Source organism: Dipodomys merriami, unplaced genomic scaffold, assembly GCF_024711535.1.
Source record: "Dipodomys merriami isolate MVZ:Mamm:240054 unplaced genomic scaffold, mDipMer1.0.p SCAF_188, whole genome shotgun sequence".
Taxonomy (NCBI): Eukaryota; Metazoa; Chordata; class Mammalia; order Rodentia; family Heteromyidae; genus Dipodomys; species Dipodomys merriami.
Genome location: NW_027203248.1, coordinates 395,602 through 467,690, shown reverse-complemented (window position 1 = coordinate 467,690; position 72,089 = coordinate 395,602). Strand labels below are relative to the sequence as shown.

General features: G+C 40.0%; 1 protein-coding gene across 1 annotated transcript; it reads left to right on the top strand.

Moving 5' to 3' along the window:
- Positions 1-28,757: 28,757 nt before the first annotated feature.
- Olfm4 (olfactomedin 4) lies at positions 28,758-50,200 on the top strand. The gene is made up of 5 exons (XM_070026671.1): positions 28,758-29,009; positions 34,984-35,136; positions 41,410-41,622; positions 42,592-42,751; positions 48,799-50,200. Exons 1-5 carry the CDS (start codon positions 28,812-28,814, stop codon positions 49,608-49,610), a joined length of 1,536 nt encoding a protein of 511 aa, XP_069882772.1. The 5' UTR covers positions 28,758-28,811; the 3' UTR covers positions 49,611-50,200.
- Positions 50,201-72,089: the final 21,889 nt, after the last annotated feature.

The following is a 72,089-nucleotide window of genomic DNA, read 5'->3' as shown; positions in this document are numbered from 1 at the left end:
TCAATGCCTGGCTTATGGCTAGTGGCCAGGCTAAGCCTGGCTCTAGGATGTCCTGGCCCTGTCCTGGGAGCTCGGGCTAAAATGAAGCTCTCTGGCCTGCAGATGCAGAGGGGCTTGGCTGGAGTCTGTTGGCGCTGTTGGCATGGTTGGCTTGGAGCCCTGTGCACGCCCTCTCTCTGGAGCGGGAGGAACAGACACAGAGGCATCTAAGCAGCGTGTATGGTTTATAAAAAGCCATCAGGAGCACTATCCTGGGACTGCAGTCATTTATCCACACTTTTTCCTTGTAAAATGTTACTGACTGTTTTACACCAAGGGCAGTTTATCCTGAATGGGATGTACAGGCATTCAATTCACCTCTACTTTTTGCCAACGCTGCTTTTTCCTCCCTCCCCTTGCTTTTGAAGTTATATATGATTTTGAGAGAGGAAGCCATTTTCTATCTGAGGGTGGGGGGGGGAACAGAGCTGATGGCTTTAAAGAGAAGCCTTCCATCATTGGAAAGAACATTTTGGTTGAAGAGATAATGCCTTTGTTTTTAAAAATGGAATCCTGCTTCAGTAGTATTTTGGTCTTCTAAAACTGACCCTTTAGCATCTGGTCAGATGCTAAGAACTTTACCGAGATGATCCCTGTCAGTGTACCTTGCCAGGGTAAAATGAAAGATAGATACGATCAGCTCTATTTTTTTCTAATGGGAAAAATTGAAACTCAAAGAGGTTAAATCACTTGTTTAAGACCACAATGAAAGGGTGCTGGGGAAAGCAATTGGCCCTTCTAGCCAGGTTAATAATGGAAGTAGGAAAGAGGGAGAAGGAGAGGGAAGGGAGAGGAAGGAGGGAGGGACAGAAAGGGAGGAAGAAGAGAATAACTCTTTTCAGCCAGGTGTCCCCTCCTTTCCACCATTTCCCCTTCCCCCAGGGTGCTTCTCCCCCAGTTGTGAAACTGGCATTGTGGCTGTCCATGTGTGGATGAGTCTGAGTTTCTGTGATGTTAAGCAATTGGCTTGAAAGTCACATTTGGTTACTGCAAATCCAGTCTCCAACCCAAACCTTCTGAATCCCAGCTTGTTCTCCCCAGACCCCCCCAGCTGCTGTTATTAGTTTCCTCCACTTGCCTGTCCTAGCTTTTGCAGAGAAGCTAAATATAATGGATCGCTGCTGTAGAATGCCAGGATATTTTAATTTATAGAAAAGAATAATGGGGTTCAGGTGAATGCCCTCTTCGGTATATTCTCTTTGGAACGAGGCTTAGCTTTATTGTCCTTTCACTTCCCGTTAGTTCTAGCTAAAGTGATTCCATAATGACATATAAACCCAAACATGAGTAATTGATGGCAGCCTCAGGAGCTTGAGCAGGATAAAACCAGACTGACTAGAATCTCCAGGGTGAGGAATTAACATTTATTGGTTTAGTGAAATGAATTTATGTCCCAATAAAGCCAGTTACGGACTAGACAGTGATTTAATGAGGTGCCTTTTGTAAGAAGAACAAATATGAACTTCTGGGCCTGGGTTAGATGGTAACTAATATGTCATCTACCACACCACTTTATGGGTGCAGCCTGAAAAAATCTGTGACATTTCCTTAATCTACAAAATTTGTGTTTAACCCGCTATGTCTATAGAATCAGAAGTTAAAGGGGAACAGAATACACATCTCTGAAACCATGAATGGTACATTTGTTCATCAGTCCCACAGATCAGAGCTCTGAGCACTCCTGAAAGCTTGAAGAAGAAAGATGAAGACAAATGTCACCATAAAGGAAAAGAAAAGCATTTTTGGGAATGTAGATATGCTTGATCCTCTTTAAGTCTAGGGTGTTCTGAATCTGAGAGAGGAAGGGAAAGGAAAAGGGCAGAGAGAATAAAGATCTATAGTGCCTACTCTAGGGATGGAGTTTCAGGCAGAAAAATGTAATTGTGGCTACTTTCCTTCCTTCATTCAATAGTCTCTCTTTGCCATTATAACACAACATCATCTGGACTGCAGTTACTTTCCTTGACTCTTCATTCAGAAAACCAAAGAACTGGTTGTCTTTTATCATCAACTGTCTAGGCTAAAGCCTTCAGAGTCATCCTGACTCTTTTGTATCCCAGATCTGCTCCCTGAGAAAATTCTATGGTCGCTACTCTCACAATGACCTCCCAGCATCTGGCCATGTCCCATAATCTCTGTGTCTACCTCTCTAGCTTAGTCACCTCTCACTTGGCACGAGTGACTTCAGTGGCAACTCAATTGGCTTTCCTGATTCTGTTCCTGTTTCTGCCCCCAACTTTCCCCCATTCCTCCTCTGGTCTTCACCATATTGCATCCCAAAGAGAGATGGATGCTTTTATAGAAAAGTCAGATTGCATCTCATCTTAGTTCCACCCTGCCAATTTCCTGCCGTCCCACTTGGAGGAAAGTAAGAGCTGGTAGATAGGTCTACAAAGCACTGCTGGCCAGGTTCCTTCCAAACTCCACATCATCTGATCTCATCCTCTACTACCGCATCCCTGTTCCATTCATTCTGCTTCTCCATTCCTCTGGAGGCAAAGCAGATACTTCTCACTGCAGCTGCCTGGGTCCTTCTTCTTTCATGTATCTTCGTGGTTCATTCCTTTACCAACTTTGTATGTTTTTCTACTTCCCATCTTCTCTATGAAATTCTTTCTGATTTCTAACTCTAATTACTCCAACTATAAACTAACTTTACTGTTTTCTAGTTATCTTCCCTCCTTATCCTGCTTGGCTTTCCCCAAAGCACTTTTACTGTGTGTGTGTGTGTGTGTGTGTGTGTGTGTGTGTGTGTGTGTGTGTGTGTGTGTGTGTGTGTCTGTGTGTGTGTGTGTGTGTGTGTGTGTGTGTCTGTGTCTGTGTCTGTGTGTGTGTCTGTGTGTGTTGTCCCTTGGTCTTGAACTTAGGGTCTAAACACAATCTCTGAGACTTTTTTTGCTGAAAGCTAGCACTCTACCACTTGAACCATTCCTGGCTTTTTGCTGACTGATTGGGAATAAGGGCCTCATGGATTTTTCTTGCCTCGGCAGGCTTTGAACCTTGATCCTCAGATCTCAGCCTCCGAAATAGCTATGATTGTTGGTTTGAGTCATTGATGCTTAGCTCACACTTATTTTTGGGGGGGAGGGTACGGTTGTGGGGCCTGAACTCTGGGCCTGGGCATTTCCCTCAACTCTTCAGCTCAAGGCTAGCGCTCTACCACTTGAGCCACAGCACCACTTCCAGCTTTTTTTCTTTTTGCTTATATGGTGCTGAGGAATCGAACCCAGGGCCTTAGGCATGCAAGGCAAGCGCTCTACCACTGTGCCACCTTCCCAGCCCCTCTTACTTTTTAACCTTTTACATAATTATTATGCTTATCATACTTTTTGTGTATTTTGTCTCCCTCCTGTGTGTGTATATATATATCTATATATATCTATATCTATATCTATATATAAACACGTACATATACATATATATGTATATATAAACATTTTGGAAATGTTTATCAGATGTATAACTGAACAAATAGACAAGAAGTCTGCTGAAAGACATTCTAAACAGATTTGCTACTGAGGTGAGAAGCAGGACTAATTCAATTTCATTCTCATAGTCTAATCTTTTTATAGCCCACTTTCTCTTACCTATTCTGTGTTGTTTTTTAACACTGGAAATGAAGATATGTCCAGTTAGAATGAAATGGTATTTTCTGTGTGTAGGAAGTTTTGAGAGCTTCTGAAAAAAGACTGTCATTCAGACCGAAAGGATTGCTGCTTGAATAATTAATGTTGAATCCTCTTTCTGGATCAAATTGGACATTTTGAATTTGAAACTAAGTGCAATAAGATGAGGGAAAATGCAGCCTCTTATAACGTCACCACTGACACTGACAAAATATTTGAGCACCTACTGAAGCAGAGCGCTGGGAAACAAAAACAAAACCCATTGAATGTATTGTACCCCCATCTGTGCTGCTGTGAGGCCAGATGTTCTAGTTGTGGGAGTTTTATGTTCCTTATACTTCTAAGCAAGGATGTCAGATTTCATGCATTTAAATGAACTTTTTGAGGAGTGGCTGGTAGGGATGAAATGTGGACACTAGCAAATAAAGCAACAAGCAGGTTGGTTTAAGTAGAAATACCCTGCAGGACTTGGGATGATACTTTAAGTTTCTGTTTTATCAGGCAAAATGTAGACTACAGTTGTCATCCTTCACTTTGGTACAGCATTGCGTAGCCTACAGAGTACTTATAATTGATCATTTCATGTACCTCGTTTCTGGGAAATGATTGGTCAAAGCCATCTCTTAGTGCAATGAATATGTTGGGTTTGGTTCTGCAGCCTGAGGCTCATGGTTTATGAGGAGGAGCCACCAGGAGGAGCTCATATTTGTGGAGCAGGTGGCTAGATAGTCTTGTATGCACGTTGGCTGTAACACAGAGAAGACAGTACAACCAGGCTGCCTGGCTTCAAAAGCAATCTCGTTTCTTCATTGCCTCAGTTTTGTTATCTGGAAAATGAATGGGATTCTAGTACAACTTTATAGGCACTAAAGGTGTGTCTAAATGGAGAGTGCTCAGAACAATTCCTGGCATCTGGATTTCTCCCTGGTTTAGGACTAAAAACAGCAGAAAAATCAATAGTATAGATGGTTTACAAAGTCCTACATGGCCAGCTTTCTGTACATGGCCAGGACTTTCTGTCCTCACCTTTCCTTTGATTTTCTGGTGAGATTGCTCAAAAATTCCCTTCTCAGATCATTCTTTTTTGCATATTATCTATCTTTCTATCTATCTATCTGTCTGTCTGTCTGTCTATCTATCTATCTATCTATCTATCTATCTATCTATCTATCTATCTATCTATCTATCTATCTAAACATATATCTATATATCTACAGACATCTATCTATATATCTATAGATATCTGTATATCTATCTACCTATTGAAAGATATATGTTTGTGGTTTTTTGTAATACTGTACTGAGGTTTGAACACACAGTCTTGTTAGGCAGACACTCTACCACTTCAGCCATACTCCAATCCTGAATATATTTAGGATTTAATATTTCTGAAGGAAAAAAACTTATGCAAATCAGATGAGAGCCACGACCCTTTTAACAATGTACATGTTCAAGTCTTGGCAATCTTACCAGTAGTTTCAGGAAGTTGATAAATCCCTGAAGTCCAGCTCAAGAATCTCTCTCCACATCAGGATATTCAGAAAGCCTAGATTAAATTATTCTTATTGGGCCATCAACGTCAGACCTGTACAGTGATGCCCACACTGGATGAATGATCTAACCTGTCATGTCTACCACATGGTGCATTAGTGGGGCAGACTCATGGAGTAGTTTTTGAGGGGCATTGGGAAACCAACAGAATGCAGGTAGAGGAGAGGTGGACAATAGATCAGGTATCTATCTGCAGACACTAGCTTTCCAGTGTATCTAACCTCCTGGTACACCCACCCTTCCTGACTCACTTTTGCTCTCTTCTTCAATGTTCAATGTCACTTTTCCCTGCAGGGGAGGTGGGAAGACTACTGAGAAACTCCTGAGAGGGAGAGAAACTTCCCTGGGAAAATGAAGCAGTTATGAGCAGATCACAGTCTAGACTGGAGAGCCATCTGACAAAGAAGCAGCGCTATGGAGGCAGAGCTGTGTAATTGGTTGTCAATATATGTATTTCAAAACAGTCTCCAGGTATCCCAACTTCCCAGGGAGATAAAAAAGAATCCTTTGGTGTGGAAGCTTGTTACATCTCAAAGAAAGCATGCTGGCACTTCCCAAGGACAGAGGGAGAAAGCAGAGTCACAAGAGCTACACAATGTGGGATTTCTTTGACAGCCTGTTCTGTCACAGCGGGAGGGGGTCTGTAGATTTCTCTTTTCTGTCCCTTTCTCTTCTGCAGCTTCCATCAGGTTGTGCAACAAGGTCCAATCATCAGGGTTTCCTTGAGGACACAGCAGCCCTTATTTTGGGCCAGATCTTTGTAGAGACAAATGCTGATTCTTCAGTTTCCTCTGCTGCCAAAAGAGGATAATAATAGTAGTAGTAGTAAAATACCTTTTTCCCCCCTCTTAGGAAATGGAGAAGATTAATTAGGTGTTGCCTATGAAGTATTTTAAGCTTTGGCTGGGGAAGGTGCTAAGCATTATTTCCAAGGTTAGCTTCTTTAACATCCTCTGGGAAGTGGGGATGGGGATTTCCACTCATGAGTTGGGCTTTGGGTGAAATGGCCATGGAGCAGAGGGGTAGGTGGTGGTGGTAGTGGGCTTCATAATGGAAACACCAGTTTAATGAATTAGATGAGACAAGTAGATTCTGCCTGGCCCAGAACTCATAGGCCCCTCTCCCTGGGGCTTGTCTTGGGACTTGGTCAAGGACAGACCTAGGTCATGACTGAGACGTAGGTCCACAAAGGCATCTGCTGGATTCCTAGAGGTCAAGACCCTTGGCTTGGAAGTGTCAGTTTTCCTTCTTGGCCAGTTTTTCGAGCTCAGAAGTATTCTTGTGGGCAAAGCAGTTGTGACCCAGGACTTTCCTAGTATGTGGTGAGGAACAGCTGGGTTCATTTTGGATGGTTTGTTTCAGAGTGTATCTGATATCCATTCTGAACAGAAGACAAATGTAGTCTTGATCCAAGCAGCTTTCTTTCATTTATTTATTTAATAAGCTTTTATTTGGTATCAACAATTAGTCATGGTTCTGAGGATGGGGGAAATAGCTGTGACCCAAATAGTCAAGGCCTTGTTCCCAAGTTGCTTTACATTTTAGCAGGGAAGACAGTTGAGAAACAAATAAGCAAATCCTCACTTATCTACACAGAATATAAGCTTTATAGGGGCAGGTCGTTTGTTCAAATGGTCTGTGATGTCTAATACTATATTCCCAGGACCTTGACTGGGTACTGTGCACCTGACACTAGGTGTTATAAGAGTATCTGTTTTAAGATGTTTTTAGATGGTGGCAATTTCAGTGAAAGAAATGAACTAGCAGATGATAGATGACCAGGGAAATGGGGAGGTCACATGTTATTGGGAGTAGAAGCATTAGAAGTTGTGAATGGACTGAAGGTTGAAGCCAAGGGAAGAGATGAGTCTGACACTTTGGGTGTGAGTCAGTAGAGGAATGGTGGAGGAGAGGTGACTATGAACTTCTGGAACAATATCCCTATAAAGGAAGAGAACATGAAACCTTAAAGTTCATTCTTCTAAGATGAGTCTTGAGCACCTGGCCACGTTGTCCAGACTTGTGGAGGATTTATACATATACAAGGACAGATGATATCTAAGTTTTGGGATTGTAGAATTTTAAGTATTTAGATACCTAAAGCTCTTATTTTAGAGGCATTAAACTATGGTCTATACTACCCTTTCCCAACTTTAAGACACAAGGATATTTTAATATTTTCTTCAAATGGTAATTTATCAGGAACCCAGTATATAAGATAATTTCAACATTTTCCTGACAAACCCAGTTTTTCTGTATTTGGTTTTCCTTTGTGATGCCTGTCCAGATTTTCACACAAAGACAACAAAGATGTCTTGTTACCACTCACCAGAATAATGTTAGAAATTTAGGTAGTGATTCATTCTTTCAACTTAATGTTTCATTCCTATAAAACACGAAGCTCACAGACAAAAGCCTGGAAGAATTGAGCCTTACCTGTCATTTTCCTTTCTTCTTCTTCTCCCTCTTTCTTTCTTTCTTTCTTTCTTTCTCTTTCTTTCTTTCTTTCTTTCTTTCTTTCTTTCTTTCTTTCTTTCTTTCTTTCTTTCTTTCCTTCCTTCCTTCCTTCCTTCCTTCCTTCCTTCCTTCTTTCTTTCTTTCTTTCTTTCTTTCTTTCTTTCTTTCTTTCTTTCTTTCTTTCTTTCGTTCTTTCTTTCGTTCTTTCTCTCTCTCTTTCTCTCTCTCTCTCTCTCTCTCTCTCTCTCTCTCTCTCTCTCTCTCTCTCTCTCTCTCTCTCTCTCTCTCTTTCCTTCTTTCTTAGACAGTGAAACCATGTTTTTCTTTTTTCTTTGGAGTCAACTTGGATGCAGTAAGAGAAGGTTTCTGGACCATGATGATAGAAGAATGGGGCAAGGTATGGGGAGGAGATTCAGCAAGCCGGGGAGGAGGGGCCCTCATGTGTTTCTCCTTAGATCTGTTAAACTTGTAGCATGTGGTCATGTTTGCCTTCTGGATTTATCCCTCTTATATTATCTTCAGGAAACTCTCAGAGCCTTCACTTCCTGCTGGTTCTGAAAAAATTTTCTGAGACACCATATCTTCCTTCCCATGTGTCTAGACAATATTTTATATTACTCAGTGACACATGATTCAAAAAGGGAGTGGGTTCCCTTTCAGGTGAGACAATCTAAGGGACAAGTAGATGTTTCTGTCCCACTTCTCTCCCATCCCCACTTGCAGAGAAAAGCAGAAAATTGCTGGCAAAAACAGATAATGATTCCCCTTTTTGTCTGACTAGCCTTCTAGGGGTTCTTTTAGGCACTGCAGGTGGTTGCCAATTGGATGGTCCCTTCAAGGTATGGTTTCATCTTCTGTAAGGTACAGATGGAACTGATAGACATTTAGTCAGCTTGGACACATCCACAGAAGATAGCGAGCTCTACTTCAAGTGCTGTGGAACCTTTGAGGCCCTTCTCCTAGATGCTCTGGAGATGCATGCAGACTAGTTTAATGATCCTAAGAGCCACCCTAGTTGTCCTCACTACCTTGATGACACTCACTGGTGATTCATACCCACTTATACAGAAAACTTCATCAAACGGATTTGCAGCAACCCCCCCCCCTAAAAACCCAAAAACACACAACAAAAAACAGGCAGACCATAAATACAATGAATAAAAATAAGCAAGTCTGGATAGGGAAAATGATGTTTTTCTACTTAGCACATATCAAATTATTGCTATTATGGACATCAAGTTATTTTTCATTGTTATATATTATTCTGGAATCAAAACCTAAATGGTAATTAAGATAAAGCTGTTGATTAGGGCCAGATATAAGGTACCAGAGAATGGTGAGGTCCGTGGCAAATATGAGTTTTGTGAAATTGAATTTTTATGAAACAATGTGGTGTCTTAGAGAATATTTGTGAGTTAAATTTGGCTTTGGTCTATATGTTTTATGTTCCTGGAAAGTTTGAAATAGGTTTCTATAGCAGTTATTGTATAGTGAGTCCAGATGGAACACCAGGCTTATCGTTTTTTGGTTAGTACTAAAGCTTCATGCTTGCTTGGGCAGACATTACCATTTGAGCCACACAACTAGCCCTTTTTGCTCTGGTTATTTTCAAGATAGATTCTCACTTTTTGCCCTAGCCAGCTTGGACCACAATCCTTCTATTTGTGACAACAGACATGTGCCACCACACCCTGATTTTTTTGGCTTAGATGGAATCTTGAAAACTTTTTTTGGGGTATGTGTGCTACCTTGAAATCAGGATCTTCCAGATATTGGCCTCCAACATATCTGAGATGACAGGTGCATACCACTATTGCCCAGCTACTTATTGGACATGGAGTCTTGTGGGCTTTTTGCCCAGAGTTGACCTCAAATTGTGATCCTTACTATCTTTGCCTTCTAAGTAGCTAGATTTATAGGAAGAACCACTGGTACTCGGCTCAACAGGCCTATGTTTTATGTTGCTTAGACTAGAAAGTTACAAATAGAGTGTGTTTATACTAATAAAGCTACTAATATCGATATGCCCACTCTTAGGACCCTCAGGAACTGAAATCCTAACCAAGAGTACTTGGAAGGATGTAGGGTGAGAGTGGGTTTTGTAGGATTAATGGTTTCCATTAAGATGTAAATATATTATTTGTAATGGAAAAGTTATTGATTCCCTTTTGGCTATTAATGCCTAAGTTCTTTAAGATAGTAATCAACAACCTCTGTAAACTGTAATTATGTACTGGTGAGTTTTCACATAGCTATTTGACTTCTACTATGTCTGAGGCACCTTACCAGGGACTGGAATCATGTAGATGAATACAACGTGGTCCTTGCCTTGAGAACACTTGCAATCTAGTAGGAAACTGGAAGGGCCAAGGTGGAACCTATGACCATCACTGTATACCCAGATCTTATAGATACTTAAACACTGGATGGGGAGAGATATTGCCACTCCTCTATACAGTGTGCAAGTGCTGAAAGTGAAGGGAAGCATGGATTGTGAGTTATCAGATTAGCTCTAGAAGGGAGAAGAGACTGGCAAGAAGGGTGCATGGAGGGACTGGGGATGGATGAGGAAAGAGGGGTCTGGAACAAGGGAAAGAACTAGAATTGGGAGGACCAGTTTGAGGTGTTGGGTAGGTAGCAGGACAGCTGTGAAGTCCCCATGGACTGATAGAAGCTCCTGAGAAGGCTCTGGCTGGCCACCAGCAGGCTCATGGCCTGGGAGAGCTTCCCATGAGAGCTTGCTGGGCAGGTGGAAGGTGGGGGTGCCAGGCAGCTCTGGGGACTGTGATGCCTGAGGTTGGTTTCATGAGAACCTTCCTACGGAGCAAGTCCCAAGCCTTTGCCTAAGCCCTATGTTCTTTTGTTTTTTGTTCTCCCCCCCCCCACACCTGCCACATAGAATTATCTCATAATCCCCTTCCAGACTTAAGTGATTATTTTAGTAACTGCTAGGCTTTATATAGGTAATTCACTCCTGATAACAGAGCTGTTCATCTCACCTCTTATCAATGGCCGTTAGAGGAAGCTGGTTTGAAGTAAAAACAGTGTGCTGAGGTTTTAATTGTTCTCTGCTTGTGGCTTGAGTGAGATCCAAGTCAAGAGGTCCTGTTAGAGTTGAGGGCAAGGGCAGGGAGCTTGGCTCTTACGCTTGTGGGCAGCATTTTGTTTTCACCAGTTCCCATAATGTTCTCTATAGTATTTCAGCCTCATCTGCCATGTGGGCACTCAGTACAAGAGGTCATGTGGATTGTAGGAGCTGAATATGCCTGAAGCCTTCATACCTTTACCACTCCATCTTTCTGCTTCTGCTGATAATCACTGCAAGATTCACAGAACTCATCTTAACAGGGGGGACAATTGCAACCTTAACTTGTAAGATGGCTGTGAGGAAGGGTGGGGTAGGTGAAAGAAGATAGTGAGTCAGATGACAAGTGTTTTGATTTTTTTTCTCTCTCATTTGCTGCATTGTGGTGTTGTTTTGAGGTACCTATAACTTCTTAAGATCTCAGTTTCCTCCCTTGTAAGATGCATATCATCATCCTGACATTCATTTGTGACCTAGAAGATAATCTTTTTTTTTTGTCTTTCTCCTATTTTTCTTTTTTTTTTTTTTTATTGTGAAAATACTGTACAGAGGGGTTACAATTACATGGGCAAGACAATGAGTACATTTCTTATCAAGCATTGTAGCCTCCTCCTTTGTTTCCCCTTCCCATCCCTTCCCGTCCTCCCCCCCCAACCCCCCACCCAATCCTCCTCCTCCCCGCGGCCCCCCCCACCAAAGTTGTAAAGTTTGTTTTCAACATAACGACTTGTACATCTCATTGTTGCAATGGGTCCACCTGTATCCCTATTTAAACGATTTGTTTTTGCCCTTCCCCTCTACAAATTATACCAACATCAAATACAGTGAAAGCAGGGGTTATACTGTGGGGGAGGGTCATACAAAGCAACAAAGAAATTATCTTATAAATAGAAACAATCATATGAAAGAAAAAAAAACATTTGAACACATATCTTAAGGTTCATTTCCCTAACATCAACTTATCTGACCTTTTCTGCTTGACTCAGACATATACTAGATATTGCAAATAAGGGAAACCATGGGACCTATGTTTCTTTGGGCCTGGCTTACTTCACTTAATATAATTTTTTCCAAGCCTTTCCATTTCCTAACAAATGGGGCAATGTCATTTTTTCTGATGGGGGCATAGAATTCCATTGTATATATATACCACATTTTCTTGATCCATTCATCTACTGAGGGGCATCTGGGTTGGTTCCATATCTTAGCTATAGTAAATAATGCTGCAATAAACATAGTCGTGCTGGTAGCTTTAGTGTGGTCTTGTTTGTGAACATTTGGGTAAATGCCCAAAAGTGGGATTGCTGGGTCATAGGGGAGCTCTATGTGGAGTCTTTTGAGGAACCTCCATACTACTTTCCAAAGTGGTGGAACAAGTTTACATTCTCACCAACAATGCAGTAAGGTTCCCTTCTGTCCACATCCCCTTCAGCATCTGTTGTTATTAGAGTTCTTGATTATAGCCATTCTAACTGGGGTGAGGTGGTATCTCAATGTTGTTTTGATTTGCATTTCTTTTATGGCTAGAGAGGTTGAGCATTTCTTCATGTGTCTATTGGCCATCCTTCTTTCCTCTTCAGAGAAGTTTCTCTTTAAGTCTTTAGCTCACTTATTTATTGGGCAGTTGTTTCTTTGTAGATTTGTTGTTGGGGGATTTAATTTTTTGAGTTCCTGGTGTATTTTAGATTTGAGACCCTTGTCTGTTGTATGGCTAGTGAAGATGTTCTCCCAATCTGTGGGCTTTCTATTGATCTTGCTAGCTATGCCCTTTGCCATGCAGAAGCTCTGCAATTTCATGCAATCCCATTTGTCCAACCTTTCTTTGATTTGTTGTGTTTCTGGGTCTCTATTAAGAAAATTTTGGCCTGTGCCGAAATAGGGTTTCTCCTATTCCATCCTGTAATGTTTTCAGAGTGTCCGCTTTGACTCCAAGGTCTTTGCTCCATTTGGAGTTGATTCTGGTGCAGGGTGATATATAAGGATCTAGCTTTAGTTTTCTACAAGTAGTTAACCAATTTTGCCAGCACTATTTACTGAAGAGGCTGTCTTTCTTCCATTCTATTTTTTTAGCTCCCTTATCGAAGATTAGATGGCTATAGGTCTGTAGGTTTATTTCTGGGTTTTCAATTCTATTCCACTGGTCCTGCGTTCTGTTCTTGTGCCAGTACCAAGCTGTTTTGATTACTATGGCTTTGTCGTAGAGCTTGAAATTTGGTATTGATATTCCTCCAGCAATGTTCTTTCTGTTGAGGATCGTTTTTGCTATTCGGGGTCTTTTATTGTTCCATATGAATTTTTGGATTGCCTCTTCTATTAACTTGAAGAATGAGGTTGGAATATTGATGGGTATCGCATTGAATTTGTAGATAGCCTTGGGAAGTATTGCCATTTTCACGATGTTGATCCTTCCAATCCAGGGAAGGTTTTGCCACTTTCTAAGTTCTGTTTTGATTTCCTTTTTCAAGTTTTTAAAGTTTTCATCATAGAGATCCTTTACTTCTTTGGATAAGTTAATTCCTAGGTATTTTATTTTTTGTGGGGCTATTATGAATGGAGTTGCTTTCCTAATTAGAAGATAATCTTAGACAACAGTTACATAGGTCAGGTAATGAATACATCTCTTTTTGAACAGTGTCACCTCTTCCCTTGTTTTGAAATGTTTAAATTAGGCTAAAAGTATCAATCTCATACCATATTTTTACCTGTGTGTGTGTGTTAAAAACATCCAAATCTTTCCTTCCATCTAGCTTCTGAGATATATAGAACAAAATGGGTACATATTGTCAACATACTGTATAATGGCACACCAGAAGTTCCCATGCTTGTAACTGTTAGTTAGTACCCAGTGATGAACTGCCTCCTTCCTGCTCTCCCAGCCTTTGGTAAATAACATTCTACTCTCAAATTCTAAAATAACATCTTTAAAAATACATTTTATGTTTGAGGGAGACCATGTCATATAAATCCTTCCGTGCATGGCTTACTTCACTTAACACAATAATCTCCTATTCCATTTGTGGCATTATTACAAATGCCAAAATATTTCATACTCTCTCTCTATCTCTCTCTCTGTCTCTGTCTCTCTCTGTCTCTGTTTCTATCTCTCTCTGTCTCTGTCTCTCTGTCTCTCTTTGTCTCTCTCTCTGTGTTGGTACTTGGTTTGAACTCAGTCTAGCCAGACTGCTCTCCCTTAGGGTTTTTGCTCAAGGCTGGTGCTCTACACTTGAGTCACAGTTTCACTTCTGGCTTTTTGGTGGTAATTCGAGATAACAATCTCACAGACTTTTCTTTCTGGGCTGGCTTTGAACCTCAAGCCTCAGATCTCAGTTACATCTAGGATTACAGGTATGAGCCACAGCACCCAGCCTAGAATTTCAATCTTTTCATAGCTGCATAGTTTTCCATTGTGTATTTGCACCTTGTTTTCTTTATTGTTCATCAGCTGGTGGATACCGTATGGTTTCTTACTTAGGTTCACCAAATACTCCTGTTCTGGGCCACACCCAGGCAGGTCTGTTGTTCTCTACCTACTAGTACCCTTTGCTACAGAATGATCTCCCTCTTCCTCAACTCATGCTACCAAAAACAGACCTCTATGAGATGCTAGGAGGAAAGCAATCATATTAAAGAGATTTACATATGCAACAATAACCATTTACCTTTATCCTCTGCAGGAAAAGTCCTACTTAAGGAACATTTGCATTTTCTAGCAGAATCCCCAATTACCCTGATAGAATTTCTGGCTGGAGGACAAAGGGAAGTGTGAGATTTCAAACATTATGGTGTTCAGGTTGGAGAGGAAGAATGGTGATCTGCTGCTCTTTATTCCTGGCTCTGTAGCAGCGTGGCTGTTGCCTGCAATGCCAGTACCTAAACTACCCTGGGCAGCATATCAACAAAGACCACAGCCTCTGCAGGTCCAAATCCAGAGGGAGATGCTATCATCTATATCCAAATGTTGTTCCTTCAGAAATCGGAAGGATTAAAATCTGGCCTATTCAATTATTGTTTAGCATTTGCATTGCCCATTGCATTTTCAGAGTTCTTTTGATTCATTAATTAGTTATTCATTTATTAATGCAGTTTTTAATTGTGGGCTTATTCCAGCTTGCAAAGGTGGAATTATTCAAAAGAACATTTAAAAGAAATTAACAGTATGACAGAGCTTATAATTGTGCTTTAATCTTAAATTAATATCCCTCCTGTTTTTCACGTTACCAGGACAATTATCCTGAACGGTACCAGAAGCAGGAAATTATGTATTGCCCTATATATGGCAATTCCCTCCCAGAGAGCACACCATTTATCATGGCTTTTTAATCTCCTCCATGTGCAATGGAAGATAAAACATCTCAACAATATTTCAAGTGTTTGGAGAAGATTAAAGCGCCAGCAAACATTCATGTTTGTTTTTTTTTCTCTCCACTCCTAGTGCTCCCTGTAACTGGGTGAGAGTTAGATGGGGTCAGAATCACCAGCAGGTATGTGGCTGTTGGACCAGAGTTTCTGGGAACTCTGCAAGAGTCACACAGGTACCCCTGGCAGGAAAACCTTGAAATGGGCACGTTTCTATTGATGTTTCCTCCTCCCAGTACTTCCTCTGTTTTCAGACTGGTGTTAGTTGGCTTGTGCCTGGTGACATTAGTGGAGCTGAAAATAAAAGGGTCAAAACCATCATTTCGATCCCTGGACAGGTCATTCATTTCTTTTTTCCTTAGAGAAGAGCCTCTGTCTTTGGGCTGCAAGGGCCAAACTGAAATGTTGCTCCTACTTCCTGTTCTCAGGAGAGACCAGAGGAAGATACTCTGAGGTCCTGATGGAAATTTTATCCGTCAGGATTTTCCAGTGAAAGAGAGCCTATAGGATCTGTATGCAAGCATTTGAATAGGAGACAAATACATACAAAATATACACACTCACCCATGTTCAAGGAATTGAGTCATTTAATTATGGGGACTGAGGTACTCAAATCCGTAGGGCAGGCTAGATGTTCTAGTAAGAGTTGATATTGCAGTTTTGAGTCTGAATGTTGGGAACTCAGGCAAGATTTCTGTGTTGCTTTTTGGAGATGGAATTCCTTTCTTTTTTTTGTGGGGGAGGATTTCGGCTTTTGCTCTGGAGGCCCGCAATGGATTAGATGAAGTCCACCCAGATAATGAAGAATAATGTGCTGCACATTGTCAACAAAGTATAAATCTTAATCATATGTTAAAAAAAAGAATACCTAGATTCATATTCAGCCAATTAAGTAGGCATCAGATCTAACCAAGATGTTAACTTTCACAGAGACTAAATCTTCACAGGACAGGCAGAGACCTCTGATATGTACCTCTCACCATGGTTATACGTAGGGAGCTTAGCTAGTTGGAGTTTGGCTATTTCCTCCATCCACCTGATTTCTGCCCCTTCCCACCTTTAGATAAAAGGTGCGTGTTCTTCATGGTGGCCAAGGCCTTTCTCTAGGCATCCCTTCCTCTGTCTGTCCCAGAGCTTCTAACTTCCTACTCAGGCTCATCAATCCTCCTACAACAGTATTTTTTTTTTAGTTTTTATTTCTTTATTGAAAATGTGATTAACAGGGGGTTACAGTTATATAAGAAAGTAATTAGTACATTTGTTTTTGTAATTTATATTTTTTTTATTGTAATGATACTCTACAAAGAGGTTACAGTTACATGAGTAAGGTAATGAGTAGATTTCCTGTCGAGCATTGTTACTCCCTCCTTTGTTTTACCCCCACCATCCCGTGCCTTGCCACCTCTCCAACTCCTCCCTCCCCCTGCCAGATTGTAAAGTTTGTTTTTAACATAGTGTCTTATATATCTCATTGTTACCATGAGTCAACCTGTACCCTTGTTTCAGCATTTCCTACAACAGTATGTTAAAAAGCAAACTTTTAAACAGAAGATCATTGTAGTATATAGGGGTTTAGCTGGGATTTTCACTAAATTTATTATGAGCCTCATCATATAACTAGTCCCAAACCAAGGAATAGAATTAACCTCTGTCTTCTACTATCAGACATTAGGGTTGTCATTAAAGTAAAATTATATATGAGAGGATAATAATATATTTATCTTTCACCATCAGACATTAGGCTTGTCATTAAAGTAAAATTATATATGAGAGGATAACACAATATATTTATCTTTCACCATGGTATAGTTTTATATGGAGAAAAATATCATTCCAGAATGTGCTCTTGATTAGCTCTTGTCCCTTCTTTTTGTCTTTCCTTGCAGACAACAACGACAGGTGTGGCTGGTCTGTGGCACGTGGGACATTGTGCCAGAGACTGTGGACATACCCTGTTGCCCAACTGCAGTTGCTGAACTGCAGTTGAGACTTCGCAGGGAAACCGGAAGAGGCCCTGCTCAGCCCAGCAGGCCCATAGCTTGCAGAGGAGCTGGCCTATAAGAGAGAGCACTATCCCCAATTTTCCCTGTGTGCTTCAACTCAAGCTCCTGACAGAGCCACAGACTCTGATGATCTGTGGGGCCCTCCTTGTTCTCAGAGAGCTATTGACGTTGATAGCATAGTAGCTGGTAAGCATGGTGGTATGGAGAAATCATTCATAGTACACTCGCCAGTGATGAAGTGCTTGTAGCACCATAAACCGGGGAGTTCATTTGCTTCTAGTTTCTTCAGTGCCTGCTTCCTTCTCCCAGACCACAAGAAGGAAGCTCCCTGAGGTGGAATCCTCAGTGCTCCTATCCTTAGTTACTTGGCCCTTTGGTCACCACTAGCCACAGCTGGCTAGTTAAGTACTCAACGTGTGGCTCCTCAGCAACTGCAGCTTCTGAAGCTATAAACCCATACAGGGATTTCAAAGCCTGGTACAAAAAAAGCAAAGTCGCTGTACATGCTCATTCACAACTTTTAATATTGACTCTTTATTGGAATGCTAAGTCTTAGCCTGTGTTGTGCTAAATAAAATGTATTATTGATACTAATTTCATTGCTTCCTTTTACTCTTTTAAATGTAGCTACTCAAACATTTAAAGTCACATATAAGCCTTGCCTTTGTGGCTCACATCTTATTTCTATTAGACTGTGGTAGCCTAGAGGGGATTGCCTGCTATCCACTCTGATGAATGAATGTATTGGTGAGTAACTTGATCTGACAGAATAGGTGTCTGGCTTACCACTTTGGGTTCCCAGGGTGATCCCTCAGCCTTCTCAAGCTCAGGGCTCTGAGATGGACAATATGTCTTTCAGTGGTCTGTAGGCCTGAGCCTCAAGAGATGGAATACTTCCTCCCTCAGAATGGGGCACCAATGATAAGCCTGTGAACTCCATCTTTCAGGCACCTTGTACACTTGAGTTCATATTTCCAGTGCCAAGATTTATGGTATCCTGAACAGGATAAGTGTTCATTTTGAACAATTACGACATCTGCGATACCATCATGGTCATTGTGTTTTAGAAGCTGTGGGTGAGCACATTTTTTCTTACTGGAAATTCCCCATTTTGTTTGATCATGTAATCAAACAAGATGTACTGATTAGATTGAGCAGTTTCCAAAGAAAGCACTACAACTTAGAAGAACAAAGGACCTTTCTTTCTTTCTTTGTTTAAAGAGTAACTGTAGTTTTTCTTTGTGTATAGAACATTCACTTTTTTCCTTGTCCTATAGTTTGTGGGTCAATTATGAAACCAAGTTGGGTGGAGAAGCTTAGCAAATCCTACACATTACCACCAAGAGTCTTTGAACTATGATTTCTTGAGGACTTGGTGGTTGCTTTGAACATGCTGGGTATAATAAGGACATGATCATTGAGGATGCTAAAACTCTAATTGGGCACAAAGATTCTGGAGCCTAGCTGACATGTTTTTTTTTTTTTAGACTAAAAGAATTTACGTATTTAATTGTTTATACCATAGCGTGTTTTTAAAAGTGTTGTTGTTTGCAAGGAAGAAACTTTCTTATAGTTCTAAAAAACAATACAAATTTTATATTTCTTTTCATCTGTTTATACAGTCATGTACCTTTACTAGCTGACATTTTTGAAAGCCATATTTTTAGCACACAGCAGGTCTTAGTTCTTATACTTGCACTCATCATTTACATAATGCTTTCATAAGCACTTTAAGTGCTTTTACACACAACTGCACTTGGTCTTTAGATTTGGTGTCCTTTTAAATAAAACTCTTCTCAGAGTTGCCTGAACTTGAGGTCTGTGGCTTCTTTCTTCTCTCTCTCTATTAAACCCCATCACATTTCCAGGCCCAGCATGCTCAGGGAGGTCACTATGACAGGCTGGCTGCTATTCCAGGCATCAATTCTGTCTTCTCATCTTATTTGACCCATTTGATTCATTTGACACAGTCCATTGCTTGCTCTTCCTTGAAATTCTTTCTCCAGTTGGCTCCAAGGATGTCATAGTTGCCTGGCTTTTCTCTGACCTCATGGACAGCTTCTCTTCATCTCTTTGGGGTTCGTGCCACTTTTCTTTCATTTTCCATTTTAGGATCTCTCAGATCTCAGATTATTTTGCTTTCTTATCATTACTTCCTTCCTTGCTGATTTCATTGAGTCTCATGGTTCTGTATACCATTGATAAGAATTCTTCAATCTTTATTTCAAGGTTAGATCTCACATCTTCATTCCAGACTCATATATCCAATGATCTAAACATCATATACACTTGGTTGTCCAAAAACCATCTGCAACTTTATATTTCCCAACTGAGCATCTGGACTTGCCCTCTGAGGATGCTCCTTCAGTGAACTTCACATTTTGGCAAATGACAACTTGTCCCCTTTACTCATTAATAGCAAAGACTGCAGAATTCCCCTTGAATCCTCTTTTTGTCTCACTGTCCATAAGCTTATGTTTTCCATCTCTAACACCAAGAGCCATCTAGAATGTCTGTGCCTTGCCATCTTCACTGCATCACTCTGATCTATATCTCCATCCTCTCCTGCTCAGATTAACCCAGAATTCTCCACCTGATTTCCCATTTCTGCTTTGCTCCTCATTATCTGAGCTCATCAGAGCAGTAGAGTGACCCCATACAGATACAAATGAGACCATGTTGCTCTCTACTTAAATGTTTCTCAATTACTCATAGTAACAGCCCAAACACACTCTCTCTTTCTTTTCCTTTCTTTTTCTTTCTTTCTTTCTTTCTTTCTTTCTTTCTTTCTTTCTTTCTTTCTTTTCTTTCTTTCTTTCTTTCTTTCTTTCTTTCTTTCTTTCTTTCTTTCTTTCCTTTCTTTCTTTCTTTCTTTCTTTCTTTCTTTCTTTCTTTCTTTCTTTCTTTCTTTCTTTCTTTCTTTCTTTCTTTCTCTTCCTTCCTTCCTTCTTTCCTTTCTTCCTTCCTTTCTTTCTTTCCTTCTTTCTTTCTTTTCTTTCTTTCGTCATGGGACTTGAACTGTGGATCTGGGCACTGTCCCCAGCTCTTCAGCTCAAAGAGAGTGCTCTACCCCTTGAGCCACAGTGCCACTTCTGCTTTTCTGGTGGTTAATTGGAGATAAGAGTCTCATGGACATTCCTGTCTGGCCTGGCTTTGAACCGTGATCCTCAGATCTCAGCCTCCTGAGTAGCTGGGATTATAGGTGTGAGCCACTGGTGCCTGGCCCAAATACTCATAATGACCTGAAAGGTTCTATGCCACATGTCACTCCCCTGACATCAGACCACTCTCCTCTACTTTACTTTATGACTACTATACTGGTCTCCTCGCTGTGCCATTCAATTCCACATCACATGCCAGCTTCAGACTTTGCCTTCTCATTTCACTGGCCGTGTGTCTTTCTCCTTACTCCCCTTGCACTGATACACCAAGGTCTGCTTTCCACCAAGGCTTTTTTGTATCACCCTACTTCAATATGGAACCCTTGCTCCCTTTATTTTCCTGCTTCCTTTTCCCATTTTGATTATCTCTTGTGGTTATTTTATTTACTCACTTTGTCTATGTCTGTCTCAAGCTGTCAGATCCATTGGGCAGGGGATTTTTGTTCCATTGCTGTATCACCCGGCATATAGAACAGTGCTTGAAATATAGAACACACACATAAAAAATTGTAAATAAATAAACAGTTCTATCAAACAAACATATTATACTTCTTTCTCTACTTCCTAAATGAAAAAACTGGGAATCCAAGAAGATCAAACCCCAAACAAAACATTTATATACATATACATATAAAGTAAAGACTCAATCAAGCACAGGCATACATAGCAAAACTGAAATGTTCATCCCCAAAAGAGAAGGGAGGTGCTGGGTTAAGTTGGAATATAGACTATTTGTGTTTGGTAATGGTTGGTCTGATCACCAGTGGGTTGTAACTAAGCAACAGAACTTCAAAAAATCAGGAGAATACTTTACCAATGTACTTATCTTAATATTGTAAACTTTTCATTAAATATTAATTTTCATGATGATTCCAAAGCCATAGCCATTTGAACTGTAAGTATGGTAGCCAGATTTGCATTCACTAAAGAATTCTGAAACTGTGTAATATTACACGGACACCAAAGAACAAAATTCTTGAAAGTGTGATTAAATTAGAAGAGCCTCAGGCTCTCTTATCACATTTCTTTGTCCCTAGGATTCTAAAGGTGGTGACAGGTCCAAGAGTACCTCTTTCATGTTGATGACAGATTAGAAAATAATATTTCCAGGCTCACTTGGGGATTTTTTTCTTCTTTCAGGAACTTTCTTCCTATCTTCTCTTGAATTGGTTAGATGCCCCTCATTGGAGCTAATGCACTCAGAGGCTATATGTATTTCTAGAAGGATCTCAGACTTGAGCTTAATGCTCTGCTGTGCTATTTTAAAATGCTTAGTCATTTTTTAACAAGGGCTACACATTTTCATTTTGCTTTGTATTCCCCAGGAGCCAAGTATTATCAGTAATTCAGCTGTGTCAAGGTGAGGTGTTAAATGAGAGCTAGGATGGACAACCAAACATTGTCTTCCTTTGTGTCCATATGACTATAGGTGAAGTTGGACTTCTTTGATGCTTTTGTGGAAGTTTAGTTGAATACGTTTTCTGCACGTATTTGGCCATTGTTTCACTTAATGATACATTAACTGTTCCCTTTCAACAGTGGCTTTAAAAATTTGTCTCTGGTGTTCTGATAGTTTTCCAGAACTCATGAAATCAAAGTTTAGTGCTATAGCCTTTCATCCTAGGTAGTATTTTAACATTATGCCAATAATTTTCTGATGAAAGAGAGGGAAATTCAATATCCCAAAAAGACAATCTTTTTTTCTTTTGGTAGTACTGGGGTTTGAACTGAGATTCTTGTACTTGCTATGCAAATGCTCTATCATTTGAACTGCTCTATTCAGCTATTTATTTATTTATTTATTTATTTATTTATTTATTTATTTATTTATTTATTTATTTATTTTGCCAGTCATGGGGCTTAAACTCAGGGCCTGGGCACTGTCCTTGAGCTTCTTTTGCTCAAGGCTAGCACTCTACCACTTGAGCCACAGTGCTACTTCTGGTCTTTTCTGTTTATGTGGTACTGAGGAATCGAACACAGGGCTTCATGCATGCTAGGCAAGAACTCTACCACTAAGCCACATTCCCAGCTTATTGTTTTCTTTTTTAAAGAATTTTTTTTTGCTTTTGAAAAACAGGTTCTTCAAATTTGAAAACTTGTGATAATAATTGTGTCCTGAAAGGCCTACATAGGTAAGACAGGCCACTACATACAGGACAGAAGGTGGAGGATGGAGGAGACTAGGAGCATGGACCGCTTAGAGGGGCTGATACAGTTCAGCCCCAGCTCATTGTGACTAGAAGGTAAGTAGACCTTCTCCTGAGAAGCTTCAAATAGAGAAATTTACATGAAATATTCCCGTCTTTAAAACAATGTGGGCTCAAATAAGTTTCCGTGTGATGCTCTTGGAGACATAATTCTTGACATGATTTCTTCACTTAGTGGCAAATCATATTAATACATTAAAAAATTTCTCATGTAATAAGCTTTTTAATATACAGAAAAAAAATCTCTCATTTCATCTTGAGGTCCTGTATAGAGAGTTCCTGTAACATTGAACACTTGTGAAGAAATGTGGATGTTAAAATCCAAATGACAGCAACCCAGCTGGTTAGCTAACCTCCTGTGTGTTGGAAGAGATATTTGGCACAACTTCCTATGTTCTGGTAATCTCTAGAAGCTTTTCTATCAAAGCTAACTATACTGCTTGCTCTACTGTAGTACTGTAAGAGAAACAGAATGAAAGCTACAAGTGTAATAACAAATTTTAGTGCTACATAAAAAATTAAAAATGATGAAATTAACATTAAATATTTAATTTAACTCAACATATCTAAACTATTATCATTTAAATATATGGTCAATATAAAATTTATCAATGAGATATTTTAATCTTTCTTCTTTCATACTAAGTAGTTGAACTCCAGTACATATTGGAGTAGCCATTTGTCAGGTATTCAGTGGTCTTATGTGGCTACTTGTTACCATGTTTATAAAGCTGAGGTCTGACATACTATAATTTTGAATCTTGCCTCAGAAGTTATTAGGGCTGAATGATTTTAGGCATTTTGTCTTTCTCACCACATTGACTTAAGTGCTGAATTTTGACATTATGTATGGATTTGGTATTTTTTTTGGGGGGGGTCCGGTCGTGGGGCCTGAACTCTGGGCCTAGGCACTGTCCCTCAGCTCTTCAGCTCAAGGCTAGCGCTCTACCACTTGAGCCACAGTGCCACTTCTGGCTTTTTTCTTTTTTGCTTATGTGGTGCTGAGGAATCGAACCCAGGGACTCATGCATGCAAGGCAAGCACTCTACCACTGAGCCACCTTCCCAGCCCTGGATTTGGTATTTGAAGAATATCTTCCTTTGAGCTATTATACCACAGTATCATAGACTTCATAGCTTATTAACAATAGAAATTTACTCCTTTTACTTGTGGACTTCCAAGATCAAAGTGTCAATCAGATCAGAATCTGGCACAGGCAACCAACCATGGAGAAAACAGTTCTTGCTGAGAATGTGGTTTGGATGTGAGGCAAGCTGAGGCTTTGACAATGGGGCAAATAAGTAAAAATAGAAAATATTTCACTTCTGCTTAGGGAAGGCTTTGAATGAAAACTGAATGATTTATAGTATCCAAGAAGTATGGAAACCTTTGTATATTGTTGGAATGGAGTGAAGGAGGGTTTCCATCAATTAGTCAGGAGGTAGCACGAGGAATTTAGGGGCAGTCCTTAAGTTCTAGATTTTTGCATAGATTCCATCTGCTGGGGTTGGATGACTCCTAAGTCCATCGAGTTCTGGTGGTGAGTGCGGATGTCTCTTGACTGAAGAAAGTACTTCTGAACATTGTTACAGCTCATTGATCTGAACTCCCACTGTAGAGGAGGTGAAATTCTCTTTTTTCTAAACAAATTAGCATTCTCAAACTTTCAACACTCCTGTTGTTGGCTTTCTGCATTTGCACAGAGGTTTGTACTAGCTTCTATTAGTTTCTCTTTTGACTAGCTTAGTTCTACACCTTGTCAACATTAATGATTCTGCTGCAGATTGAAAACATAAGTATATGATTGAAAATTCTGTAATTTGGGGTTTGAATGTCCTAAGCCATGATGGAATGGCTAAGTATAGGTAGTTCCTGATAGAAGAAATGCTTAGGGGAATGAGAATGTTGATTTGGGGCTTTGAAAGCCAGGCTGAGGAACAGTGTTAGGAGCTCCAATCTGAGGGCAAGTTTTGATGGTTGGCAACACAAGGCTGCAAGTGTATGATCATGACCCTGGAGGGAATTCACATTGCCCAAGTTCTTTCACTCATGTAATTTTTTTCTTGCTTGGAATTCACTACCACCCCCTTTTTCTTCCACCACCAGTTTAAACAATGCATATTTTCTCCAATAGTTATCTAAGAATTTCCTTCTTAATTCTTGTTAAATCAATCCATTACATCATGCATTCATTCATTCATTCATTTATTGAATATATTCCTCCATGTGTAAACACTAATTAGACACTGGGCTAGGTAGTGGAGATTTGAAATAAAGGCCACCTGGCAAATTCTTCCCACCTTAATCTACCTAGGTTGAGATTCCACAATCTATCTGGTCATGCCTCAGTATTCATGCATTCATTGTGGTTAATTTGTCATTTGTATTCTCAGTCTATTCCCTGAAGTGGCCTGTCATCCTTGACTAGACGTTTTCTTTAGCAAGTTTCATGCTTTCTTTTTTCGTTTTCTTTTTAAATAAGTTTTTTTTTTATTGTGAAAATACAGTACAGAGGGGTTACAATTACATGAGCAAGGTAATGAGTACATTTCTTATCAAGCATTTGTTGCCTCCTTCTTTGTTTTTCCCTACCATCCCTTCCCATCTCCATGACTATTACCTCCCCCACCCCTAAAGTTGTAAAGTTCGTTTTTCCGACATAGTGTCTTGTACATCTCATTGTTGCAATGGGTCCACTTGTATCCCTATTTAAACAATTTTGTTTTTTCCCTCCTCTTCCCAAATTATACCAACATCAAATACAGTGAAAACAGGGGTTATACCATGGGGGAGGGATATACAAAGTAATAAAAAAAATCACCTTATAAATACATTAGAAACAATAGCAAGAAAGAAAAACCCCTTGTGTCCTTATCTTGGGATTCATATAGCCTAACATCATCTTATCTGACCTTTTCTGCTTGTCCCAGACATATACTAGTTATTGCAAATAAGGGAAACCTTGGGACCTATGTTTCTTTGGGCCTGGCTTACTTCACTTCATATAATTGTTTCCAAGTCTTTCCGTTTCCTAACAAATGGAGCAATGTATCCTTTCTGATAAAGGTATAGAATTCCAATGTGTATACCACATTTTCTTGATCCATTCATCTACTGAGGGGCATCTGGGTTGGTTCCATATCTTAGCTATGGTAAATAATAGCTCCTCATAGGGCCTGATACTTTGCAGGGACTAACAATACACATTGTTAACAGAGAGACTGTTTTTCAGAACGAATGAAGGGTGTCAATTAATTATTAGTTTTACATATAATTTCTGGCATTTTAACAGATATTTAAATGCGTTTGGAGACGAAAGTCAAGTGACATGCAAAGGGTCACCCCAGCACAGGCTCCTTAGACAATCTGTAGACTAAACATGGCCTCTATTATCCATGTATATACCTGATACTTTGTAGGCAAACTCTTCTGAAGTACCACGGTGTGTTTGCATTTGCTTTTATTTTTTATGACAGATGGATTAAAGTGATATCTATATACTTATCTTCCTTGGGTGTTGCACCTGTTCAGGAAGTTCTGCTTTGGGGATTACTTCCTGAAGTGCATGAATAATAACTTTCAATCTGTCAGGGAGGAATGCCATATTAATCAAATGAATTTCACTGACCTTTTTCCCTAGAGGGACCCTAGGGTTGGAATAAATTTTTATAAATAAAATAATGTTTGCTTTGTAGCCCTGATAATTTTCTTCTATCTCTGAGGCTGATGAAATAACAAGAAGCTTGTTGTTTCTTAGAACAAAGGTATTTTCAGAGGAACCGATCTAACTATTATTATTAATAATCTCATTACTGAGGCATCACCAATGCTTCTGTGCATTTGAGGTTACCAAATAGATTAAAGTTTTATTCTGAAAACTATGGAGGCGTACAGGAACAAAGCAGCTTATGAGCACAGTGGGGTGATGGTTTTCCTGGCTAAGCTACTATTGTATTGAGGAGAAGCACTGCTCTGTTCTGCAGGAGTATAGCCCCTCTGGTAAAGGGTCTTTGCAAAGACCTGCTGATTGGCCATAGAAGACCTCATAGGTAGTCATGACAACAAGAGACCATTGTTAATGAGATTTTTTCCCCCCTCACAAGGGCACCAATATGCTGTTGTTTTTTTTTTAAGGACAAGAAAGTCTCATTATAATCTCAGACATAGGCTACCAGTAAATGAGAACAGATTTTTGCCCTTTGCTTTGGTGGGAAGGAGGAGAAAGAAGGGAGTTGAGATAGAAAATAGAGACATGCTCTCTTCCTCTTTTTATCCATATTCCTAGCATTTGATGTCAGAATAATAGGTCACTTTTCATTGTCGTACATTCCCTCTGTTTTTCTTGTCTTGGGCTGGGCATAGAAGAGACTAGAACATATAGTCAAAGGGATGGCTGGACTGCTGCCGATAGGGAACAGTGAATGTTATAGTCCATATTCTACATGAGTAGTGGGGTGTTCCCTGATAAAATATAAGCTATCTAGCTCAATTTGACTATGGAACAGAAAATACATATTTTCAGGAAGTATATCCCAAATAGTGCAAGGGGACATACTTACATTAAAATGACTTTGTTATTTATGAGAAGTTTAATCATCAGAGGGCTTCATAGTTTGCATTTTAGATATCCAAGTTATTAAAAAATGGTGTATGATGGGGTGCAGTGAGGGAGTCTCAAATGACTCAGGCAGGAGATGGAAAGAGGAGAGGACTTGAGTGGCAGCCTTGGTTCTAGATCTCTGGGCAGATTTCATCTGCTGAAGTAAGCATAAAATTTCCTTAGTTTGCACTGGTTAACTTCAGTTGCCCCCACCCCTTTTTAAAATTAGTTTAGCTTTGCATTTTGTTAACATGACTCATTTTGCTGCAGAATGAAAACATATTTTCAAACTGGGTGTCTGTATATTTATTCATTAAATGTTGCTTTCCTACAGAGGGAAGAATCTGAGTGAGAGATGTGAACTTACAGATACCCCTAACAATAGGCCATGCATTACTTATTGCTGACCATTGTCTTCACCACAAAGATGGTCTGGGTAGACCTGTTGTTTGTTGAAAGCTTCTGGGGAAATGTTCCTATATCCTTCTTAGTCTCCTCTAGTTGTCTCTGATACCCACAGTGACATGAAATGAGAAAAGACTGGCATGAGAAGATAGCCTTGGGTGGCTCAACATGTGTGTTTCACTCTGGAAAGTGAATAGAGGCAGCAGCACCACTCTGAGTAGCAGGGCAATGTAGACCCTAAAGTTGGGAAGATTAGTCTCTGTGGGATGTCCATCCAATCCTCGGGGTAAGGGCAGTATGGAGTGCTGGGCCAAAGATACAGACTTGCCTTTTCCTCCATCTCTTTTTTTTTTTCCTCCTTCATTTTCTATCCATCCACTTGTGTTTTTCCTCCTTGTCCCCTCCCCTGAGCTTCTGAATAGTGAACTCAACATTTAGGAATTTCTCCCATTAGCAATGTATTCTGAGAGCTTGTGGAGCCTGGGAGAAGAAGCATGAAGTGTAAACCTGGAATTTCCAAAGCCTGGCCAGCACATAGAGGGCTGGGAGCAGTGGAGGTCACACAGACTGCTACCAAGAGCAAGATTCTCACTTGGGAGGAGTTTTGACTGGGTGTCTTGGGGAAGTAGGCACTCAGCCCTCTAGGGATTGCTTGTTCACTTGATTTCTTTCTCTCTCCTCATCAGACTGTGGAGTGGTACTTGCTGTATAGTGCAGAATTCTGTCTGGATTATCAGAGAACAAAGCCCTGTGAGTCTTGTCTTCAGAGTGAAGATGTTGAGAGAGAACTTGGTTCTGAATCAGGCATCGCAAGAGACGGTCAGAGACAACGTGGATGGTGGGTTCTGAAAAAGGAAGCTCAGATACTCTCAAGGATAGGGGGGTTTGTAGTTGCCCTGCTCTGGAAAGCAGACTTCAGTAAAATGGGAGGTCACCCCTAGAAGTGATTTCTAGCCCAAGGATTTCAGGTTGCTTCTCTTTCCCAAACCTCTAGTCTCATCCACAAAGAAGACTTCTTTGATCCCATCTCTTTCAAGGAAGTACCAAGGTGGAGACCAGATTGTGGCCTTGAATGGACACATTTGAGTTAATATTTGGCAGGGACTAATCTAATCTAAGGGCAGGTCACAGAGTGGGGCTCAGTGGCAAGATGTGGACATGACTCAAGTTTCTGGTGTCATGACCCTGCTGGGGTGGGTCATGTGTCCCGTGGTTGCTTCCTCTTTCTCCATAAATTGGCTGTGGGGAAATCCCTGGTAGATGCTATAAGAATCTTTGGGCTCAGGGCAGAAGTCAGCAGCTCAGCAGAGAGGACAAGATGGAGTGGAGGCTTGCCTTCCTGCTTGCCCTTCTCTGCCTCCTTAGCCCTGCTGCAGGAACTGTAACACCTAGGATCATGGATGCTTCCCATGCATCGATTACAGTTTCAGCTCAACCTCAGCCTACAGAGCCAGCTGGAACGTCTTGGGTGGCACCCATGGCCACTTCATGGGCAGCAGATGGTGCTGTGAGCCAGGTGAGGAGGCTGCAGAGCCTAAGTGAGCTAGCTTCCCTTCCTCTCACTGTTTTGGGGACCTGAATACAATTTCATGGATGGCTAGAGGTGGGCACTCTAAAAGATTAATGACTCTTTCTGTTCACTCTAGGTGCCCTGGAAATGAATTAAAAATCTAAGTCACATAATTAAATTGTTAGCTGGGGAATGTGGGAGGAAAGAATCTATGCGTTGAAGAGATTCTCAAATCAGATTGCTAATATTAAGACCATTAGTAGGGGGAAGACGGCAAATCCCGGTACCTAGGTTCTGGTTGGGAAAGATGACTACTAATCAGATATTTTAAAAGAAGTTCTCCCCAGGTGATACAAATACCCATTCCATAAAGGAACTGTTAGGAAATGGACCCAGTAAGCAGCATCTCCAGGAAAGTTTGTTCAGTGAATTTGCTGCTGCACAGAAGGGACCCTGGAAGGTGAACAAGAGATGGTGAGCGAGTGAGAACTTATGGGCTCCTGCTGAGGTCTGGCCATTTCTCTGTACTTAGATAGATAGATAGCAAGTAAAGGGATGAGATATTTGGCTCAGGAAAGTGCCACTATGCATGGGTATTTCCTAAAGGAATGTTGACTTTTCTCAGTCTTCATTATAGGGAGTTTCTAGGACTATTTGGAACACCAAATGACTGCAGTTATAAAAGAAACCAACCAAGCCACTGTGCACTTCAGAAATGGGTCTGGCACAGTTCCCTGTGCAGAAGGCCTTGGGGGATGAATTCCCTTTGGATTTCCTTCAAAGGAAGAGAAATGGACATGCATTTTGAGGATCTTGACTCAGATCAGCTAGCTGCTTCCATGAACAGGGTGGGTGAATAGGAAAGGGAAAGGGAGAGACTTTTATTGGGTGGTTTTCATTGCAGCATCAGAAATATGCAGGCAATGCAAATGTGATAACCATATGGTTTTTGAACAGGGTTTAGAGGGAATATCAGGAAGAGTTAGGTCAAAGTAATGGTCCCATTTTAGAGTTGTCGAAACTGAGACTTGTTAAGGTGAAGTCATTGGCTTCTAGTTACTAAGCAGGCAAATTACATAGTTTGGCTATCAGTCTACTCATGCTAATTCAGTTATTTCATGGGGGTTTCAACTTATTTCCAGGGTACCTATAGTGACTACCATTTCTTTTCTATGTTTTATTTTTAATTTCATTTTATTGTAAAGATGCTGTACAGAGGAGCTACAGTTACATGAGTAAGGCAATGAGTACGTTGTCGATCATTGTTACCCCTTTCCTTATTGTTGTGCCACTTTCCCTTTCCTCCCCCACCTCCCAGACTCCTCCCTCAGCCCCAAAGTTGTAAAGTTTGTTTCCAATATACCATTTCTAAATTTCCAGGGAGTACAGATAAAAATTGCTTATTTTAAAGAAGAAAATTGTTTTTATTTTATTGTAAAAGTAATGTACAGAAGGTACATAAGTAAGTTGATGAGTACATTTCTTTGGGAGTAGTGTTACCCCTCTCTCATTTTTCTCCTGTTTTCTCTCTCCCCTGACTTCCTTTCTCCCCAAGTTGTAAAGTTCATTTCCAATGTAGTGTCTAGTGAGTATGGCTGTTGCATTGGTTCGCCCTCTGTCCCACCATTTCTGTGATTCTCTTTCCCTTCCTCCAATCAGAAACTTTTATATATGACAAAGAGCACCAAAATCAGGAAATGGTAACCATGGGGAATAAGCCAGAGGAGAAAAAAAGAAAGACAAAAGAAATAACTGCAAACAATACACTGAAAAAAAAAGAAAGAAAAACAAAACAGCCACAAACCCCTCTTGTTTCCACATCATGGAGTTCATTTTGATTAGCATCATTTTATATGGTACATAGCTATTGAGCTATAGCGAACCTCTGTTAGGACTATCTTAGACTATCCTACTAATTATTACAAATGAGGGAAACCATGGAGCCTATGTTTCTTTGGGTCTGGTTTACTTCACCTAATATGATTTTTTTCAAGTCTTGAGAAGAGAAAGATTTGAGAACCATAAATAGGCACAAGGACTCTATATTGTCAGAAATCAGAAACATAATTCTGTCCTATGACACGAAATAATTTCTGGGAACAATTGAAACTGGCTAACTCCTTCTCCTCTTCTTCTTTTTGAGGTTAACAATAACTTAAAAAATTTTTTTAAGTGTATTTGATCTTGTTTATATTGTTGTTGTATAGTTATATGTAGGTTACAATTCCATAAGTCAGAAAGGGGCCAGTCACCCCTTTCTTTGTTCTCCCCCATTTTTCTCCTCTTATCCCAACCCCCAAGTTATGTAGTTCATTTTTTACATAGTGCCCATTGTGTATAATGACTGCATTTCCTTACCATGCCTTCCTCCATTCCTGGGTGCCATTCTTACCTTACCTACCTTCCCAAACAATAATAACAACTTATTATAAACCTTTACCACCAGTAAAAAAAAAAGTGCATCATCAATAATAGAATAAAATTTGGGCCAAGGAAAAGAGGTATTCAAAATGTATGTTGTCTGGTAAGAAGACAAATATTTAAAAGTAGATAAGAAATGGTAGTTAAATTGCACTTAGAGGTTTTAATTTCCTTCCTAGTTTACTTATCTCCCTGTGGTGAGTCTGTATCACGACGCCAGCCTCCTTTTATGGTGGACTAGGTGTCAATCCTACTATAAACCTAATTTTCTGGGGCTGGATGTCAGTTTGATGAGCTCTTTGCAAAGTGGTGGAAAACCCTTTTTATAACTGTCATTTAGCAAGTTCCAAATGTATCATTTTCTGTACTTTGAACATGTTGAGTACCATTATTTTATGCCTTGAGTCTTTGTGGGCACTTAGACCTGCCTGTTAATTAGAGCCAATTGCAACCTTAAATCACAAATGTGAGTCACACCTTTGGGGTGAGGTTGAGCACTAGATCTATGTGGGCCCTCCAGAAAGGGCTGTATCAGCTCTCATCTCACAGAGGAGGGAAAGGCCCAGGGATCTGCTCCACACAGTTACTGACACAGTGGGGCCCATGATGATTCCTGTACTTTTGTCATATGGCTTTGGGGCTGGTTGGAAAAAGAAACAAAAACAGTATGGCTTTTAGAACAACCATGGACATGATTTCTGGGTGGGAAACAGTCTTATTCATCTTTTAGCACCAGAGTTTGTCATGTTGTAGGCCATAGTACATGTTGAGGACATGCTGAGTGGGAGCCCAGAACTATCATCTGTTTGGTGAGGCATGCAGGATCCTATTTGCCCTCCACAAAGAAGAGAAGGAAGTCACAGATCCTTCCATGGGCCGAGGGGACAAACACTTGCCTTTGTCTCCCATTCTCCACATTAGGCTCACGTAGAGTTTAAGCATTCACCACAGAGAGAGACTCATCACCATTAGCTTCATTGTCTTTGAATTCAAGAAGCAGAAATATCTCTAATGGGAGACACTGATCAAACTTATGGACCATTTTGATGTCAGCTGAGCATGCTGGGCTGATGATAAGCAGGATGGAAGCTGGGAGTTCACAGCATAGGGACAGAGATGTTCAATAGAAGCCAGGGGAACGGCTGTCAGCAGGCTCATAATTATTTGCCTGTCTTTCAGGTGAACTTCAAGACTAAAAGTTGTTAGCTCGTGGCTCCTAGTTGACTGTCTAGAGACTTTTTGATGAGATTCACTGTTTCTTAAGTTGACAGAGCTTTTCAGAAAACACTAGGAATGGTCCAGCTCTGTCTTGAGCAGCTAATTAACATCCCCTTGTCAATTGTACTGCAAGATATTCTTCCTCCTCTTTTTTCTTCTTTACTAGACAGTTATTATAAGCTAGTTCTTCAAAAAGTTCATGGTACATGGCTTCTTCTTGTAAGAGACTTGACATGCTTAAGCCAGAACCTTTCTATCTTTAGATAGAATTGAAGAGGAGTACCTTTGACAGGCTCCTGGTGCATGCTGTCTTGTCCTTATTCATCCCTGGCAAAGACCCCTTCCCCTGCCTTCTCTACTCCTTACCCCATGTGCAACATAAAACTGCTTGTCCTTCCTCCTTACTCCCTATTCCTATAGATTTGGGGTGTGATTGGAAAAGGAAATAGAGGCCAATGTCAAGAAAGTCATGGAGAATTTTTTGTATACACACCCACACACACACAAACACTTTTAAAGAAACATAATCCAAATATAGAACAAAAACCAATTAACTGGAAGAAGCTTAGTCTTCCAGAGATCACTGATGGGCTAGATCTTGTTTCTAGAAGCATCTAGGTCACATTTCTTTTCTTTTCTTTCTTTCTTTTTTGTTTTGTTGGTTGTGGAGCCAGAACTCTGGGCTTGGGCATTGCCCCTCAGCTCTTCAGCTCTACCACTTGAGCCACAACACCACTTCCATCCTTTTCTGCTTATGTGGTGCTGAGGAATCAAACCCAGGGCCTTATGCATCCAAGGCAAGCACTCTAACACTGAGCTACCTTCCTAGCTCTTAAGGAGGCTTGGAGATCAGTAGACATTAAATGCATAAAGCATACAACTTCAGCCGGTTGTTTTGAACTTAGAGAGACCTGGCCTAAGTTTCTTCAGACTCTGAAAAACACTTCTCTTTTCTTCAGAGATTCATAAAGAGCCCCTTCAGGCTGATGCTCCACAGGTGAGCTTTGGGCTGATCTTCAGATGAGATCATTAAAAGGCACAGCTGGTTTGGCTGCCAAGAGTGACTCTGTAAGGCAAAAGTAGCAATAAAAAAAATGTTAATTGTGCCAGGATCCCCTTGAGGTAGTTCAAAGGGGACAAAAGAAAAACAGGATCTTTCAAACCTGTCATTTTAAAATATGCAGTGGCACCGAAGTGTGAGCCTGAATATCTTAAAGAAACATCAAATATTTTAAAATGACTTTTCTGCAAATGGTATGCTAGAGAACTTTATTTAAGTAATTTGCACAAAACTCCAGGTTCATACACTGCTTAGATATTTTTTCTTTTTTATTATCTTTTTTTTTTTTTTTGGTTTGGTGGCACTGGCCAAAACTTAGTGCCTTGAGCTTGCTAGGTAGGTCTTCTACCACTTGAGCAACATTCTCAGTCCTTTTCACTTTGGTTATTTGGCTTGAACTGCAGTCCTCCTATTTACACTACCCGTTTGCCTCTACACCCAGTTTTTTAATGGTTGAGACAGGCTGGGGTCTTGAGAACTGTTTTCATGGACTAGTCTGGAACCATGATCCTCTTGATCTCAGCTTCCCGAGTAATTATATTACAAACGAGAGCCACTGTGCGTGGTTTATACCACTCAAATTTTAACAAATAGCTGGTTTGTTCTCATTTGAAAGAATATTATTTATATAATTTCCAGGCTGAAGAGAAGATATGAATTTGTACTGTATATTTTCACCATAGCCCACATCTTTGATCCTTTCTTCATTCCAGTAGGGTGGAATTGGATTGGGCTTGGGTAAAGATGAACAAAAGAAGATCAAGTAATACAAGGAGGAAGAAGTAACAGTAGTTGATCACCTGCCATGTGTTGGTGGCTTGGCTCACCTGACTTCATGAGGACAAATATGGCTTCCTAAAGACAGACCCTACAACTAGGTTATCTCAATTTCATTGAGGAGGAATAAATTTGAGTGAGAATCCCACAGAGTGGTAGAATTGACAGTCAAACATAGGGCTCTTGTTAAATCTTTATTTCCTATTCTTTGCATAGAAACAGTAATGATGTCTTTCTAGATGCCTCAGAATGGAGACTTCCCTTTCCTAAAGGCTTTTGACTCAATGGCTTCATGGAACAGGTGGAAATGCAGTTCCACTTGTTCCTGTGATCCTGTTCCTTTGTGTATTGGACTTCACTTGCTTGCCTCCCGGTGCTCTTTGGACAAGCCCATCCCTGCAATTCCTGTTATCCTCCCCTCCTCCCCCAAAAAAAGAAAAGAAAAGAAGAAAGAATTCTCATCTTCCCACTTATTACTAATGTTCACTGAATTGTTATTTTCAGCCCTTTTCCAATTTCACCGCCTCTGTGAATGACCGTGGAATCTGCCAGTGTGCCATCTCCCTGCCAGACACCACCTTTCCTGCAGACAGAGTGGAGCGCTTGGAGTACACAGCGTACAACCTGTCTCAGAGGTTTGAGGCAGAATTTTCTAAAGTAAGTAAGCATTTACTTTTCAGGTGATATCTTGATGAGGACAAATAAATCAGCAAAAAAAAGCACTGTAAGGAAAATTCAGGGACATTATGAGTCGTGGCTCTTCCCTTGTCTAAGATGCGTATTTGTGCCTTGTGGGAGTTGTAGCATTATTTTATAGGATTCCTAATAGCGGGGTAAATGAGAGCTCCACAAGGAATGAGAATGGAGGGTATCTAAGCCAGGGCAAAGCCCACCTCAATGCTGTGGGCCTGCACGGTTGGAAAGAGGTCTTGAATTCCCTTGTAGGCCCCAATACTATAATTTTTATTTTGTTTTATTGCTTCTCTATGGTTTTCTTCTAGATCTGGTTTTGCTTTCTTTTCTTTCCTTTCCCCCACAATCCATAGTTCTGCTCTCTTACTTCTCTTGTACTTTTCCTTCTATTGATTGCTTTTGTTTCTTCCTCCACTTGCCTCAGTCTTGTCCATACCTTTTAAAATTTCTTTCCCTTTTCTTCTTTAATCTTTTATTTATTTGTTATTTTGTATTCTTTTTGGTCTTTCTTACTTGTATGCCATCCCTTTTTTTTGTCTTCCCTCTTCTTCCTTTTGGCCATACTCCTTCCTTTTTCCTTTCTCCTTTTGCTATCTATCTATCTATCTATCTATCTATCTATCTATCTATCTATCTATCTATCTATCTATCTATCTATCTGTTTAGCATCTGTCTACCTACCTATCTGTATAATTTGTTTTCTTTCTTTCTTATTTTTCTTGATAGTTGATTTCTATTTTCACAGCAAGAAGATTTTATTAGTTGTGTCTAACATTAGACTAAAATTAAAGGCTTTCTTGGGAATTTAAATCAAGACTAATAGCTCTCTCAGCCTTGGGAAAACCTTAAATACAACCTGCTACTTACTACTTCTTTCCAGCCATAGGAAATTATTTTAAAATGTTTACCTTTCTCTGAACTGGCTGCAGCAATGTGATTCCGTAACCCCATTTTGACCCCTTCCTGCTTTTTAGCCAAGTTACAAATCAATTAGAAAGACTCCTATTTTATATACAGGTGAAGTCCAAGCTAAGGTATAATCACATTATTCATTATTTAATACAACCCCATTAATTTGCAAGGAGATCTGGCTTTACTGCAAGATTCAAAATAAGTTTTCCAGAGCAATTTAAGCTTAGGCACTTCAACATCCAACATCATTATCCTTTAAGGCAAAAATTATGGTGAGGCTGAGACCCTACTTTCAACTCGAATTGGTAGATAAATATTCTAAGTTTAAATGAGTGTCCAGGAAAATGTGTTTGACGACTCCAGCAACCTAGCTTCTTAAGAAATAAAATGTCCTTGAATTAATCAGCAGAAAAGGCATAGCACTAAATTATAAATTCCACCCATTAATATTCATAGCCTTATTCCAGCATAATCAAGAACAGATAAGAAGTTATGCATAAAAACATAACAAGTAGGGGAAAATCCTAGGTAAAGATCTTTTCAGTTGGAGTCACTTGCTTTGAAATAGTAGAAACCAATGATTTGCATGTCATTTTTGCTGCCAGGAGTGTGAAGGGCAGTTTGAAATCTCATGTTGCTCCAGGGGAATAAATGGCTTGCCAAAATTTTAATTCCAGTGCTGTAGTGTGTGTTGGGGGGTGGGGTGGGGTGAGTTGGGGTATGACATATGCTTTGTTAATAGTTGGAAAGGAAAAGTGCTGAATAGGTGGACAACTTTTAGTTCTGAAAGTGGCAATAGCCAGTGCCACCCTCCCCCAAATTGTGATTGAAGCCAAAAAAGGAGTTTACCTGCCAGTTGGAATTTGCATAATCAGTTTGATAGGAAAGGTGATAATAACAATGATAACAGTAGTGGCTTTCATTTGTGTTTTTTTCCCCAAATCATTTCTAGTTCTATTTTCTTTTCAAACAAGTTTTTAACAGAACAAGGTCAGGTATCTTCCCTTCCATTTTAGGGATAGAAAAACTGAAGTTCATAAAGGTAAAGAAACTTTTTTTCCTAAGAATTCTTTTTAAAAAATTTTATTCGTTGTAAAGATGCCATACAGAGGGGTTACAGTTATAGGAGTAAGGCAATGAGTACATATCTTGTTCAGCATTGTTATCCCTTCCCTTGTTGTTCTCCCACTATCCCTTCCCTCCCTTCCCTCTTTCACTCCCCCCCCAACCCAAAGTTGTAAAGTTCATTTCCAATATACTGTCTTGTGGGTATCATTGTTGCAATGGGTCATCCTGTGTCTTGTTTCAGCATTTTGTTATTACCTTTCCCCTCCCCAAATTAGACAAATGTATATACAAGATGCAGAGTACCAAAATCAAGTACAGTGACAACAAAGGAAGAACGTACAAAGGAAACAAAACAAAATCACATAGTACACTTAAAACAATAACAACAAGAACGAGGAAAGGCCTCTTGTGTCCATAGCTTGGGGTTCATTTCACTTAGCATCATCTCTCCTCATTGTTCTTCTCTTGGCTGGTTAAACTAGATCAGGAATTTGAGTCTTTGAAATCATACCAGCTTCTTTTCCTCATGGCCAGGATGTTAACAGCCTCTTGTGCAGACCCAAGAAGAGATGCAGTAAGACAGTAATACTTTCAAATCCAAAGTTAGCTCTTTAGCTCAGGGCTGTTGAATTTCCAGGTGAATTATTGTAGCTGTCCCTAGGTTGCCTTGGAAATCACCATTTGTCAAGGGACTTGGGGGAATGACTGTTTTGGGCAGACCAGTGAAAAGGATTTTTGACTGCCTTACATTGATTCATTATCTGTCTGTACACAGAGTAGACAGAGAGCTGCCTCTGCATACGATGCTGAAAACATTTTCTACTTTTATGTTGTTTATAACATGGCCTGGCCTTTTGTGACTTCACTTAGGGAGGGGGTGACAGAAAAGGAGTTTTTCTTCCTCTGGAGGCTTATGGTCTTTGGGGCAAGTTATTAAAAACGACACATTTGCAAATAGATCTTCATGCATGAGAAGATTGAAGTGGTCTGGGAGATATTTAGACAACTCCTAAACAAACAACATTGATTAAGCAATGTTTTGTGCAATGAAATGAAATAAATTAAAAGGTCAGTTTGGAAAACACTGAAGTCACAGTTTCTTGGTTAATTTATATAATTGATAACACATTCATTAGCTAGACACTCTATGGACATTATCTTTAGTCTTTACAATAATCTTGTGAGCTGCAAGAAGCTTAGGGAAATTAGGTATATGCTCACTACATACTGAAGTCAGATTTGAGGTCAGGTGGTTCTAGCATCCGGGTGCTTGTCTTCATTGTCATATCAAGCTCCATTAACTTAATTGTATTTTCTTTTTAAGGCTATGTTAAAAATAACAGTATGTTGTAGACTGTATTTAGTTATGTCAGGCAATCTGGTCATAATTACGATCATAGGTTTTGAGGAATTGGCTGAAATATGAATTGAAATAATTCTTTAGCTTACTAATATAACATCCTTATTTATTATAAGGTAAGAAATAATGGCAATTTATTATGACATAAGTGTACAACAAACAAAATGAAATGCTACTTCTGAATGTTAGGTTGGTGGTTTGAAGACAAGTATATGAGGTTTTTTAACACTAAGACCTGTAGCAATGCTGAAATTTTAGGTAAAGATATTGATAGCTATTCATAGCTAGACCCATATTCTTACTAGAATGTTCTATGGCATCCCCATCCTCTAGATGTCAATACCACCTACCCATTGCCTCCCCCAACTGTGACAACTAAAGATGTGGTCAATATTGCTGAATTCCACTGGTGTAATTCTAGAGATTTTCTAGAAAAGTGACAAATGTGCAAAGTGTATCAAATGCCTAGAATATAGGGCTAGACTCATGACTAGGTAGGGTAGCCTGCCTAGATGGATCTGAAACTCCTAGAAAGGAAGAGCTGGCCTGTTCTCAGAATTGTTCATGCTGTTGGGCACATTCATGTGGAAGGTTGACATGAATAATCTGCTTACATTAGCAGAGTTCACACTGTAAAGTCTTTCTGGTCCATTTTTCAAGGTCTGCTTGCCTGGACAAGGCCTGGCAAGTCTCTCTGTATAATTCTTAAACACTACTGAGCTTTCCTCTGACTGCCAGATGAAAGAATCTTCTGGCCCTATTTTCTTCCTTGGGACAGATTTTGTGAAGCTCTTCATTCTGTCGCTGAATTCAGTCAGGTGCAGTGAACATTGTCAGAGGTCACACGCTCCAGGTCATATCTTAGTTCTCTGTGAGAACTGGAGAGAGACACATTTTACTTAGCAGAGATGACTGTTGAATCACTCATTTTTGCAGCATAGCAGCTGTGACGTGCCCTAGAATGTTCCAGGAAAGCTGAGAGTGTTTTATTTATTCCAAGAGCTGTCAAGGCCAAATGCCAACAAGCAAATTCATTTCTCAAACTTCCAATGGATTGGTACTTTGTTATTATTATTTTACAACAGGCAGGCTTTTATGCCCAATTTATGTAGAAATTGAAATGTGGTTACCATGTATCTGTGTGCATCTTTGGAGGGGAACTTGTTTGGGTTTTACCTTCCTCCTATACACTCATATAGATGTATATTTAACCTCTCTTTTCACCAAAATGTCACGAGCTCTATCAGCCTTGGAGTGATGGCACATTTGATGGCAGCGAGCATCGGTTGCCTGAGGAGATACTAGCAGTGCCAAGGGCTGCATTTTCAACTTTCATTAAAATACTCTTTGCCTGAAGCCCTGGGCCTTTAGGTCTTTGGCCTATGAGTCTATTCTAATTTGGACAGTGGGGTTAAGTGGATGGGCTAAAATGACAGAAGCTCAGGCTGCCTTTGGTATTAGAAGGATTAGGGGTCAACATCTGGCTTTGAATTCATTCAGGCATTTGGATCAGCTACTCGACATTCATGCAGTTTGGAGCACATATATTCAAAAAATTTAAAAACCAAGTTAGACCAGCAACTTTTAATGAGCAAGACTTGAAAAAGCCATGGCATTTCTTTTGGAGAGATCAGATATAGAATGTACCACCAACTGTTTATTGAAATATCCATTTGGAGATTCCAATTATACATCAAACCATTAAAGGGTTTTTTGGAAGTATTTTAACTTAATGATCAGACATTCAAATATATGCAACAAATGTGTAATTTAAAGGTCTGATTGCAATAATCAGTTCTTAGAATAAATGTGAGCTCAATGCCGTGTGCACTTTATAATTGCACATACATGCACATATTGTATACTAAATTGGGTATTAATGCCACTTTGCAGAAGGCAGGGGGTCTTAAAAGTCATTGCATATGATCAGCAAAGAAGAACTACTGGGTGCCTTTTCCCCTTTTCTAGGAAATTCTTAGGTGTAGAACAATGGTTCTAAACAAAGGGAAAGCAGTGGTAATGATGACTTAGTTCTTAGGGAACATTTAGTAATGCTTGAAGACATTTTTGGTTATCATAAGCAGGTGGGAGGGTGGTACTGGAATATGAACAGCTGACTATCTTATAACACATCCCATAAGAAAGAAATCTACCTAAATTATTAGTAGCACTGTTGTGGAGAAATCCAAATACATTGCAAATGCACAGAGAGCAGAGATGGCAGGAGACAGATTCAAACCAGTTTAGTCTGGGGAGGTAATGTCTTCCAACATCAAAGTGGATATTAAAACACGAATGATGATTCTGGGACAAATTGTTCTTAGTGTAGGTAAGTGCAAAATCTTTCCCTAGCTATAGTAACATGTTCCTTTTAGCTTACATTTAGATAGGCCAAAAAATGTAGTTGAATATAATTTTTGATCAAATTCTTTATAAAAACCAGTGCTTCATATATGGTATATAACATATGAGCACCGTTATATATTACAGACTGTGATAGACAATTTGCTCCAGGAAAGTTAGAATGAACTTGTGACTTTAAATGAGCATCATTATTCCACAATACTGTGAATTTCCGGAAATTAAGTAATCACTTAATCACAATAAAAAAAAAAAAAAAAGAACCTTGGGGAAGGGAGGGAGGGAGGGGATGGTAGGGGGAAAACAATGGAGGGGGTAACAATGTTCAAGAGGAAGTGGAAGTGTACTCATTACCTCACTCATGTAACTGTAACCCTCTGTATAGTATCTTTACAATAAAAAAAATTAAAAAAAAAAACCAGTGCTTGACAAAAGTCAAATCATTTTCAAGGATTGGACAGACAGACAATGGAGGAACCTTTTTTAAAAAATATATTACCCTGGGGACTGACTTAAACTTTTTGCTTCCCCTTCAGGTGAAGAAATATGTCCAATTAATCAGCATATATGAAAAGAAGCTCGTAAACCTCACTGTCCGAGTAGAGGTCATGGAAAAGGATAGCATTTCTTTCACAGAATTGGACTTTGAGTTGATCAAGATAGAAATGAAGGAGATACAAAAACTGATCATAACGCTGAAGGACAACTTTGCTGGAAGCTCAGTTATTATTGACCAGTTGGAAGTGGAGGTAAGGAATACATGAACTTCTCAGAAAGACTGCAATATGTTCTCTTCAGTGACCATGAAAAAAATTCTAGTACTTGGACATGAACTTCAATCCCCTCAGTTCTAATTCTGTTTCTCCTGACAACATGGCACACCTAACATTCTGTTCTCAATAGAAACATGATTGTTATTGTATAAGTTAAACATATTGGAATCTCATTGACTGAGGAGCCAAGGGTAGTTTAATGGTCACAGTCCTGCCCAGAACCAGATGGCCTTTCATTTCTTACAAAAGAGATGACCTAAGTCTGGATAATTCTCCATGACCATGCTAGATCTTCTCTGATCTTAATTTATCCTTATGGATCTAGAAATCTACAAGTTACCTAATTGTGAACACATTAAGTCTGTTTCCTCTCTTAAATGACCACTTCATCCTTGATCCCTCTTGGAATTCTTTATACCTACCGGCAACCTCCTTTAAGAAATTTCTTATATGCTTTAGATCTATGGGTAAAGCCCACCATTTGTTATGGCTGGTTAATTTATATCAATGAAAATTTATTAGCATAGTGATAACATGGCCTACAATTGAGAATTCTAGTTATATATTTTAGAATTTAAGATTTCTCTGGACCCCACCATTCATTAGAAACTTAATTATAATACAACATGAGTAAACACGAGTTTATAGAGGAAAGTTATTAGAAATGAACTTTAATGGACATTTGTAGATGCCTAGAATGAGCCTCAGCTCTATTATTAAAGCTGTTAAAATCTTTGCCATTTTCTTCTTGTCACACACATCTGCCTGAGATGTGACAGGCATTCACGCTAAACCATAAAATGTATTCTTCCAAATGAAACCATTCAGAAGAATCTCTGGCGTATTCTGCAGCAATGTTTCACTAAATGACAAATTCAGCCCCGGAATGTTTATGAAAGAAATTGCACAATAATATAAAGTCACTCTGAATTTTTATTTCCTTAGATAAGGAATATGACTCTCTTGGTAGAGAAGCTGGAGACGCTAGACAAAAACAATGTCCTTCACATTCGCAAAGAAATCTGGGCTCTGAAAAACAAGCTGAAAGAATGTGAAAAGTCTAAAAGTGAACTGAATGCTGTTCCTTTGCCTCCCCCTGCTCCTGGTAAGCATGCCATATGTCTATCACTTGAGTCAGGCCTTGGAATGAGCTGTGCAGTGGGGTAGGGAAGGGATTCGGGACTGCAGTGGTTGAAGTTCTAAGTTTACTTTTCCATGTCCTAAATCCTCCTACCTCAAGTAATTCTGCTGTCATGCTTTGTGGCTCACAGAGGAAAGGCACAAACAAAGAGCTGATTTGAAACAAAACCCACAAGTTGCATATATTCTCTTTATATTTGCCAAGAGGAAAATGATCTCTATGGTGGCAGGGGAGCTGTGTAAGGTAAAGCCTCTGGAATCTATGTGTATGGCTTCTGTTTTCCCAGACAGGCTGGACTTGCTGATTTCCCTGACAAGCTGGGTATAGGGTCTTGATTCTGTGTTCTTGATTCTAGGTTCTGTGTCAATGAGGATTAAAGAGATAGATCCTTTCTTGGAGGAAAGGGTGCCACCTCACTCTCCACTGATTAAAATATAACACAGAGGAGGTGCTTTGTTAAATACATCTATGAATAGAGGCAGTGGAGTGGAGGATCAAGGGCATGTCTTTGGAGTCCTAAAGCTCTGAGCTTCCCATCTCTGTGGCTGCATGGGGAGAAAATCCTTCATTGGTAAAATGGGACAATAGCAGTAGCTACCTTGTAAGGTTGCTATGGAGATTAATGGGACAATGCCTGGGACGCTCAGGGCAGTGTAATCCGTGCTCATAATACTAGCAATGATATTATTTGACATGCAAACCTTGCTGTGGACAGAGGCAGGGATAGATCTTTATGCAGCAAAGTTCATTCTTCCAGTCTCCCAGTCATAACATTCGGACTTGTCCTTTAGGTCGTGAGCATCTCTGCCTGAATGCAGATGGTCTCTTTTCATCAAATTGTGCAGCTTAAAAAAACTAATTCTGGATCCTTGTCAATATAGCTGTTTTCTTTAAGGCTTAATAGATATGGGCATAGTTATAGGCCTGTTGGTCTTTTCAGGGTACACTTTCCTCTTTCTATGTTTGAAGATCTGCCCTACAGATCTTCAGACACACAGAGGATGTTTAGGGCAAAGACCACAAACAAACTTAGGCTGAATGTAGTCTGAGACCAGTGGTATAAAATGCATAATGGAAATGAAAGTTGGTGCTGTTGGTCCACAGGGCTCATGGTAGCAGGAGTCAAGGTAATGTTGCAACTTCTGATAATAACTAAGCAGCAGATATCCCTCTCCCTGAGCAAATGGAATAGGCTTTTCTGGTACAGATGTCTGTGTATTCTTTAAAATAAGGAGCATTGTTGATCAAGAAAACACATTCAGGGCCACCTAACTTAGCTCCTCACTGTCTTAGAGGAGAGGACATGAGTAGCAAAAATGCTGCTTTTTCTGAAGCTCTCAGTAGTTAGGAACAGAGCTGAAATTCAGGGCTATCTCAGAGTGTCAATCATCAGCCATCCGACGATAGTGTTGGGGGAGAAAATGCACTGTTTAGTATCTAGAGAGGAAAGCAAGTTAAGTCTGTTGGATTTTTTTTTTTGTTAGAAATTTATTTTTTTTTCTCAGAATTTCCCCTAGACCGTCATACTTAACACTTCTGTCAACCATCTCAGCCCAGCTGTGTTGTTTAAGCAAACTAAACCCAGATTTCCACTTACTTTCCCACAACCTTGGCAGTGCCTGGATCCCTGCCAAGTCACTTGGCCCTTCTCCAGCTTTGTTCATATTATATTTATGATGTTTGTATTAAACTGACTTTTTGTCGTGTTTTTAAATCAATTTCTTTCACTTGCTCTCTTTCTGTTTGGATTGGTTGATAATGCAGAATTGGAAAATCCCCAGGCACCACAAAGTTGTGAGCCTGTGGAGACTTTAATTAAAGTTACTCACTATTATGGGACTTTAAAATCTGGCCTGTCTGCTTTTTTCACTGCAGAGTTGCACAGAACAAAAAAAGACTATATGCAAGTCTCAGCTATAAAGTGGTCCTGCTCCTCCCTCATGACTGTGTTTGCTAACCCTGTGGTCAGCTTGAACTTAGAACCAGCACATGTGTTTTGAGTTCAATAAAATGCATGTTATGCCTTTTTTTGGTAGCCAATAGCATCCTTTTCTGCTTCATTTCATAGGACTCTCTAACTTAAAATAATTGGCCTCTGTTCATTAACTTTTTTCCTTATAACAACTGATTTCACTCTCCATGCTTTCCACCCTGCCTTTCCCTCCCCAAATCTAAATGAACTTCATATTTGCAAAATGTGATGAGTATGTTTAGGTATCAGTCATCATTTTGCTTGGGGATGGTAGGCCCTGTTGGTACATGATAGGTGTTTAGTACGTGGTTAGTGATTCCATGGGATATGGACAATACAGGATGACTTATTAAAACCTCAAACTTGAGTTTTGAGCAGAGTCTAATGAAATAATCCAGTCAATTTAGGTTTGTTTTTATAATTACGATAATTTTAATTGCCTAATTCTTACAAGTTAATCATAGTCTTCTCTTGACTCAAATGAAGTTCAGTTGCCCAGGCGAGAGAACTGACAGAAACAAAATTAAGTTTCCTCTGTAAGTCTATAATGTCTAGCTTTATTCTTTATTTATTGCTTCATTTTTGTGCTTGTATCTGGGCTTGAACTCAGGGCTTTGTGCTCTCACTTGACTTCTCTGATCAAGACTGGTGTGCTCTACCACTTGAACCATACCTCCAGTTGTAATGTGCTTTTAAAAGAAAACACTATTAACCATGATGATAAAAAATAAAAAGCCCAGTGATGGTAAAAAATAAAAAGCCCATTCTGAAATGTCATGTCTATGGCTTCCCTGGATATTTTCAGACTACCAAGGAAGTAACTCATGAATTTCATGATAAAGAGATTGGTCAACCTAAGTTGGATTTGTATAAAGGCTTCCTCTCATTATGATCTGTGGAGTAAATAAGACATTTTAAAACCTTAATTGTGTAGCCAGGCTAGTGTTTGTGAAAAAGTAAATTGAGTTTAGGTGATTTGATTAATCTTTGGCTCCTTTATTCTGCAAAAGTAATTCAGTGTCTCTGTACTGGTACTGGAATTACCAGGATAGGGAAAGAAACCTTTAGAAGCCACTACTCAGAAAAGGAGACAGTCAAGTAAAACTTCACCTGTAACCTTATACAATTGTAATGATTGGACTTATCATCTTGAGTTGCACTTACAAGGCTTCTCTCTATTCTTTCCAACTGTTCTGCAGAGTAGTTATGATTTTTCTTTTAGCATAAGGAAATTGAGGGTTGGAAGGTGAAGCAACTTGTTCAGAGATACATAGCTACTTAGTATGAGAGACACTATTTGAATTGGAACCTGTCTGATTGGATTTTCACTGTACCAGGCTGCCTTGCATATCTGCTCTACTGGAGGAGTGCACTGTGATTTCTGGAGTGATAGGATAGTTCTAACAATACACCTACCCGACTGACATCTGTTAGCTTTGCTTCCCTGCTTATGGAGAAGCTGAAAGAGTACTTTCATTCCTGATAGTTCTGTGCTGTGTACTCTTGCACCAGAAAATGCAAAGTGGTGCTTTCACTGCTGGTGAAGCTGGTGAAGATTTTTGGATCAGAATCAAACCAGGACCTTAACTATACTCAAATAAAAGGATAAAGGGATAAAGAGGGAGGAATTACAACATGGACAGGAGAGCATTTAGGAATGGATGGGAAGCAAGGAAAATCTATTAATGGTACATTCCATTTTATACTTACATTAAGTACAATTTCAAATTTCTGGTCAACTTATGAAATGATAAGCTATTATCATTATCATCAATAGTAACCATACTAAGATGATCACCAATAATAATAGTATTATGCTAAAAATAGAAATGTAATCAAAGTAACAATGATATTAGGTACTTTTTGAGAAATTTATTTAGGTTTGTTTATATCTAAAGATTCTGCTTCTACATACGCAGCTAGGATAGTTTGGGCTTTATCTTTAATGCTTGAACAAGTCATACATATCGTAAGTTTTCCTGAAATATTTTATTATAGTTAGTTTGGGGCATTTTCTTTCCAGGAAGGTAAAGTTCAACGAAGCAAACAACTCTGAAACCTTTTAGCCTAAAAGTAAACTCACAACTTCCTCTCATTTCCTCACAGTGAAATGTAGTTGAATAAATAAGTTCTCAGGAAGATATTTTAAGTAGAAAACCTAGTTGGTAGCATATGGGAACTAGAACAGTTTTTGTTATCATTAAACTGAACACACCGCTAACTTTATTTTAATAATTCATGCATTGTTTCATAAACAAAAGCAAACAAGCATTCATCTGAGAGATCATTTTTAGGAGAAGAAATAATAATTTATAATATTATTTATTATTTCTTTAGTAGGAAGCAGTCTCCTGTCTGAACACACAGTGCTTTTTTATTTATGAAATGGCGCATGTATTATTAAAATAAACCTGCGACTGTGTTCTGTTTAATGGGATGCAAAATTATTTGAGGCTGGGTACAGAGTTGTTTCATTTCTCTACCTGTTGTATGGTTGGCTGGCTTTCCTACCAACTGTGGAATTCTGAGAGTATTTAAGAAGCACATATCAAAAAGTCCCAGCAGATTGAAAAATAGAAACAGGATTTCTAAGAACAGTTCTACCTCTGAGCAGAACTTGTGTGAGAAATCTGAGAAGGCATTCAGCAAGGAAAAGAATGCTTCTTTCCTTCTTGGGCTGAGACAAAAGCTTTGTCCTGCCATTTCCACAGTACTAATCACAGGTGACTCTTAAAATTGCTGCTTTTGGTTCCTGTCACTCACATGGTTTCCATATCTCCCCAATTCCCCCCAGGCATATAAAAACTAAATCCACTGATTCAAGCTCTGTTCTTTCCTTCCTTTACCTGTTCTGCTCTGAGCAGCAAAGATGAACAAAAATGACCTTAAATGTACTTGAAGTTGGATTGTCTTTGTTACCCAATAAACCATCAATTTCTTACCAACTTTTTTTTTTTAAAGAGAGAATGTTAAGATCCCAGAAAAAATGTTCAACTCTTTGGATGGTTCTTATAAAAATACTAGGGGAACTTTATTTCATTTTTTATAGCTCATAAATGTTTTGGGTTGGCAGGCATTTCAGAGGGAGTGAAATGAGAAGGGCCAGTTGCCCAGCTTGAGTCATTTACCCAAGTATTTCGGGGAATGTCAATTCAATGGACCAGTGCATCTGGTCCCACTTGGTTGTACACACTGTGACAATGACTCTTTCAGAATGGCAGGGATAAAATAGTTGCCTGTCATCCTCTATTGCATGGTAGCATATGGGTTACAAACAGCAGGACTCACTGTGTAACTCTGTAGCAAGACAGTCACCATGTGATTTATGGTATGGGTTATGCACTAGGCACAGAGCAGGCAGTAGTGCCCTAAAATACCTTTAAAGGCTTCTCAAGGCTGAATTCCCACTGTTATAGGACCATCATTCTGGATCTATAAAATGTTGGGTTTTAAAATTGCTCTTCTGAGATTATTTTGGAGCAGGGCTGGTATCTAGTGAATATGTATTTGGGGGGTCTCAGGAAAAGCACAGTGGGGAAGGGCATGGAGACTGAATCAGGATGATTTTGCTTTCATCACAGTTCTCTCTTGGGAGTGACCTCTGACTAATAGCACCTTGTGGCTTTATGGAAATAGGAGAAGATTCTGCAGTGATCTTACTTTTTGATTTCTTCATGAGAAAAATGAATAGGTTTCTGAATTATGCAAAATGCTTTCAGATAGATGAAAATAAATGATAAAGTCTTTCCTTTTCTCTCTGGGTCCTCTGAACTTTAAAATATGGATGTGGGCAGTTTCATTATCCCCGTGTATGGACTACAAGTCCATCTGTGGTGGTTCTTTGCAGGTCTAACAGTAGCGTGGGTTTGCCCAGAGACAGGTACCATGAAATGCTGTGACTTTTTGACAGCAGAGCTGCTGTTTTCATTAAACTTTGGCAAGAAAAATATCAAGGGATGCCTTTGGTTCTTAAGATGCTAAGCAGTTGATCACTCATTTTCTCTAAGAATGCCCTTGACCATTTTTCTTCTTTGTACAGGGAGCTGCAGTCACGGTGGTGTGATGAACATCAGCAAACCCTCAGTGGTTCAGCTCAACTATAAAGGCTTTTCCTACAAGTATGGTGCCTGGGGTCGGGATTACTCTCCTGAGAACCCTGAGAAAACTCTGTATTGGGTGGCACCTCTGAATACAGATGCAAGAGCACTGGAATATTACAGACTCTACAACACACTGGATGATTTACTATTGTACACATATGCTAAACAATATCGGATTGTCTATGGTCAAGGTGGTGGTATAGCAGTTTACAAAAGGAACATGTATGTCAACTGGTACAATTCTGGGAACATTGCTAAAGTTAACCTGACCGACAACACTGTTGCTGTGACTCGAAATCTCCCTGGTGCTGCCTATAATAACCGTTTTTCATATGCTAATGTGGCTTGGCAAGATATTGACTTTGCTGTGGATGAACAAGGACTTTGGGTCATTTATGCAACTGAAGCCAGCACTGGTAATATAGTGATTAGCAAACTCAATGACACCTCACTTGAGGTGCTAAACACTTGGGTTACCAAGCAATACAAATCATCTGTTTCTAATGCCTTTATGGTATGTGGGGTGCTCTATGCTACTCGTACTTTGAACACCAGAACAGAAGAGATTTTTTACTACTATGACACAAACACAGGCAGGCAAGGAAATCTAGCCATTATAATGCCAAAGATGCAGGAAACAATACAGAGCATTAACTATAACCCTTTTGATCAAAAACTTTATGTGTATAATGATGGCTATCTACTGGAGTATAATCTAGTCTTCCTACAGGAATCTCAGGAAGACATCTAGGTGGTAGAACTACAGTGGTTGTTGAAATGTTCTTCTCCACTTATTTAGATATCTGCTGGAGAATCAAGAAGTGTGTTTCTTTAGTGGTATTCAGTATGGATAATTGCACCAAACTAGAGAGTGAGGATATTTGCCTTGATTTGTTAAGTTCTCTTGGAAACCATTGCCTCTAGTGATGTATTGTCTACCTTCCAGGTTGGGATTGTCAGATGTCTAGGAACATTATGGGTTTAATGATGCATACAGTGTGGTAGTACCTAGAAATTAAGGGACTTAAAGAGGACCCTAAGTATGGCTTCTGGGATTCTTTATATAGATTTTCTCAATGACCGATCCTTAACCCCACTAATTCTTCAATGCCTAGAAGGAATTTGGGGCTTCATTTGGCACATTTCAATTTGAAGTTGCCTTAGGGACCAAATCTCTCACTTTGTTCTCTTCATTAGCTCCTGGAATGATGCTTTGTGCATACCAGAAAAATAAAATTTTCATGTGATATTATATCTGTAAAGTGTTTTGCATTTTCTAGAGAAAGGGCTTTTTATGCATTAAATTGTACACTGCAATAAAATCCTTGAAGGCTCTTTGGATGATGAACTTTTTTTCTCCTCTTACTGTCCACCCACGTTAAAAGTCAGTATAATCTTCTACCTTGTAATTTAATTCCAAAGGCAGCCCAGGAGATAAGAACCAAACTTTCCAACTAATTCCCTTTCTCTATTGTGTGCTTTTTATGAAAAGAAATTAACTCATTTTCTAAGGGAAAATCACAAGTCAAAAAATTAAATTTTGCTGAGCGCTGGTGGCTCATGCCTGTAATCCTTAGCTACTCAGGAGGCTGAGATCTGAGGATCAGCCAGGGCAGGAACATCTGTGAGACTCTTAACTCCAATTAACCACCAGAAAAACAGAAGTGGTGCTGTGGCTCAAGTGGTAGAGTGCTAGCCTTGAGCTGAAGAGCTCAGGGACAGTGCCCAGGCCTAGAATTCAAGACCCATGACTGACAATAAATAAATAAAATTTCTTTTGCTGGGTACCAGTAGCTCACATGTACAATTCTAGCTATTCAGAAGATTGAGATCTGAGAACTGTGGTGTGAAGCAAGGCTGAGCAGGAAAGCCCACGAGACTCTTATTTTCAATTAACCAGCACAAAGACAGAAGTGGAGCTATGGCTCAAGTAAAACATTATTCTTAAATGAAAAGGTAAAGGACAGTGTCTAGGCTTTGAATTCTTAGTCTAGTACTAGCACAAAAATTAATTTTCTTTTTCTCTTCTATGAACATTCATTTACATGGATCTAAGACAGGGGTAGAATGATGGTACTTCAGGTTATATAATAAAGAAATTTCGAGGATATGTGAGATTCAGATTCAGTCATATCAATTGTTGCATGCATTTTTTGTCTTTAAGCCTTGAACTTATATGAAAATTAAAACGGAAGTTTTAAAAGGAAGAAATGCCATTTAAAGTAACTAGTATACCAGTGCAGAGTTGAAAACCTTGCAGACACAGGCATTCTTATGTTGGGATGGTTTTGTCATCTTTCATGTTCCTAGTCTTACAGGATCAGTTCCTTAAACTCCATACTGAACTGTTTAAAATAAGCATTTAATTATAATTTGAAGAAAGCATCTTTTATTTCTTTGATTTTAAACACACACATCCCAAACTTTTTTTTGGGGGGGGTGGTCAGTTGTGGGCCTTAAACTCAGGGCCTAAGCTCTGTCCCTGAGCTCTTTTCCTCAAGTCTAGGGCTCTACTGCTTTGAGCCACAGCTCCACTTCTGGTTTTGTGTGGCTCATTGGAGATAAGCGTCTCATGGACTTTCTTGCCTGAGCTGGCTTTGAACTGTGAGCTTCAGATCTCAGCCTCCAGATAGCTAGGATTATAGATGTGAGCCACCAGCACCCAGCTTCCCCCACACGTTTAACAAGGCAGTTCACATCTTGCTGTGAGCAAGGGAGAATGGTTCCAAGCACCAGGATCTAGGTGCTCATACCTAACAATGGACAAAGTCAATAATTTTTAAGAGAGTCTGAAGTGGGCTGGCTCTTTGATTTTCATTTTCCTTTAAAAATCCATTCACTTTTTATTATATGAGACTTCCTTGTTATCTTTTGGTATATGACCTTATGCTCTTATTAATTTGTGTGGCTGATCTGATTATTTCCAATGCTGGACTACATGTGGGTATCATTCTTTTTCCAATTGAGCTAATAACATGGTTCAGAAGTCTCCAGCTCTTCCTCAAACAGAAGGTTTTGGACAGAAAACACAGGAATAACTGGCTGTGTCAGAAAGGGAAGCCCTTGTACCACAGAGAATGTGTAGAAGGACAAGTGACGTAGAGCTGGAAAAACAGAGTAGGCTAGTGTAGTTATTCTCTAAATCCATGCCAAGCTTTTTAAAACAGCTGGAAGCTACAATGTTTAGAATGTTTAGAAGGATTTTTCTCTTCTCTTTCCAGGGCTGAGTGTAGAGACAAGTATGGCCTTCAAACTACAACAAGATAGGAAGATAAAGACATGCATGTCATGTGAAATATAGTTTAAAAACAATGATGTTATATTTAATCTGGCTTAAGGCAATTTTCCAGATGAGTGTTTCTATCAAGTATACAGTATGACCTCTAAAGATTTGGCAAAGGAGGCAGGAAGCCAAGGTAACCCAAGCAATCAGCTTCTCACTTTAGCTGCTACAGAAGCATGTGCCGGAAAATTCTCTCTACAACCTCCTTCTCACTGGACATGGTGTAACAGCCTGTACTGGCTGCCTGTGCCTGTGGGAAATCTCCCAGTTGGGAAACTTGAACAACTGACGGATTTAGGCTCATAGGTTTACTGCAATGCAGTTGCCCAAAGTAAATTCATTTTGAGATTTATCAGACAGTGCCTTATTGAAATTATATATTATAGATACTAAGTATATAAATATATTATATGTAATATAGTTATGAGTATATATTGCATAAGATATAAATATTATATACAAATATGTTTATTTAGTATATGAGTTATATATTAATATGTATAATATATACACTTTATATAATATATAAATGTAATGCATTTATTTAAAACAGTTTATATAAATAAATAAAATATGCTTATAATATATATTAAATGCATACACTAACATATTTATAGTATATGTATATGATATATGTATATAATATATTTATAATATATGTATATAATATGCATTGCATAAAATAAATATATTTGACATATAAGCATATATATGAATAGATGTTCAAATAAGGTTTATCAAGGTGTCATTTACACATGTAAATTTTTCCAATTTGAAGTATACAATCCAGTGAGTTTTGACAAATGCATAGTCACATAAACTCTACCGCAATTAGGAAACAAAACATTTCTGTTCTGCCTAAAATGTTATCTTACACCCCTTTGCAGTTAATGCTTACCTCAGGCCCAGCCTGTGTAGACACTGATATGTCTTTCGTAACCTACACAGTGCTTATGGCTTTTCCAGGATGTCATGGGCACAGAGTGTTGTAGAGGCTTGCTCCTTAAGTTTTCCTTTTGAGGAGAGCTAGTGGGTTCAAATTACCTTGAGGTTCTTGATGCTCACTACACTTTCAAAAAGTATTTTCCTTAGGATTGGACAGGAGGATGTGGTGAGCTGAAATGACCCAATGGCCTGGAATTGCTATAAAAAGGAGATGTCTAGCTCAGAGTATCGATTATATCTAGGTGGTAACACTTCCAAAGCATAGACTGTTCCTTGTTCCTGAGGATTTCTTTTCTTCAGATCTCTACTATGTGCCATGAACATCCTTATGCAGGTGAGTCTAGATTAATGATGTGGAGTAGTGGTGAGCATAGGACCCACAATCCTGAAACCCTTCTACTACAGCAAGTGGTATGGGTTTGGGCAGGTATTCTTCACTTCTCTCAGATTCAATGTCTTTTGGTCCAATAAATAAAGTCACCTAGCTCAGAGTCCTCTGGATAGTAAGTTTATAAGGGGTCTAGTAAATGTCCTGGCACCTCCTTTGCCCTTCACAAAGAGTTATCTCTGCTTCTCACTTCAGATGAGATTCAGAATGGCTGTTGGGTTGACAAAAGGTAAAACTGGGATTGGTATTTTCCTCCCCCCCCCCCCATAGGAGTTGTTGCAAGTATTGACTCTAGGAAGCAGCTGCAATTTGGCCTGAAAGAATTCCAAGGGAACATCCTCTTTTGTCCTCACTTCCAACATCAGTCCTTAAAGTAGATGCTTTCTATGCTTTGATTCCAAAAGGCAGACCACTGTGAGCAGTAGAAACCCAGCCCATTTTCTTTTTTCCTCTTTTCAGCCTTGATGAAAGCTAGCTTTGATTCAGCTCTATGAATAAGACTAAAATAGATGCACATGTTTTCCTACTTTCTTGCTGCAGTCAACCAGAGTATCAATCTCCAGGCCAGGGATGAGTGTTTTGTTTTGCAAGTCACTTTTATTAAAGTATAATTACTTTTTAGGATTTGTTCACTAACCTCAGTAGTATGTTTTTTTCTTCATCTTGCTTTGTGAACTACTGACAACAGCAGGACAGGATGGTTGCACAATTACCTTCAGGATGACACAGGAAGGTTCTGGGTATGAGCCTTCATCCATCGCAAACAGATGCATGTCATGAAGGGTGATTAGCCTCCTGTGCTCCAGAATGTTCCAAAGAAACAAAAGGGTGAGTTGTGACACATCAGAAAAATGAAAGGCAAGTGTATTTTTTAAAGCACACTCATAGCCAGTGAAACAGACCAGCTGGCCTGGCTCATGGGTGAGAGATGCTATTTGAGTTGTCAGTTCACTTGCCAGGCCCCACATCTGTAGCATGAAATGTGCCCACGTGTCCTGAGATCAGCATCTGCTCCTAGAACTCATTCAGGGGGGAAAAAACCCATGGAGTCAAGGCCTATTCTAGAAAAAGATGGCGTTCAGACTTCCAAAGGAGAAGCATTTCTTAGGTGCCTCTCTTGTATCTCTTAGAGCCAAGAGTCCCATGGGAGGATGCTTCCTTAGCCCTCAGCCACTCAGAACTATTGAAGGAAGCCCTGTGGTAGGTTTGATGTCTTCCAAGTGGCTTGGCTGGAGCTCAGAGATGTGAAGATGGTATGAGGATGGCCAGGGCCAGGGCTTATGTGCCATCAAAAGAATCTCATTCTTTACCTCTACACAGGAAATGTTTGCATGACTCCAACTCTCAAATCGCATTTTTGTCTTTAGCTTTATTGAAAAAAAAAAGCAATAGAAAGTTTATATGTTCAGGGTGTATGACTTTAATTCTATATCCATTGTGAAATGATTGACACATTTGATCTAATTAGCACATTTATTGCCCATATGGGTACCAGTTCTCCTGTCTTTTTGTTGGATTCTGCCTACATATATATGCTTTTTGGTTGTGTGTGTGTGTGTGTGTGTGTTTGTGTGTGTGTGTGTGTGTGTGTACACGCGTGCGCATGCCTTTCACATGCTAAGCAAGCTGTAAACCACTGGGCTATACTCCAACCCCCAATACTATTTTTTACATCATTATTCCTGGTGACTTACTCTAACTTTCACCTTGGTGGCTGTTACCAGCCAGGGTTCTGTGTAAGAACCGAACCAACTCTTTTAATGGTGGTACTGCAAACTGCTTTTTTAGATAAATCTGATTTTTGTGGTGGCTGAGCACAACAGCACCTTTGCTTTTTTGTCCTGCTGTTTCTTTTCACACCTCCCTCATTCCCCACACCTTTTTTTTCTCCCTTCACATTCCAGTTGTGTTTTGTTTGGTGTCACTGTGATGGGAGAGAGCTGAGTTTTCAAGGTGACTCTCTTCTAAGCAGGCTTGTTCTATTTCGTGACTCTAACATCTCTGCTGATAGCTTCCAAATTCATTGGGCTCATATTCATGCAGCAGACAGAAGGGAAAGCATGCAGAGGATCTCATGCAAGAGGTTGATTTAGCTGTTGTCTGAAAATGGTGCCGGTATCCCTACTGGCAGTCTAGCACCAGGTCATAGTTTAGCTGCAAGGCAGACTGGGAAATATATACTCAAGTGGGCGAATAGCAGAAAAGAAACTGGAACTGGTTTGTGGAATGGAAACTCCTTTGTACAACAACTTGAAGATAATTTTAAAAATTAAGTTAAATTAAAAAAAGAAAATGGGCTGATGACTATTTTCACCATGCTAGGTTTTATAAGAACAGCACCTAATATGGAGAGCTAGTGTGGACAGAATCACTGGAAAGACAGTAGGTGTAGCAAACAGAAGCTACCATTTGACACTTCAAGGTCATACCACTATCTACATTCAGAAATGAAGAGCCTATATGTACTGCTACTACCATTTACCACTGGTAGATGGAAAACCAGTGGCAGAACATACATAATCCACACAACATACAACAGGTCATATAGTCCCATCTATAGGGCTCACTTATTTCCCCATAACTACAGAAAGCCTTCCACCTTCCAGATCTAACCTAAGTGCATCTTTGTGACTGAATCTAAAATCCAGAACTTTATGAAACAGACTGAGAAATGAGGTTTTAATCTTTTCTTCCATTGTGACACAGAGAAGATGATAGGAGAAGTTAGAAGTTGATGATGGTGCCGACAGGCAATATCTGGCACCCTCAGATATTGGTGACTACTGCTTTTGTCATTCCTGATGCTCCTATTTTGTCTATGGTAACTGTGTCTTTCAGCATCTCCTTAATTCCCTGGTCATCCCTTGTAGAGCTGCTCCTAAACTTGTGATGTGGCTATGTCTGAATAAATCTGTTGATGGTTCAGTATAAAATATCAAGTAAAAAATGCACCGAATACATCTAACCTACCAAACATTATAGCTTAGCAACAGCACACTGTTGAGTATCAGTTGTTTCCCTTTGTGATCGCACAGCTGACTGGGAGCTGTGCTTGCTGCCACTTCTCAACAGCACGAGAGTATTATACCAAATATTGCTAGCCTGGGAAAAGATCCAAATTCAAAATTTGGGGCATGATTTCTGCTGAATTTGTATTGCTTTTGCACTATTATAAAGTCAAATCATCTTAACTCAAGGCTATCTCTCTGTGTGTATGTGCTTGTGTGTGAGTGTATATTTATATATTTAATGTTCACACCCCAGTGGTAAGTTTGGCCTGATGCCAACAGAATGAGGGAGAGTTTCTCCTCCAACAGTGATGAGTCTGAATGGGATTTCCAAGATGAAATCTCACTTTTAAACTTTAAAGCTGCTCTGTCAACTCCATTGGAGATGAATGATGCTGTGTGGTGAACCACTCTCCAGTGACCCACCAGTGTCCCAAGAAAGACAGGCATCTTACTTCTTTTTCCTTGCATCTGGGTAAGAACCTTTTCTATATGTAGAATCACCTAGAAGCTTTTAGAATTGGGGAGGGGGGTTGTTCCCTGTTCTTCCCTGTTAATCATTTTTTTTGGGGGGGGTCCGGTCATGGGGCCTGAACTCTGGGCCTGGGCTCATTCCCTCAGCTCTTCAGCTCAAGGCTAGCACTCTACCACTTGAGCCACAGCGCCACTTCTGGCTTTTTTCTTTTTTCTTACGTGGTGCTGAGGAATGGAACCCAGGGCCTCAGGCATGCAAGGCAAGCGCTCTACCACTGAGCCACCTTCCCAGCCCATCATTTTTTTTTTTTTACTTTGCCTAATCTATTGGCATTATTTGGCTGACAAGCTTCTGCTTCAAGAAGTTTTTACCCAGAATCCCAAGTGACACTACAGGTTAGGGACCATCCCAGGGAGTTCAGCAGACTTTATCTCTACTTGAAAAGAGTCTAGGAAAGTCATGGAAGCATTGTGAGCTTGTCTGATGATCCCACATGGTTTAACTGGCTTCTTCTTTTTTTTTTAACCACAAAGAACCCCACAGCTTCACTGAGGCAATCTTCTGCTTGCTGTTCCCTGGGTGGCAGGTTTCCTATCAGGAGCTGAGAAGTCAATGAGTGAAGGCAGAAATGCCCCGGAGAGGAGGAATTCTGGCAGCATAAGCTCAGGGAATTAGTTTTGGGAAGAAAGTTTGTAATAACAGTGTTCTAGTTCCTGCTGAATAAAACATTCAGAGAGCTTTTCTTCTCCCAGCAGAAAAATAAAGTACAGCTACTTCGGTGGCAATTGGATGTTTGTTCTTCTTAAATATTGTTTTTAATAATAATCAGATGGCTGCAGTCATTTGACCTTGATGTTGCTCTCCCTCTTGATCCTGAGCTGGACATTTTGTTTGTGTGCCTGTGGGAGGCCATGTCTTGGGGCTGTATCACATTTCTTTCATCTAAGCAGATGGGGAAACAGCTATTTGTACGAATAGGGCATGATCCCAGAGAAGGTAGAACCAGCTGCAAACAGACAAGTAAATATGGTTGTTATACATCTGGTAGGTAGTTCAACAGCGAAGTGGTTAATGGTGCTGGTATTTAAATGACTTAGTTGACACTGGATTCCATGCACCTAATTAAGAAGTACCCTGGATATATATTCATTCTCTCTCTCTCTCTCTCTCTCTCTCTCTCTCTCTCTCTCTCTCTCTCTCTCTCTCTCTCTCTCTCTCTCTCTCTCTCTCTCTCTGCTGTCATTTGGCTAGACCAGGTCAGCAACACAACAGCAGACCTCTGGTCTGAATGGCTGTCATTGCCTGAAGGAAGAGAAACATCATTTTGTCAACAGGAGATAAGGGAGTCTAGAGCAGGTCCCTCTGCCCATGGGACATGCAGAGATGTATGACTGGCATGTCTTGTATCCTCAGCATGAGACTCTCATTAATCTTCTATTGACAAAGCCTAGAGACAGTTAATTGTAAGGATTCAGTATGCAGGAGAGCCAGGACATTCCCTTTAAACCTTCTGCACAGTGAGGGAGGAGGCGGCCCTTTTCCATTATAAAGGAACCTTACTACAAGAGAACCAAGGCATTTCTGTCTGCCTGGTATGGATTCAAAGCTTCCAAGAGCCACTCCTTTGCCTCCGAGATTTCTTCACAGTTAAAATGCAAAGAGAATTTGTTCAGAATGATTTGGTTCTTAAAACTTTGCTTGGAAAGTTTGAGTCATGGGAGCATAAAGATTAGATAAAGGTGTGAGTTAGTATGGATGAGGGCCAGCTGGACAGATTGAGGGACATACTGGCAGGAAAGACACACTCTTCCTACCTTTGCTGAATTCCTGTCTCTATCCCCTCTCTGGGGATGAGGGTAAACCTTTTTTCTTTTTCTTAAAGGCTACAACAATAACCCTCAACACTTACAGAGACAAGAACAGTCATAAGGACTCTGTTCTGAGACTTGCATTCTACACAGGAGGGTGGCATCTTCTTTTGTGTGGGCAGTTTAGTTTATGACTTCTTATCCTGGCATAAATATTGATAGTGGATTCCCTTTCATTCTCAGAGGGTTCCAGTTAGAACCATAAATCAAAAGTCGCCCTTACCATGGATACTTCATAGGAAAAGGTCATTTGTTTTGTCCTTTTTGTTGATTTCTTCACTTTTTTATTGATCTTCCTTGAGGAAGCTTCAAAGAGACACATGGCTTCTACTTTCACATAGCAATTCAGTGACAAGCAGAAACATGAGTCAATTGGAAAAAAGCCAAGGCAGGCCTGAAAGAAATCAGGCTGCACTAAAAATGGAGATTGAAATGGAGCACCGGGTCCCTGGGGCCCTGATTCCTCTTTGGGCCCTCAATGTTGGCTAAGAGCACTACTCAGCACTAAAACTATGGTGTCCTGGCTGCACGGAGAAGGCTTTGGGAAAGTGGCATTGTGGACTCTTTTTATTTATGGCTCAGTGGCCTGAATGGAACTTTTTGGAGGGTACAATATGCTGAGGATGCAGCTCTGTGGTTGAAGTACTCAGAGTCAGGGGAGGATATAGTCACAGCTTTTCCTACACACAAGAGTCAAGTGAAGTCTGATAACTCATCCTGACTCCTTCATTAGGCAAGGGACTCTCAGAAGTGGGGAAAGTGGACAAAATACATTGCTGGGAGGTTTGTTCTGCTGGATTGACCCATGCTGAAGTCCCAGACACATGCATCATACAACACACTTCAGCATTGTATACAGCATGATAGTATGCCATCATTGGGAAAGACTGAGGTGCAATCAGGGCATTTAAAACTGAGTTCAATTACTCTCAACTCCAGGATATCCTAACTGTGTTACCCTGGTCAGTTTTTTCAGACCCTAAGTCTCAGTTTTCTTTCCCATGAAATGCGAAAGGTTTATCTGATAAAATAGGTCCCAATATTTAGCAACATGGCTGACCCACAAGATTAGACTCCACTTAAGAGCCTGGGAGAAGAGCGGGAAGATGCTTGAATAAAATATAAGCGTCTTCTCTTCCAGCCAAAAGGTATGACCATAGTTAATCTTGTATTTGCTTTTGCTTTTTTATGTTCTTTTTGGGCACCATCCAGGACTAACACAACTCATATGACCTTGTATACTTTAGCATGGACCAGTCCCTAGCTCACCAACAGTCTGGTGGTTATAAAGGGATGAATTTAGATAGGGCACTGGAAGGTTGCTTGGTTGACCAAAATCTGTGCAGCTCAGAGTTATATTTTGATTCTTTGATGTTCCTGAAGGGACATCTTGGGTGTGTTTGCTATCAAAGACACAGTGGAGGACTTACTCTTCCTCCTGTTTCAGGCTACCTCAAAACAGTAAGAAGGTATGAGGACCTAGTCTCAGAAAACAGCTGCTTTTGGCCTGTTTCTCTGGTGCATCATTGGTGTTTGGCCTTGACTTTCCTGTGTGCTGTTCTGTGAACAGAATATCAATCGGTGTGGAGGAGAAGCAAGCCAGGCACTGCCAGCCCAGGGTGTGCAACGTCAGCGGTAGGGAAGAGTCATGCTATATGCACAGAAAATAATTTCCCTTTCTCATTTTTTATAACTTAGCTAAGTGATGCTTGGGATTATGAACCTATAGTCCCATAAAAAGTGTTAAGAAATGTGTGTGTGTGTGTGTGTGTGAGAGAGAGAGAGAGAACAAAGGAATTGGAATGCAGTTCCAAAAGAAAAGCATGTGTCAGAATTGATTTGACAGCCCGTAGGGAGCCTTATTCTCCTCCCACAGCACCCCACTTTGTCTCCTTAGCATCACCTCCCTTTTGGTTGTTTGGTTGCAGAATTTTTTTTACTGAGTCCTATGGTTTTAACTGAGACTTTAACTGAGAAGGGAAAAGTCCTGTTTTCTACGGGAGAAAGACCACAAATATGTTCCTGGGAGTCTGCCAGCCTTGTGAGATGTTGGAGTATCCTCTATACTAATTATACCTAGAAGCAGAGATTATTAGGAAGGAAACAGTACGTAGGCTCTTTACAAAGGGGAATAAGGAAGTCAAGACCCACATAGTAAGATGTGACTCTCTCTTGGTCCTCACACAGGTAAAAGGGGCTAGGCTGTATGTCAAACCCAGCTATTATTATTGTGCTTCTCCTTCATTGCTCTGCTAATCTAACAAACACAGGTAGGGCTCTCAGTGAGGGAAATAGATCTTCCTCCTTGTATTTTATTTTGAAGTTAAAAAGCACATTCTTACTTGTTCTTAATCTACTTGTAAATTGTAAAGAGGAGTTCTAGTGTTAACTGCTTAAAATCGTTTACTTAATTGGCTAATTGCTAACAATGGAAGGTTGTTTTCTTCGACCTTTTGTAATCTACATTCCTCCCACTCTAAAGAAATTCCTGTGGTTGGTGTTGTGATTGACATTGGCATCATAAAAGATGAATTACCTGGCAGAAAATAAGAGTCTAGTTCCTGAAGGTCAAATTTTTTTCTTCTGAATATCCCACATTCTTTAAAAGTAAAATGCAGAGGGAATAAAGGGCATTTTAGAATTAAAAGTGTTACACACATATATACTCATGACTGGAGAAAGTTAATGCAATAATTAAGTGTAGAGAGACTGGAGTCACTGGGTTTGAGTTCAAACTTGACACCTAACCCTTCCTTTTCTACCCAGGTGACCTTGAGCAAAAAACTTCTATATCTCTGTTTCCTTAACTCTAAAATAGATGTGAGAATAATGACTATTTTGTAGCTATTATTATGAGGATTAAGAGTGTGTGTGTGTGTGTGTGTGTTTGTGTGTAATTTGCAATACCCTTACCTGGCTCATAGTAATTCTTCAATAATGCATACAATTCATAGGGAAATTCTAAAGTTTATAAAAATACCAGGAAGGAAATAAAACCTTCCTTAATCTCATGCCTTCAACACTATTATTTTCCCCAGTGTGAACTGGTTGAAGATGCAATCACATACACGTACTCTATCATAGTATCCTAATACATGCATAATTCAGTAGATTTCTATTTTTTGCCTAAGATTTTCATTTTTCTGTGAACAACTACCTTTATTTTTCAAAAACATCTTGAGCTTATCCCAAGCTTCTGGCCTGAGGAACTGCATCTGGATTGAGGAACAACATCCTCAATCTTGCCCATCTTTAAAATATTCCAAGGCAGTTCAACCAAATGAATTCTTTGCTTAGGCTATCATTGCTTTGCTACAAAGTTACTGCTTAGGTTGACCGTTAAGCCCTAGATCAGATTGATTCTAGTGAGCAGAGAGGTCAGGTATATGCCTTCCCTTCACAGTGAGTAGACAGCAGTGCCATTCTGGGGTGCTTTGCATGTGTGCTCTCTACATCCATGGCAGGAAATGCTTGCTGGTGACCTGGGTATTGTGAAGCTTCTCTTTAAGCATCTCTTCCTTGGATACAAAGTCTTTACCTCTCTGGAATCATTCTTTCTATCCTCATGCTGCTATTCTGAGTTCCTGGCTTCTATTATTCATGCCTCCAGTGCTGCATACTCACGCATTTGGTCTCCTCTGCTGCCAACTTCTCCCTCCAACCTGTTCTACATACAGTTGCCAGATTAATCTTCTTCACCGGGGTCTTGGGGCTGCTGCTCTTCATTGGCAACCACATTAAACCTACTCTCAAGTACATCCATGTGCACACTCTTCCTGGCTACCCCATTACATGCTCCAGCCAAACTGTTCTCTGAATGGACAAAATCCTTCTCACACTCTTCACTTTCCTTTACCTTAAATACTTTTCCTTTCTCATGCTCTTCTATTGCAATTTTATCAGTTTTCATCCCTAATACCTCTATATTCATATTGAAGTCTGATTTAAAACTCTTCACCAGAATGAAAGCTCACTTTGCAAGATCACCTGTTGCATGTTCTCTTCTCAGCTTGTCTCATATTAGAGTCATTTTTTTGATGGTCTAAGTCTCCTTTGGTCTACAGATGATAAACCCTTGGAGGGCAGAACTGAGTCTGCCCATCTTGCTATCTGCCAGGCCTAATGCAGAGTGCAAGAGACAGAAGTCTTCAGACCCAGTTCTCCTTTAGCTGCCAATGAGTGGGAGCAGCACAGCTGCTTGGATTTATTGCTTTTCCCAGGAGAGGCAATTATAACACTTTATCTTCCCCCTTTGGCTTACAGCCAGTGGATCTGCACCTAGTCTCTAATTTTCTTTTTGTTTAAAGGGATGTTCCTTCTACCCTCTCAAAGCAAAATGATGATGGTAATAATGTGAGTTGCTGCTATTTTTCGAAAACCTACTATGCATCAGATTCTGTGCTATACATATGGGATCTCATTTTTAATCTGCTTGAGAATTTTGTAAAATAGGATAATAACTGTTTTGTGGAAGAGAAAATGAAAGCATAGAGAGATTAAAACACCTGCACCAAAATCACTGAAGTAACAGATTAGGATTGGAGCCAAGTGTTGAATCCAGATATATCAGTCTGGGGTTTTTACACTAAGACAACTAGGAAAGGAAGACATAGGTTGGACTGGATATGAGACCTGAGTGCAGTTTCCTGGGGTTTAAGATCTCTCTCAATCCTTATTTTAGTGTGGGGAATTGCAAACCACAATTTCAATTTTGCTAGGCTAACTGTAGTTCCTCTCCATTTGTTGCAGTGTCTAAAAGAAGACAGAAGTCCAAACCCTTGTTTGGGTCTCAGTGCTCTTGACAAGCAGCAAATAATTTATAGGACCCCAAATATCTTTGACTCTACCCAGACTACATGCTTCCTCTAGAGACCTCCATGGCTCCCAGATCTGTTACTGAGCTAATAATCAGGATGTACTCCATGCTTGATTTCAGGATGTTTGACGCCTTGCTTCACTAGGTGAAGGCAGTGGAAAATAGATATAGTAACTGGGTGTGGTGGCTCAAGCCTGTAATCTCAGTTTAAGCAAGAAGAACATGACTTTGAGGTCAGCCTGAGTTGCTGTATAGAAAATTTAAGATCGGTCTGGGCTTTACAGTGACACCCTGTCTCACAAGCAAAACAAACAAACAAAAAACTTGCTATATTTCATGTCATGATTTGTAACAATCTCAAATATGTTTCTTTAGGCAACTGGTCATGTTGGGCAAATTCAATGGAAATGTTTAGAGAACTCTAGAAATCAGAACCCTAGGATTGTGCTTGAAGTAATGTAGGTGTTAAGCAAATATTAAATAGGTGAGTGAATGAATTTAGAACTATATAAATGAATAAGTTACATTAGAGAATTTTTTCCAAAGGCAAACAACAGGAAATAAAGGACAAATGCGATCAGTGAATTATTAGAAGAATCACCAAGGGTACCATTCTTTGTGAAGCTCAGTTGCATCATGTGTAAAACAGTAATGAGTAGTCTGGAACAAAGACAATTTCCTTGCAAGATGAACAGAATGCATGAGACCCATTAAGCATTGTTTCCAATGCCACCTTGTGCTTCCTTCCTTCCTTCCTTTCTTTCTTCTTACCTTCCTTCCTTCCTTCCTTCCTTCCTTCCTTCCTTCCTTCCTTCCTTTCTTCCTTCAGAGTGAAGTGAATTAGTACATTATTTTCTTCAGGGAGAAAGCATGCTATGCTGAAGTACCCACAACTTCCTAAGTCTCAGTGACTTAAATTTCTTGATAATGCCACATATTTGTGGGGATTCAGCTGGGAACTCTGTTCTAGATCATCTTCACTCTGGTTCTTGGGCTATTGAAGGACGCATCCTGTGACATGGTACCAGGGCAGAGGGAAAGCCAGTATACAAAATAGCTTACTGGCTCCTCAGACCTCACAGAAGTGACATGTGTTTATTCTGCTGACATTCTATTAATCACAGAATTGCGTGGTGAGCCCTAACTTGAAGGGCAAAGGGAAGGGGAAAAAAGAGCTTGAAACATTTATTTGGTGGGTAACATGGATTACTCTTACTTATATACAGATCCCTGAACTGGATGCTGGTCCATTAAAAATGATCACTTCCCTTTTCCTTTCTATTCTTACAGCCACCATGAGTTTGGACATATGTCACAAGTATGGGTTTTTGGTTCAGTGGCAATTCATAGGGACTATGTCTGTGGTCAAGAAAATCTGCAGAATTCCCAGTATAAAGCAAGTTTGCAAATCTAGTCAATCAAAACTAATTATGTCTGTGCATTTGAGATTCTAAGTTTGTTGGTCAACATTAAAATGGAGCATAGAATTTCTCTAAATCCTCAATTATTGCACAGCAATAATAACTAGATTGTGAAAAAATGTTTATTTATTTTTATTTGTGATACAATGCAATCACTGATTCAACAGCTGAGATGTTTCCTGCCTGGAAATAGGTCACTACATCTGACCAGAAATCACTGCATGCTAATAGAATGAAACACACATGACTAATCATCAGTCTCTATACGTCTGAGTTTAAAAACAGCAGCCAGATTATTCCTCCCTCACTCCCTGGGACCCTCAATTATCAGGTACTATATTAAGGATGTGAGTACAGAGCTTGAAGCAAGACTGATAAAGTTTGCGAACTCCAAATTGGTTATAGTCTAGAGGGGGAAAACGATAATAGTACAATAGGCTTGTTTAGTGGGGTCTGAGTTACAGGGCTGTGTAATATACATCCATTGCATTCAAGAGTCAACAGCCACATGTAGCTTATTACAACCAGTAATCATGTGGTGAGAACAATGGTTTTGCCCCTGTGTAGTCAAGGCTTAGAAAAGTTACTCAGCATATTCTTGGGCACCAGAGCAGCTAGATAAAAGCTTAAGTTTTTATCTTAGGTTCCATATGCATCAAAACTAAATACTTGGACTAATCTGCATCACAGATCCAGTCTGGTTCACAGACTGTGCATCCCCTGTCTCTGGGAGGTGCCTTTTCTGAGTTAATATTCTCCATCAACAAATGAATTATTCAACGAATTGATTGCATGCCTATTTGGTGCCAGACACTGGTGCAAAGTACCTATTTGTACCACAGAATTCACTGCATATTATTTGGACAATGATCTTCAAGCATAGGTATCATCACTCTGCAGATAAAGAAATTGAGGATCTGAAAGTGTTAGAAACCTTCCTGTTACTTCTGGACTTCAAAGTCACATAGGGGCTTGAAGGTATCCTTATGAACCTCCTGCACATCTGGCTGGAGGATAATTTCAGACCTATAACCAGGGTTCCTGATGGACATCTCTATATCCTTCTTCAACAACACTGACTTAGGAAATCTAAGCAACTAATGGAAACAGTTAATTTTGAAAACACCTGCCTCTTCCCACTGCTGCCCTGCAGCAGGCTGCTTGTCCTCACCTATTCTAAAGAATCCAACCATCAGTGACTAAACAGCTTTGATAGGACAGGACCTGGAGGCTACCAGAGCTGAGAATTAAGAAGGATTGGGGGGGGGGCTTTGGGCCACAGCACTACAATGCAAATAGACTTAAATTGGGGGGTTATAACAAATAAAATACAACAGTTAAAAAAGAGGAGGGAGGATCCATTCATCAGTAAAATGAATAGTTCTGTGAAATTTTCTAGTACATATAACCAAATTTTATTTATATATTCATCCAAGGATGGGAACCCTAGGCTGGTTCCATAATTTGGCATTGTGAAATTGTGAACAATGTCACAATAAGCACAGCAATGCAAGCAAAAAATTAAAAAAGAGGAAGGAGCAAGGGACAAATGAAAAATAGAGATAGAAAGACAGAGAAGAGAAGGGGGGAGGTTATTTGTCAAGGTTTTGAAGGATACGTAAGAGCACTCAAGTGCTAGGAATGGCATCAAGAGGGAAGTGGAGGAAAAGTGGATGTGAGGAGTCATACCATACAGCAGAAGCTTCTCTGTCTCCCAAAGACTTGTAACTTGGAGGAGAAGTTGGGTTTTTTGTTTTTGTTTTCCAACTTACAAAGTCTGACTGATTTTCACAAAGCCCCTTTGGGGCGTAGCAGCTGGCAGGAGTCAGGTGCAGGCAGAGGATGGAGAAGGAGCTGCCTCAAAGGTTAGCCGAGAAGAAAGGATGCTGCGGACACTTGGAAAATTTTATCTGAAAGGGAGCCATCTGGTGCGTAGGACCAAGCAAACTTCGAATTTTTTTCCCAGGTTGCTGGGCTCAGGCGTCTGATGTGCATTTCCCATTGGGCTTTGGAAAGGTGAGGATTGGTGGAGACCCCCTGGGATCTGAAGAGCTGCATCTTGTTTGAAGCTGGCTGGTCCCAGCCTCTCCACCTCTGCAGAGGAAGGTCCCCTTGGTGAGCTGATGAGCCGACAGCTGTGCGTTCAGGGCCTCTGGGATCTCTATTGCTTCAGTGTAAAGCGTCGTCTTGTGGGAGAAATATGGTGTGTTTTTAATCCTGGGCAGTCACATCTGGGGAAAACAATCCAAATGTTAATCCATCTGGAGAGAGAACTGATCTGTGTTTTCTGCTGTCTGTATCTTTTTGTTTTTCATCTCTGAATCTTTAAATCTAATTATGAAACTAGAGTGAACCCCCTGCAAGCTTGCCTCCTACCCTTCAGGCAGCCTTTTAAATACTTCTTTGTGCTTGGGTTCCTTATGCTCCTCGATAACAGAGCTCCTTTTGTCTGAATGTGACACAGCTCTTTAAAGAGCTCATCAAAGCCTCAGTACATCCCCATGAGGAAAGAGGCCATAACTGGCATTTCCCATGCCCAAGAGGAGACAGTAATGGTGAGTGACTTAAGGAGTCCCAGCTTCTGTGGCTAGGCTAAAACAATAAGAGCATCAGTCACAACCTTTTGTTCTTATCCATTTTTTTTTGTCATAGTAGACTTACAGGTTCCAAAGGAACTTTGTACATTTCATTCCAAACTTGACCCTTCCTGTATGCTGTCTTTGGGCAATGGAATCAGCAATCTCCTACACCTCATTCACTGGTCTTTCTGTGGTCCTGCTTGTCTTACCTCTTCCCTACCCAACACTTTCAAGAGCCTGCTAATTTGGATTATTGCTACAGCTTGCTCTCTTGATTTGACTATGCTTTTCTCCTAAGTCACCCTTCAGGCTGCTGTCAGAATAATTTTCTTAAAGGACAAACTTAGGTTTGCCTCTGTTTAAAATCTTTCTTGTATAGGATAAAAAATTAAATCCTTTAGCTCAGCATAAATGTTCCTTGTTCCATGCTCCAGTCTACCTGTCTAACCTCATTTTTCACCTCTGCCCTTCACACTCTATAAGCAGCCATGTTGAATCACTTCCTGTTCCCTGGATGTGATGGTTGGTATATGTTCCACCTGAGTCTGACCCTCCTGATAGGAAAAATCCGACATCTGGGCAAAACCCAGATTCAGAGTGGTCTTCACTCAAAAGCTGGAGCTGTCCTCTTGTTTTTCTGTGTCATGTTGAATCTTCATTGATTTTCGGTTAGGACACATAGTTAGATAATCACATTTGCTACTTGTTTACATACTGTGCTTACCCCAAATTTGCATTCACCTTGACAGTGGGAATGTGTCTTATTCTTTTGGGCCTTGTCTATTCCCAGGAGAGTACTTTACGAATAGTAGTCATTGTAGTTAATGGAATGAATAGGGCTATCAGATATGTCCATGGAAAAGATAACAGTGCAGCAGGGAAACTGAGGCTGAGGATTTTCCTAGACTTATGTTCAAACACCAGTGTGACAACACAGCCCTGTCTTTGGTTTTTAAGACATTATCCTCATTTAGCCCATCAAACAAAGCAATCTTGAGATGAGAGTTTATATTCATCTACATTTTAGAGATAACATTAATTTATATATTCAGCCAGTATTTGGGGCCTTAGTGTAAGCCAAGCAGTATGCTAGATATTGGGGGTATAGAAATGCACAAGACAGACAATATCCTTTCCTCAAACAAATGTTCTACTTGGGCAGATGGATGCAGAACAGATAAATAATTATAAAAGGTGAGGAAAACAAGCTGGGCCAAATGAGGTAGAAATTTCTAAACCTTCATCAGGAACCGGGTTTTATTCTAAAGAGCAACAAAAAGCAACTGGTAGGAGAAAGGAAGTATGATGGCCATATAAACAAGAGTTTGGTATTGAATAGATGGCTAATAAATTATTTTGGTATTTCTGAAGAGAGGTAATTTGGACCAATGGAAAGGAAAGAAAGTAAACTAATTGAGATTCCTGTTAGATACAGCCTGACAATTATTGCTGATGGCTTGGTTGTGGTTAGAATCTCCAGTCTGGAGCTCTCATTTGTCTGCCTTTAGCATCATGGTGATGACTGAGAAGCATTAAATTAGTACTCTTGACCCATGGTGAGATACCAACATTCAGTCATCACCAGCTACTTCTATTAACCATACAAGCACACTTTGCTCTGTGAACAGTATTAAAGGCCTGCTTCGGGAATCAGAGTCTTTCTTGTTTATCCCTTAAGGTGGATGATTTCAATAGGGACTTTGGTCTTGAGCCATTCTGGGTTAGAGTATGGCCAGGAAGCACTTGTCACAGAGCCAGCAAGGTGTTGGAAGAGCTTGGCACTAGATGCTGTGTAGTCCCAGGTGTGAGTCCTTATTCCAGGACTTACTGGCTGTATGACTTTGGCAAATGATTTTTGGTCTCTCTGTACCTCAGTGATCTCATCTGTAAAACAGGCAGTAAGAACACATACCTAACCAAGTGTGAAAATGAATGACATGGTAAGGCACTTATTGGGTGCTTTCCTCCCCAGACGTAAGGAGCAACGCAGAAAGCTCCAGGAAAGGAGGGAATAATTTCAACTGGCTTGGGCTTTGATATAATCACATCCTAGCAATCAGAATCTCCATGTTTCTATTTTGGGGGAAGAAACAGTTCCCCCCTTTTTTGCGAAACTTTGGAGAATTGTGGTATGAAGCACAAAGGAAGTCTTTCATCAGCTAGTTGCTTGCAGTTTTCCTTATTTCTAGTGATGACAACGATAGAGCAGAATTATGATGTTCATTTTTAGCAAACATTATGGCAGCTCCTGGTCTTGGTTCTGGATCTGGAGGTGAGGTGGTAGCTATGAAAGGGTATTACTATAAGGATCCTTTTCTTACTTTCACCTGAGCAATTCGGATTGATGGACAGAGAGGGGCATTTTTGAGGTAGTTGTTAGTTCCCTTGGTGTAAATTGTTCCAGACAAGTCATTTGCTTGGAGACTAGAAGCTCTTCAAACAGGAAACCAAAACTTAGAAGATGGACTTCAGACAGGCCTGTGAAGGAATTCCCTGCCCTTCTCTGAGTTCTGGCCATTTTGCTAATGATTGAGTAATCCAGAGTAGAAATCATAATTTGCTTTGACTTTGATTGATTGGTAATTGATAGCTGAGTACTGAAGCCAGGTCCTCCCTCAAAGAGGAAGAATGTTGCTGCTGATTAGTGATGTCTGCCTGAATAGTGTAGGGAAGACTGGAATCATGTAAGGCATGGCTTGGCCATTCCTAGGACCCCAAGGGGGTAGGACTAAATGGAAACAGAACATAGACAGGAAAGGAAGTCTCCCCCTAGGAAATCTTTACTGCGGATGAATCATGCAACTGCAGAATGCAAGCCAGATGATCTGGTTGCTTATCATTTCTGTCTTTTTTACCTCTTAGCCATTAGTATAGTCTTCGAAAAATGTGACTTGGTATTGACTTTGTCACAAAGACTTAGTAGAAGGTGTGTATCTGGGCTGGAGAACAAAGGGGGATGTCTGGTCCTTGCTAGTAGTGGCATCAACCAAAGTACCCAAGGAGATGAATATTCACTTCATTCCCTTCATGGGTAGTCACAGGTGAACTGAATTCCCATTTTCTGTTGAGCAACATTCCATTCTCATTTTAGCTTCACTCTTTTCAGAATTTTTTTCTAAAACTTTTTGCCAAGATTGCTAATCAACCATTTAAAATTTTAATTTTATTAGGTGAAGAAGAGAAAATCTGTAAGAAATTGAATACTTAAATTGAATACTTGCCAAATATTGTGTGTGTGTGTGTGTGTGTGTGCGCGCGCGCTCGCATTTTCTTCACACAATAGCCTTAGGAGGTGAGTTCTATTGTCACCGTCTAAGAGCTGGGGAACTCAGGCTCAGGGAGGTCTGGGAATAGGTCCTGTATTTCCAACCCAGCCAAGGCAGATCCATGCTTACAATGCAAGAGTGATAGCCTTCAGTGAGCATGCTCCTTTGTCTGCCATGGGTCCCTAGTTGGGTGGGTGGACTTGATGGAGCCTCTTGATGTTCATAAAAGATTCAAAATGGCTTCCAGAATGGCCAGAGAAGCCCTTCCCACTATCTTGCAATTTGGCTATTGAAGAGACAAAAAAAGGCTGTGGATGTCCCTGTGTTCTTTCATCTGAGGGAAGGAAATAGTTTTCCTGACATGTAGGATGCTGTGAATCAAGGTACAGGCTGCACCTGACAGCTGAGCCCATAGAGCCTAAAAGCCTGAAATTGGATTTAGGGGACTCCTTTGGGTCTCCTATCAAGGCCTCTGAGTTTAAAATGCTTTTTAGCACAAGATTTGCTCTATGGATTTTTGTTGTTGTTGTTAATAAAAATTTCAAAGCACTGCATGGAGTGTTAGCTCTGTGGCTTTCACTGAGTTAGAATGGGAATTGGGTAGCTAAAGTACTAAGCAAGACTCCCTCCTGTTTTCTTCCCTCCCCCTATCTCTGTGTGTCTCTGAGGGGAGCATGTTGATTGGGGGTGGGGGTAGGGGAAGAGGTGGGGGAGGTGTTGTAGATTTAACTTGATGTCATTGAATATTTTTGGAGGCCTTCTGATTACTCTGTAATTACACTCTCTCTACTTTGGGCCTACTGTTTTTGTTCAGTTGATAAAATACTCACTGCTAATTACAATAAACAAAAGATTTAATTCCTCTAAAAAGAAAAAAAAAAGTCTGTACTTGAAGTAGCCCAAAATACCTAACCCAATTTCTAAAAAAAAAAAAAATGCCTGATGGGCGCACCCAAGACAGATTTTTAAATCACAATTACATCTGTATAGCTTGAAAACAAGGCAGCTTCTCTTTGCACCTTCTGTCTGAATGTGGTGGCTGAGAGATTAGAGGGGTTTTGTGTGCAAAGTTTAAACTGAAGCCTGGATTTGGTATAGCTAAATAGCAATGCTTACTCCAGCATTGTTCTCCTCTGGTTTCAGTGGGTAGACAGAAGCCTGAGGATTTTTTTTCCATGAGT

Coding starts and splice junctions, on each gene's coding strand:
- Olfm4 (XM_070026671.1), top strand. CDS start 28,812: ATGGAGTGGAGGCTTGCCTTCCTGCTTGCCCTTCTCTGCCTCCTTAGC. Junction 29,010..34,983: donor CAGATGGTGCTGTGAGCCAG/GTGAGGAGGCTG, acceptor TGTTATTTTCAG/CCCTTTTCCAATTTCACCGC. Junction 41,623..42,591: donor TTGACCAGTTGGAAGTGGAG/GTAAGGAATACA, acceptor TTATTTCCTTAG/ATAAGGAATATGACTCTCTT.